Source organism: Patiria miniata, unplaced genomic scaffold, assembly GCF_015706575.1.
Source record: "Patiria miniata isolate m_02_andy unplaced genomic scaffold, ASM1570657v1 HiC_scaffold_6, whole genome shotgun sequence".
Lineage (NCBI taxonomy): Eukaryota > Metazoa > Echinodermata > Asteroidea > Valvatida > Asterinidae > Patiria > Patiria miniata.
In genome coordinates, this window is record NW_024037073.1 from 24,865,527 (window position 1) to 24,937,615 (window position 72,089).

The 72,089-nt window shown below is 38.3% G+C and overlaps 1 protein-coding gene, 2 long non-coding RNA genes and 1 pseudogene across 5 annotated transcripts; 1 reads left to right on the forward strand and 3 right to left on the reverse strand.

The window, feature by feature from the left end:
* Positions 1–6,419: 6,419 nt before the first annotated feature.
* LOC119742927 lies at positions 6,420–10,275 on the reverse strand. The gene is made up of 3 exons (XR_005272922.1): positions 10,216–10,275; positions 9,530–9,709; positions 6,420–7,902 (listed from the first exon to the last, which is right to left on the reverse strand). It is a non-coding gene; the product is annotated as an uncharacterized LOC119742927 (long non-coding RNA).
* Positions 10,276–18,561: 8,286 nt separating this feature from the next.
* LOC119742928 lies at positions 18,562–19,636 on the reverse strand. Its single transcript, XR_005272923.1, has 3 exons — positions 19,605–19,636; positions 18,866–18,929; positions 18,562–18,599 (listed from the first exon to the last, which is right to left on the reverse strand). It is a non-coding gene; the product is annotated as an uncharacterized LOC119742928 (long non-coding RNA).
* A 2,966-nt stretch (positions 19,637–22,602) lies between these two features.
* On the reverse strand, positions 22,603–41,400 carry LOC119742926 (centromere/kinetochore protein zw10 homolog). Of its 3 annotated transcripts, XM_038219193.1 has the most exons (12): positions 41,262–41,400; positions 36,521–36,705; positions 31,554–31,711; positions 30,546–30,667; positions 28,738–28,801; positions 27,651–27,770; positions 27,327–27,451; positions 26,519–26,600; positions 25,702–25,888; positions 24,337–24,453; positions 23,573–23,631; positions 22,603–22,661 (listed from the first exon to the last, which is right to left on the reverse strand). In XM_038219193.1, exons 4-9 carry the CDS (start codon positions 30,563–30,565, stop codon positions 25,775–25,777), a joined length of 525 nt encoding a protein of 174 aa, XP_038075121.1. In that variant the 5' UTR covers positions 30,566–30,667; positions 31,554–31,711; positions 36,521–36,705; positions 41,262–41,400; the 3' UTR covers positions 22,603–22,661; positions 23,573–23,631; positions 24,337–24,453; positions 25,702–25,774. The 3 variants fall into 3 exon arrangements, with proteins under 3 accessions (XP_038075121.1, XP_038075122.1, XP_038075120.1); XM_038219194.1 differs by lacking the exon at positions 31,554–31,711; XM_038219192.1 differs by lacking the exons at positions 30,546–30,667; positions 31,554–31,711 and adding an exon at positions 28,085–28,158 and having other exon boundaries at positions 41,262–41,399.
* A 305-nt stretch (positions 41,401–41,705) lies between these two features.
* Positions 41,706–48,274, forward strand: LOC119742925 (annotated as a pseudogene).
* Positions 48,275–72,089: the final 23,815 nt, after the last annotated feature.

Here is a 72,089-nt window from a genome sequence, read left to right on the forward strand (position 1 = left end):
CTTTTGGCAAGAAATAGTTGGCACTTTAGGTAAGAATTAAGTGGCACTTTAGGCAAATATTGGCACTTTAGGCAAGAAAGTGGCAGGCAAGACAGGACAATTAACATAAGGCAAGAAAGGGCAATTTTTGTTCACTATAGAATGTCAAGTGAGTACATGTACATGAATGTTACTTACAGAGCTGAGTTTTGAGGACAGACACCCACAGACAAGCTAAAAGGGGAACTAGATGTTAACTATTGGTGGAGTGAGTATTGGAGGCCTGTGGAATATTGAGATGCTAGCACAGCAAAGGACTCCAGATATCACTGATGATGGAACTGATGTCCTGCAGAAAAATCCTGTGCCAGACATCCAAGGCCTTTCAGACTCGGCAAGGATTGTGGCACTCAATACTTATGATGAGGTGCTACCGATCGGTAAAATGCTGAATTATCAAAAATTTCCTGCAATCTCCCCAAAGAACCATGCGCCTTGTGTTCATGGAGTCCAGCGCTAAGATCCTCACCGATGTACCCAATGCAGACCTTTCTGTATTCACAGGTGTTACATCAGGTTAGGTCTCAGAGTCTTACTCATCCTTGTAGGCTATTGCAGATCATGTTAGGCATGGAAAACCTAGATGCCAGTGTCATTCAGGAAGGACTAAATGCAATAAGAGCTGCCTATGAAGGGAAGTGTAATGGACCAGATGAACCTGATGGGTAGACTTTGAGTATACGAAACACTTTAGTCAGTGAAAGACTTCGGATCAAGTGTCTCAACTTGATGTACCCCAAATCGGTCGTGTTGGATTGTTGCCTTGACATAGCAAAGTTGTCGCAGCAAAGGATCGTGGTCAATGATGAAGGATTGCCAGACAAGGGTGCCAATGACTGATGAATAGATCCCAGGGCACTGGACAGATTGATTGTGGAGATGCCTATCAATGTGTGGCTCTCTGATAGACAAAAGGGCTGAGAATACTGCCAGACTGCCTGGAGGCCTCAATATCCAGGAAGAAGATTCGATCCAAGGTGAGCCAGATGCTGCTGTGTGTGAACCAGCTGAAGTGTCTCAGGAACTGCTGGAGGTACTGTGCTGTGTGATAAAATGATGAAAGTGTCATCCACAAACTGAAGATAACTGTTGCTCTCAAATCCACGAAAGCTGTACAGAACTATATGATGATATTGGCCAGAACTGGAGATGGGGTTAATCCTGTGGAAGTTCCAGCTGACTGCTTGAAGAATTGACCTGTCCACTGGATGAAGGACAGCAGGATGTAGATGGGTAGGAGATCACAAACCTAATCCAGAGAGAGGGTTTCACACTCACACAGCTTGTCTTCATGAAGGTTTCCTGACCGAGACCTTGAGACATGCCTCACCCATGGGATTGGTGATGAATACCTGGAGTCTCCACTGAAGCTGCACATGGCTTTGTTGGGATCACAAGTAAAGGTTTTCGCAGCAGCAGCAGCAGCAGCAGCAGCAGCAGCAGCAGCAGCAGCAGCGCAGCAGCAGCAGCAGCAGCAGCAGCATGATGATGATGGTGATGGTGGTGGTGAGGGTGAGGGGGGTGGTGGCGGCCGCCAGTGGGGGTGATGGGGATGGTGAGGGTGATGATCCCAATGACACCATGAGCGCAACCTCACAGTGTTCCCAACGACACCATGGTCAACCCCGATGAAGGCTACCAGATATTCACTGCCATCCCCACAGGCTACTCATGCCTCGGTGCCAAGGGGGACTCCGACTTGACTACGCCCTGCAGAAATATGAAGCCCCACACTCCAAACCAGGTTCATGATCTGCGACCCACCTACATCCTGCTGTCTTTCTTCCAATGAACAGCCAGTTGTCCAAGCAGCCTTCTGGAACTTCCACAGGATCAACTCTATCCCCAGTTTTAGTCAATGCCTTCATATAGGAGTACTGCCTTCGTAGATCTGAGACCAAGAGTTTGTCTTCAGTACATGGATGAGACTCTCATCACTTCATCATACAGCATGGGACCTCCAGCAGGTCCTGAAAGACTTCAACTGGATTTACAGCAGCATCTGGCGCAGTGAGGATCAGGCGCCTTGAATCTCATCCCCGGATGCTAAGGTCTGAAAACAGTCTGACAACACCCTCGACCCCTGAGTCTATTAGAGATGACCGACAGACACTGACTGGCAACATCGACAACCAATCCTTCCTGCACCCGGAAATCCAAACACCAGTCAAAGAGCAACCTTGTCCGGGAAGCCTGCATCAGCAACCACAATCCTGGCCGGCAACAACTTTACCATATCAAGACAGCACTACAACACAACAGATTCAAGGCTCATCCAGTCAAGACGCAAGATCCAAAGTCTTTCACCTACCAAAGGGTCCCCTACACCCAAGGTCGAACCCACTAGGCTCACCCCGCCTATTACACAGCCAAACACAGGCAGTTCTCATCACATCCAGTACTTCCTAAATGACAAAGGTATCCGGGCTTTCCACACCCACAAGATCCACAATAGCCCACAGGACAAGCAAGCCTCCAAGACCGAACCTGATGCATCCCCTGCAAATGCAGAAGGTGTACACTGGGTACACCAGCAAGAGAACTCAACACCAGACAGCACAAACACAGAGCACATGGCAGATGGGGAGAATTACAGGAAATCAGTGAACACCCAGCACTCACCAAAAGGGACACCATCATCATGAGTATCAAGCAGCTACATCCATGCTCTGTCCGTCTAGCAATGAAGGTCAGCAAACAGACGATAGCTCTGCAAAACTTCAGCATCACCATCAGAGACATCTGTTACCCTCTACATGTACGTAGTAGCTCAAACATCCACAGACCTCCAATTGCCTTCCTCCTCCAATTTCTTAGACCTCCTCCTCCAATGTCTTCTAAGGATGTGACGTTTCATTTTGTAAATGTTTAGCAAACATTTAAAGAACCATCTCAATGTTGAGCCCTTTCACAAAGACTGACGACTGCCCATTGTGCAGACCAACATGATCGACACAACAAATAATAAATGAGTAACATAATAAAAAGAGGGCTGTCATTGAAAACAATAAAAAGATGAGCACATAGCCTGAAAGTAATCTAGTACTGCAGTTCTCCTTAGCTTTTAGCAAATTGAATAGGTTTGGATTATTTTTGTTATGCATGCTCAACTCAAAGGAAGATAGCGAAAAATAGGTTCCTGTTTTTAAAATTTGAGTTTTGTTAAAACTTTTGGGAAAAATACGATTTAGAATTTTGTTTATTATTTTAAATGTTTAAATGTGTAAATGTCACATCCATAATTTCCTCACTCCACCAATACATAGTTCCCCTTTTGCCTGTGGATTTCAGTTTAATGTTTACACTCAGCCTGCAGAGGACAAAAATACTTTTTGATATCAGATTTTATATATTTATTGAATTTGTTAAAAGCACAAGTAAATTAATATGCACAGTTTAAGTAGCTAAATTAAATTTATGATATACATCTTTTTTCAAAGTGGATTTTTGTTAATTTTCACCTACTGCTTCTAATTATTTCAGCTTCTTTTCAAAAAATTAAATGTACCCACTGACACCCTATAGTGAACATAGTTAAACAGTACAACTGCCAATGCATCAACCTTACGCTAGAATCATTCGTGGGTTTATCTCTATCCTAAATGCTGGAGATAGTTTATCATGAATTTCTTCCCGCATGTACACTCCCAGCAAGTTTTTATTAAAAAGGGGCCTATGAGTCATTCTTCAGTATCAAGTGTCTACTTTCATGTCCCGACACTTTAAGGCACTATAATTCAAAAAAATAGAGAATGAAAATAAGATTTTTGAGCAGTGAAATTAACACGACTCCTATTATGTGCAGTGTTAAAAACTCTTTAACATAATGGACAAGATGCTCATTCTTTACAATACTCCCTCAAAACCCCCTCAAAATGCATGTCCCCGTGTATTTCTCAATATGTACCTACTGCCATAATTTGTAAAGTAAACAACTTGAAAAGGTAATTATACCTCCAAAAGCCAAGTAATATAATAATTGTCATTTCCGTCACAAAAGGTGTGACGGATATGACTTTTGCATTCTTTTCACAATCAATATTTCTTTGGGTCCTATTGAAAATAAAGGAACCCAGCATTAATTATTTCCTGTAGAAAACTACTTCACATCACCACTCCAATACAATAGAGACTAAAATAACAGAGAGAGAGATATGTTGCAAGGATGAATGAAGTCCCTGAAAGCCATCAGCCCTGTTTTTGGTACATAATAATTGTCAATTATCAGATTGATCTTCGATCAGGCCAATTAAATATGTTGAACACTTCAAGTTATTCAACATGGGAAAATGCACATGACGAACGTGAGAAACCACTAGCTTAATTGTCACTTCCTTAACATGCTCAAAATCCAAAATGTTTAAATAGGATTATGTGAAAATCTTAGATTTACGGTTTATGGAAAAGGTCCGTTGATGCGATTGCAAACCCCGCGCTTTGTGAATGCACATTGCCATGATCGCAACCTTGGTAATACGATTTTTTCCCTGTTAAATACTCACGACCAGGCCATGAACGTCTTGCAGTTTTTCAGGGGTTAATAAAATCGAGTTGACGGCGGACACACTGAACCAAGTACCTCACAGTCACAAATTAGCAGAGATAAAACCATGAAAACATCCGGAGAAAGTGACCCAACATGGCGACGACACTTGCGAGACGGGCTTGAGTACAGGGTCTTTTCATTGTGACATGTGCATGCAGCACTGACATGACAACAAACCGCCACGTGTGAATTGTAATCATTCATTTTGCACCTGTCAGTGTCACAGAACAACACCACCTGTATGCGCCCTCACGTGGGCAATACGTCATACCTTGGGAATTTTCGTAAACATTGGTTTCCTTTGAAAGATTTAGCTTTGACTTCCAGCGATGTTATTTTGTCACTTTCGGGATATACTGGTATCGGTCTTTGTTTTTCTTTGAACATTTCTTGTTGTTGACAGCCCAAATGTTATGACATGCCTGTATCGGACATGTAATTAGTTGTGGAAATGATTACGACACCGAGTCCGAAGCTAGTCCGAAATTTCAAAAAAGCCACTCTCAAAGATTTGTTTAGAGGGCGCTGTTAAAGTTACCGGTAGAAACTTTTTAACATGGACTTGGTGGCAGGATTACCCCCAGAGAGATTGACCCCTCATGATACCAAAAATGCTACCTCAAAATAAAAAAAGTAGAACATAGTTCCCTAAGAACGGTGTAAAGATTATGTATGTTTGTTTTTGTGTTTACGTATATGTATTATATCCTGGGCAAATAGCAGAGCTGCAGCTCAGTCCATTATTTGTTTGCCAAATTGTGGTAAACGCAAGAAATGTGGCCTACAGAACCGAAATGGGCCGAGTCATTTGAGGGTACTCACCCTCATGTGCAGTTCCACCAATGGGGGGGGGGGGGGGGGACAGGGAGCACCCAAATTTTTGTTGAGACCACCCCCCCCCCATTAAAAAAAAAAGAAATTCCCTACAAAAGACGGTAGCAAATGTTAGAATTAAGGTGATGTCACATTCGAACGGTCTCTCCCTCCCCCCTTCCCCCTCAAAATATAGTTGTGAGCAGGGGCCATGAATTGTACACCAGGCGCGGATCCAGAGGTGGGTGTCAACCCCCCCCCCCCAGCTCTGTCAAAAAACAAAAAAAATTATCATACAAATTCCTAAAAAACTATACTGGTATATGTCCGCCTGTTCAAATTACCGTACACCAGTCTGTAATCTAGTGTTACTAATCATCGAATTTGAACAGCGCCCCCTATTGAAATATGGAACCAGCCCCCACCCCCACCCCAGTTTTTGATTTTACGGAGGCCAAGTGTTTACATTTTCTGATTTTTTCGCTGATGAACCCCCTCCCCTGTGAAAATTCCTGGATCCGCCCCTGTACACTATTAGGTAATGTAGTGTGCACGATTGTCGGATTTTATCGGCACTCCCCTGGGCACTCCCCATTGTATATATGTACAAGCAAAGGAAGATAATTAAATTTTTAAAGATAATTTAAATTTGGGTTTGAGTATTTTTCTTGAGTACTTTCCATTAGCCATGATATCTACTTGGAAACATTGGGATTCTGTAACCAAGAAATTAAGCGTGACACAATGAAATAAGCCAGAGGAAAACATGGTCAATCTTTCACACAGAATAATTTGACTGAAACAAGTAAATTAGCTCAGATCTACATGTACATGTATTTAATATAAAATTTGCCATTGAAAATACAATTTTATTAAAAGTTCAAAAGAGTTCATTTCTAACATCACGTTGCCAGAAAACTAGAACATTTTATAGAAAGTCTGATTCATTTTAAACACCGCATCCACTTTAATAATTTGCCATTGGAAATATAGTTTTTTGAAAAATGAAAGAATTGACTGTTAATTTTTACAGCACATGAATTCTGATAAGTTTAATAACTATTTGGTGTACATGTATTATAATGACAAACACAACTACATGTACATTAAAGTAGGTGAATCCTATCCACATCATCTACGTTCATACCAACATCCATGACAGAAAACCTTATCGTATTTGCATAAATAATCTCAACAAGGCAAATTTGCACTTCACTGTAACACACATTGTTTTGATGTTCAAATGTATTTCACTCTCGAAGGTTATACGAAATGACAAAAACACTTCTAAATTGTATATAAATTCTTTAGAAGATTTGGAAACTTAAAACAAAGGGAATACAAATTCATCTTGATGTTTTATAATTACACATTGCACTCAGATGAATACATGCCTTTCATGATTGCATGTGCTGTCCAAATCTGGTCTCAGTTTATCATGATCATGACTAATCCTACACATGAAAGAGTCATTTGACCAACTATTCAAAATGTTCACATTTGATGTTTCCCATTTACTATCAGAAGCAATGAAATACACTTCTTGTATAATCCTAATGACTGCAACTTTCTTAAAAGGTACATATGATTATTTGCTTCTTGTGCCTTTACTTTCGTTTGAAGCAACAAAATTGCTAAAAGTCTGAAGCAGGGTGCATGACAACTAACCTGTTGAAGGCTGATTGGATAGTATACATTTTAAGAAAACCGAGGAAATACATTCACTTTTTTGGGGTGTCTTGTAACTGGATTCCATTGCTAATGCATAATGTGCCGTGGACACCCTCTTTCAACACCACCTCAGTTTTCATCCACACGAAACAATTTCAGCTGGAATATTTTCAAAGGGTATTTGGTACCACTCCTATCTTGACTTTGAGCAGAGTTTTTTGTCATTAAATCAATGCTTCTCCAGGTCATTGCAAATGATGCACATGGCTTTGAGTTAACAGTGTTTCAATTTTATCTGTGAATGTACATCGGTCCAGTGAATAATACTTTCAGGTACTGTTGTCCACAAGATTTTCACACAAAATTTGAGCCCTGCTAACGAACTCATTGCACACAGTAAGATGTGACAATAGCTTGTACATTGACAACTAGTCTCTGTGGTTTCAGTAAAATATATAAAAAAAAATGTTTACATAATAAAATATGTATATTGCATTATTAATTTAGAGCACAAAATTGCATCATGACAAGTTCCATTTTAAGAGTACCGATTTCAACAATGAATTAATCATTATTTTTTTTTAAATATAACACTGTCTCGTTATTTTGTTACAATTGTTATATTATAATAATGCAATATATTTTATAATGCACTAATCGTCGGTTTCCCTTTTTGGTTTATTGGAACATTTGTTTGTTTATTTGAACAATCCTTTGTACTGATCCAGTGTAACCGGCACAAATTTGGACACCATGCATTGGTTCAGTTGAGCTTGCCATTTGGGGTCGAGATGCATGTTGAGAAGATGCCTGGTGATAGATGTCTTGAGATCCTATGAGGAAAAAAATGACCAAAGAATATTCAAAATGAGATGAGCAAAATGGTGGTTAATCTAAACGCAGACTCAAAACGGCAGGCTCTTGCAGGCCATTTAAAGTCTGATACTGGCAAGCGCGTAGATTGTCAGATTGACCTATGATGCAGGGTTCAACATTATTTAAATATCTACAAGCGTACTAAATATCAGAATCATGAGGCCCTTGTATGTCCTCATGTACACGTGTCAGGTCAGATCTTCTGTTTAAACGGTGGTCCGACTGTCTGGGGTACTTTCCTCTTCCACGCAATAAATATCTTTACGCAAAGTATGTACATGTGTATCACTAATTTTATTCAGTATTCATAAGATGGAATTTTGCGTCGGGGTGATGTAAATCAAATTAGGTTTTGCCCTTCACCGACGTATAAACGGTTGGTATAAACGGTCAGTGTGTTACCTCCCGAGTGAAAGTTGGAAAAAAATCACTCGGGTGGGACTCGAACCCACGACCTCCTACTTTCTAGTGCAGATGTCTTACCACTCAATCACTGAGCTAAGGGAATCAGTTGGCTGATTTGAATCTGATGTACATAGCAGCAGGTATAGCATTAACTATTCATAAGATGGAATTTTAAGTTGGGGTTATGTAAATTAAGTTAGGTTTTGCCCCTCGCCAACGTTTTTTTCCCAACTTTCACTTAGGAGGTAACACACTCATACAGTGTTTATACGTCGGTGTTTATACATTGGTTATTTGATTAGAGTTTTATTCAGCATGCAGAGTCCTGTGGTCAAAAGGTTCCTGTGTTTGACTCATGCACGATGTTATGTTGAGTCGATCTTGACAGGGGACACGGTGCTGGTGTTCTTGGGCAAGATACATTACTACAATTGCCTCCATTGAGTACATGTACATGTGAGGGGGGGGTGCAGACCAGATATTGCTGATCTCGAGCTTATAGCAGGAAAGTGTTCTCATGGCCTGATGAACAGGGGTAATAAGTGTGAGCAATCTGAGAGTGTTGTATAAGAGTGCTATATGAACACTGCACTATGATCATCAAATATCTTAACATCAGCACAAGGTGTTGGGCAACAATTCGTTCAAGAGTTCCACCTAAACCTTTTCTTAAGAGGGATTACTGGGCAGTGTTGTAGGACTCGAGTCTAGGACTCGGACTTGAGTTGGACTCTAGTCACATTGGAAAATGACTCGGACTTGACCATGACTCCTCGAACTCGATGACTCGCGACTCGAGTCACGTAATTTCATCAAAAGTAAAAACCTAACGTAGGGATGGGAAAGGATCATTGAGGAATACTGTTTGGATGATAAAACATGGAGGGAAGGGTTGGAGGAAGATTTTTTAGGGATGGGAATTAAAAGGAAAACACATTTTGGCTCTAAACAACATGTACAACCACAACTATATACACTGGGATTTACTTAAAAGACAGAATGGAGGATTAAAAAATAATTTTTAAAAACGATTAGTTCGGTGAACAACTAAGAACAAGTGACTTGTGACTCGGACTCGGACTCGAGGCTTATGACTTGAGACTTGGCCTCGGATTCGGACTCGACGTTGGTAACTCGACTACAACACTGGTACTTGGTCACAGAGTCCACTGCACCTACCAGGTAATTCTGGGTTGACCACCCCAGGGTAGACAGGCAAAGGCCCCCATGAGGTGATGACATGAAGCTAGTCCCTCAGCTCAGGATGGCCCTTCATCTGTATGGCTAGGGTGTTGGAGTCGATGCCTGTACCGTCTGCTGTCTTATTAAGGATCATCTGGATGGACTTCAGATGGGAACCTGGGCAGGAAAAAAATAATTTATGAGATGTAAATTAGCCTTTTTTATATTTGATTTTTGTTTGCCCTTCGCTGACATATTTTGTAAACACTGTACACTTAGTGTTGTCCGAAGGCTTAGGTGGGACTCGAACTAATGACATGAATGACCTACACAAACAAAGTTGGGTTAAGCACTGCTTCATCAGACTCCAAACGGCCAGCTTGCCACAGCAAGCTCAGTGGTCGAGTGGTTAATGTGTCTGCACTAGGAAGCAGAAGGTTGGGGGTTCGTGTCCAACCAGAAGTAAGCTTCTTGCAAACCCTCGGACAAAACTCAATGTGTTCAGTGTTTGTAAAGGGCAACAAAAAAAATACATATATGAAAAAGAAGATCAATAATTATATGGATGAAATCGAATAAAGTTGATTCCTACTTTCTAATTCACAATTTCGAATTTCACAACTATCCACATAGAATTGAGATGCAGACCAATGCAAATGAGTCTTCACAGATGTTTGTCTTACCTGACTGGATAATTTTACCGAAGAAACTGGCCTTGTTCTCTCCTATCTTTTCGAGTCCTCGATGGGTAATCCCGAATCCGCTCAGTGAATGGACGTAGTTGTAGGCCCAAACAGATCCACGTAGGTCCTCAAACACTTTATATCTATCATTGAAATATCATCAATACAATTATGATTAGCTTTGAAATATTAACATAGAATCAGGGGGGGGGGATGTCAGAGGAAGAAAAGGGGTTGGGGATTATATTTCCCCCCCAAACAAAAATGGACAAACACACTTTCCCCTTCCCAATTGTCACATTTGTGGAAGACAGTGTTCTAGTGAAGATTTGCAGTTTGCAGTAACACCATGTAGGCATGTAGAGTCTCTTTTGGGAAGATGTGTGGTTCTGAAAAGAACCACACATCTTCCCACAAAAGACTTCTACATGGTGGTACCGCAAACCTTTACTAAATCATGCCACCACGTAGTTAGACCAAGCAGTTAGCCCTTGCAAATTGTCTTGCAAAGATGTTCCATCAACAAAATGAGAATATGACAACATCAACTTGATCGTCAGGCAAGGCAGAGACTGATTGCAAATGACAACAACCCCAGAAAGTGAAAAAAACTCTTATCAGATGACAACCAACATTTGCCCAGGAAAGAAAAAAAGGCAACTGATGAACAGAAATCAAATTGTGATTTGTGAATAAAAACTTCCATTTGACTTCATTCCTTATCAGATCAAATTGAATATCAAACAGAAGGGAAGTACAGAATTGTTGTATGGGTAAATAAATCAACATCCAGGGGAAGAACACAATTCATTTGGGGGAAAAAGACAACAAGGATTGATAAAAAAGAAAATATCCTCTTTTTTTGCTGTTGTCTACATCTACATATACCTTTGTACAAAGTAATATTAGTGCTTAAAGATGTTTTGAGTGAATGTTACTTTCCGTCATCAGTAACATGACCAAATTGAAACCAACTACCAACTACCTGCTCCTCCGTCCAATCACATCCATATACTGTCATTATCCCCAAAGCCATTTTCAGGATGTATTCATCAAGTTTATTCCCATGTGACCGGTTGAACCAACTACAGGATGAGTCCAAAAGAAAGTGACCAAATTTAAAAAAAAATGTTTGAAATATTTAGCTCGTTCTATGTTAATAAAAAAACACGGATAAAGTACATCTTATCAGACTTGTATGACTCGTGACTCGGACTCGAGTCGGACTCGAGTCACATTTTTAATGACTTGGACTGGGACTCGAGTCACTTTGACTTACGACTCGGACTCGGACTCGGGGCTACGGACTCGGACTTGAACTGACTTGTGACTTGACGGAAATTACCGCACTGCACACACGCACATATATAATTTGATTGTTTTCTTTACTGTGCAATACATGTACAGGGCGCTCGATGTGGTGCATGCATGGCCGTGGCCTGTTACCGATATATTGACTTATAGAAATCAATGTACTGAAACTTGTACCCCGCCATCAACACACAATACTGCATTGGTGCAAGATTGATAGGGTAAGGTACCAGACTTTTCTTGTCAGACGTCGTTCACACGTGTATTGCTGTCGCATCGGGATAATGCGATATGAATAGTCTGCTGATCTGCCTGTTTCGGTAACGTATGTATGCAAGTTGCAACGTACGTAGATCATGATGGCATCCACTCCAAAAATTGTCAATTTTGGATATCTTAACTTCAAGAGAAATGCCAATGGAAGATCAAGTGCAGAATGCAAGTTCTGCAGGAAGAAAATAGAGGAGAAAACCGGCACTACGCGTACATGTACGTCCAACTTCAATCGCTACCTTTCACGACGTATATAGACATGAAAGAAGTCTAAAAAAAGATATTTGAAACGCCTGAACTTTAAATGCAAAAGTTAGGCCAATACCAGTTTTGTCTGAATTGCCTTTATAACTGTTTTTGCAAATGAACTCCTCATTTCCAGAGAAAATGAGAGAAAAGCTGTGGGGAAAAATGAAAATTTACAGCACCTGAAATGTACGTATTTCCATACTATATCAAAGGTGACTCTGAATCTCTGAATTCCCTAAAATGTACGTTTTTTGATACAAAGAGGTGACTCGTGACTCGGACTTGGACTCAACCTTTGTGACTCTCTGACTCGGACTTGACCTGGAGGACTCGGGACTCGGACTTAGACTCGAAAAAATGTGACTCGGACTCGGACTTTGACTCGATGTTTCGTGACTCGAATACAAGTCTGCTTCTTATTGACTATTAACTGTGAAATTTCACTTAAATTGCAAACTCTATTCCCAATTCATGTCTATTTCAATAAAACGATCACAAAACTTGGCTGTCCACCACTTATCAATTACCGTGCTGCGAACTGATAATACATCTCCCAATGAGGATAATGAAACATCAATTGTTTTCCCACCTCTATGAATGAACGAGAACTTGCAAAGGATGAGATACAAAAATCACCATCGATATTTCGAAGAAAAAAAAAGAGTTAACTTGCTTCTCATATTCAAAACACACAACCTGATAGTAAAAATTCTCTTGATTTCAATTATTAAAATCTCATTTGTATTTGAATACTTGTGTGTAATCTGTAAATCTCACTTAGCTCATTTAGCTTTCAATATTATCGCATTCCTTGGACAGCTACACAAACGGGTTCTTTTTAGTAAAACATGCATAACTTTGGATGGCATGATCAAATTTAGTGATTGGGCTTTTTTTCAGATGAGTGGAAGAACATGCTCTTTTAAGACATATTTCTTCGGTGTATCTAATTTGATTGCATAAATTTAAAAAAAAATCTTGAGTGCGGGTCACTTTTTTTTTAATCACCCTGTATAACACAATGTGAACATGCATCTCTCATACACACTAAACTTAATTGTCTTCATTTTCTACCATCCTTCTTTTTTTTTCTGTCTTTTCTTCTTGTGCGGTAGCCCTCACATTGAGTGGCATTTATGCCTTGTGAAGGGCCGACTTGCATGAAAAAACAATTACATGTACACAATATGCATGTTTAATCTGGAGCAAATCATTAAAACTGCAACAAATTCAATTCTCAGATTTCATGTCAGTGCAAGTAGTGAAACTGACTCACATGCATCTGCTTTGGTTACAGGAACTGATACCACAAGATAGTCACATGCATTAAAATCGGACAGAAATGTTGGGGGGGGGAAAGGAAAAGAACAAGAAACTTTCTGTTTCAATTACACTTTGCTCAAGGTCTTACAAGTATAAATCTGGAGTGATCTTGAAATAGAGAAGAACATTCTTTGCTGCATCTGAACAACATGTGGCTCACGGAGCTCAATGCTACATTGTGCATGAACTATGGGTGATGGCTACCAAAACACCTCCACTCCATCAACTGGGTGCAAAACTGAAGTTGAAAAGCATCTTGAGAACTTTTACATGAGTGGAGAAAGAACTTATCAAATAACATGGTTAAGTGCTGAAATCATTGCACCAATCGGCCTCTGCTTAAACTTTGTCTTTCTCTTCACAGTCATTCGAGTGAAGTCCATGCGTACAATCATCAACATCTACTTATCCAATCTGGCTGTAGCTGACTCCCTCTACCTTATAACTTACTTCATAATTGCACTGTTTTCACCTATAAAGTCCAACTTATTGGTCAAAAAGGCAATACATAGTTTCCAAAGCACGTTCCTCGCTACTTCTAATTTCTTTGTGGTTACCATAGCAGCTGAGAGATTCTCTGCAGTGTGCAATCCTATAACATTCAAAGAAAAAGCCTCTAAATCTCGAGCAGCAAAGATATCAGCAGGACTCTGGGTGCCAACAATTATTGTTGCTGTGATTCTGATTTTCTTACCATTAACAGACGCTGTCTTCAATAAAGTCAACCTTGGGATTCTTTCCATTATTAACATTGCCTCTTTGATAGCAACTCTTGCTTTGTACATCTATGTAGTACTGAAAGTACGCAAGCAATCAGCCCTGTTTCCGAACCGTCCCAAGCGAGCAGGCAAGGTCCTCTGCATGGTTATCATCAACACTGCTGTTTTCTTCATTCTGAACTCACTGTACACTGCAGCTGCAATTATGACAATTCATGTACTTGTAGTGGCATCAAAGTTTACTTCAACTGCTCAGATTGTTGCCAATCTGGAACTTGCAGAGACAATAAATACTCTGACTATATGCATTGCAATTTTGCAACTGACCAATAGCTCAATTAATTCCCTAGTCTACAGTGCCACAAACGCTGACTTTCGTGAAGCTGTAGTCAAGGCTTTCTCATTCCTGAAACTGTGCTGTCGTTGTTGCCCAAGACAGAATCCCAGCCGACCATCGCAGCCAGAGAAGCAGATTGAGCTTCATGTGATTCCGCAGGCAGAAAATGACCAAGAGCACCGTGCTGCCAGGCCAAGCAGCAGCAAGCCACCAAGCCAAGGGCATGCACAACACACAGCGAGAAAGCAGCCACTGGACAGCTGTCAAGAACAATGTTCCAGGCAAAGCAGCAGCAAGGCATCCATGCACAGTCAGCAGCATGTTCAAGTGCATGTTGAGGTACATGCAGAACCAGCAGGGACCCCAGCGCTTGCAAGTTCTCATTAGGAACAATGCTCTAGTCTGACTGACTGCAAGCTATCCATGCAAGGGGAACAGTATGTACATCCAGAACCAGCAGAGAGCCAGCAGTCACTTGCAAGTACTCAGGAACAATGTCCTGGGCTGACTGGCACCGAGCCATCAGCACAAGGGTAGCAGTATGCACATCCTGAACCAGAAGGGATCTAATCTTTGGAAAGTTGTCAAGAACAATGTTCACTGGTACCTGATAAGTGCAAGCTGTCTTTAAGGGCAGCAGTGTGTAGAGTGAGTGCTGCTTTTGAACTTGCTGTGTTCAAAGTGTAGAGCAGATTTAAGGCCGTTTCATACATCTTCTTCATTGGAATGCCAATGAAGTAGATTTGACATCGAGAAACATTAACATCACATTATGCTGGAGTTGAAATGTGTTTTACTTCAGTGAATTGCCAATACATGTACGCACCATGCCATCGGTAATGTGCAGGCCCGCTCAGAGCAGATTGCAACCATCAGTAAAGGGAACAGCTGGTATTCATGCAATGTATGTATGTAAAAGGTTCAGAAATTAACAAATCCCAAGTACTTTAATTATTTGAATCAAACTTTTGTTTGTGTTTAAAGGTAGAGTAGATCATTTGCAGCTATCCAAAAGGTAACTGACGAAATTATTGTTAAAGGCTTTTGGTTTTAATGGCACTAAACTCCCTGTGAAATCATTCTTTCTGGCATGCTGTCATTTTGAAGGAAACAATGAAAGAAAGCTATTTCCAACGATGCATCAAGTTAGTTCATGTAGTTGGTTTGTAAATTTGGTGAATCCATGAATATGTGCGCGCAAGCGTTGACACGACGCACACGCACATTAGGTTGCTATTATTCGTCAGTTCAGTGCATGACATCGCGTAGCTGCAATTGACTGAATGAGAATGTGTCCCTGGGGCTGAATTCAGACACAATATAAAACATGACTCAGCAACTTTTGAATTGAACCTGAGATCCTAGAATATATGTTTGGAATATACTGCATTCACAGAGCTAAAACTTCATCGTGTTAGTTGTTAAGCACCCGTTTTTAGATTGTGAGCACTTTTGTAGCTTCAAATGAAAAAAAAATGCACAAATGACAAATGATCTACCCTTCCGTTTAATGAGCTTGTTTGTTACTTTTTCAGTGTGACAATGTACATGTATTGGTACTAACATATGGATAATCCTGAAATTGTTCACTGTAAATAAAGTTTTTTTTTTAAAGTGCCTTTAAACATATTTTGAGGTTTTAATTTTAGGAACTATATTCCAAGTCTTTGGATGTTTCAGGCTTTAAAATATTCCATATTCATGAGCAATACAGCGATGTTATGAGCTGGAACTTCAGTGTCACAGCTGTTTGAGGGGACAAAATGTAACAAAAGTGTTTTGATCAAGTTTGATGTGACTGTTACGTTCATTAGCACATAGCATGCAGCCAATGAGATACTTAAATGTACAAACTTTTACACATGTACAATGCAATGAATTTTAGGTTCATAAATTATACAGAAAATCCCAAAGCTGTGAAGTGTAAAATACCTAAATCGACATCACAGCAACATTAGAAACAATTGTGAACATGTGCACGGGCATTGCAAAAAAGTGTGCGTAAAATGTGGTCATTACTTTCATACAAACACAGGGCTAGAATATTTCATGTTTTAGTGAAATTCATTTTAGCCTTTTTATTCTGTTATTAACAGACCTTGACAAATCCCAAGCATGGAGCACAATACATACATACTCCTAAAAAGGCACAAACTGTATGGTTATTGTTATTGAGGGTTCAATGTTAAGGGAGCAAACTCACCGCAAATCCAAAATGTCTTGGGAGGTTTAGGATCTCAATCTTGAAGATCTCTGAGGTGAAGTGCTGTTGCGTCAGATAGTGATAAGGATCCGTTATGGCAGCGCCAGTCACCGGTACGTCAGAGGTGCTGGTGGAATGGTTATCTTGTGGGTCAAGACCTGATGCACAAATGAACAGATTAAAAAAATTGATATGGCTAGAGCTATATTGTCTAGGTCTTCACCCATAACAATTACATGGGAACAATCTGACAATAGCCGTAGCCATAGCTCTAGAAGCCCGTTTCAGACACAGCCTAAGTAACAAAGTTGCAAGTTATGCATTAGGAGCATCGGATTCCAAATGTATACCAATCTTTAAGCATACATGTTGCACAATGAGGATAACTTTTTTGGAAGACCAAATAAAGTGCTGTTTTTTTGTTCGAAGTTTCTTGAAAAATCCTTTAGCAAGGAGAAATCAAGGGTAAAGACTTTTCTTTCTGCAGAGCAAAGATATATAATATGAGACCATTGTAGGCTTTAGATGTACAGTATGGGATTTAAGTCTGGTGTATTAAAGGTGTCTTCACAGCTACTAGCTGGAAAAAAATGTAGTTGATAGTTAAAAGCCGGGTTCATACTTCACGCGAAAGCGAAGCGAAATTCGTGACGTCAGCAATACATTCGAAGGGCGTCCATTGTTGACGACATGAATTTTGCTTCGCACATGCTTTCATGTGAAGTATGAACCGGGCTAAAGTCAGCAATTTGTACTCCACTTCTGTGGAAGTTGACCTCAAAAACCTAGGTGATTTTACTAGGTTTATCCAGTCTAGGTTTATCCAGTCAAAGAAAAAATCATTCCAATTTACAACACATTCAAAAAATATTGCAAGTTGATTACTATAGTAAAATGAAAAAATGTGGACCTCCACTTCCTTTCATTGGGTGAATTCAAAGACGGGAGTCTGTGGCTAGACTAGTCAGTGTTTGGTACCAAGATGTTCACATGAAAAGTGAATGTGAACTGGCGAGACTTGCATGCTCTATAATTGTACATAATCTGTGTAGTACCACTAGTCTGTTGTATTACATTATGAGCTCCATGTCTGTATGATGTTTAAATGCAAAGCAATATTCTAATATTTCTTTTAGATGGACTCAAGGGTGCTTCGAATTTGGGTAATTGAAAAATCAATGCTGTAAAATATGAATGTCGTTGTAAAGTTAGCATCATACAAGATGCATCTTAATTTGCACAGTATCCGAGGAATTGCTGCTTTTTATATGTTCATTAAAGCTGCTATTTCCTTGTGTAATTTAAAACTCTAAACACAAATAATACAGAAATGTACTATCACCAAATCGGTGTTTGAGCTCTTACGTCTTTCTGATACCTAGCAATATTTGCAAAAAACAAATTGCAGGGCAAACCATGTTTCTAAAAGTCACATACTTTTTATACGACAAAAAAATTTGCGTGTAAAAGCAAGATCAGTGATAAAATAAATAAAAGTGTACACTAGCAACATTTAAATAAATAGTGATTTTCCTGAAGTTTGTATTTAAAACCTAATTCTTGCTTGTACAAATGTAATTGTTGAAAAGTCCCTACTGAGTAAAACAGCTTGCTGGTCAATGTTGAAAGTACAAACATATACCCTCAATATTCATGCCACAAAAGTAAGCCAACATATTGGTTAGCAAAGGGATGACAAGGGTTTAAGTCTTTTGTGGCTTGTTTCTTTCTTTTCAATAATTAATTCCTGACAGACATAATAGACAATGCACAATATGTACACCTGTCAATCTTTCTGTGTGTTGCACTCTGATTGGTTGGAATTGATCAGCATTAGCTACTAATAGGCCACACCCCTCGACAGCTGATCCAATCAAACATGAAAGCTGATCTACGTCTTTTACCAAAATGGAACTTCAGAGGAAATACTTACCTTTGTAAGCGCCAAGCCGGAAACCAACAGTGTTATCTGTCAATGAAAATAAGAAGACTGAATGATACCGAAACTATTGCACAATTTATCCAGGGCCAAGTTTCATGAAGACCTGACAAAAAAATTAGGGGAATAACTGAGAAAAAAAATCCTGGAACTTTCTGTTCAGCTTTCATAACAGGTGCATTAAGTACATGTGTGCACACTTGATATCCAGGCGAGGGGGTGCTTGTGAACGGAGCGCATACACACAAAAAAATGAAGAGGTTGGATAACTAAAAATAAATGCCAGTTTCACTCACCAATGCCATCTACACTCTTGCCGATGGTAAACTCACACTTGTTGCGATAACTCTCTAATACTGGCTGTGAGTGTGCAAACAAACAATGAAAATGAAAGGAACAAATCAGACATCTCCAATGTCAGGAATATTTACCCCACAAAAGATTCACATGCTGTATAGTTTATCTAACAAGAAATCCAGGTTGAATGCCATCCCACTGTGGCTCTTCCTGCCAATGAAATGAAGAGTGCACTATTAAACACGAGGTTGTGGGTTCGAATCCCACTCCAACAGGCTTGTGAATTTCTTCTTGTGGTAACCACAGCTATTATATGCACAAGATTCAAACTGGCTGACCAATCTTGGTAAGCTCTGCTGGCGAGTTGTTAAGATGTCTGCACTAGTAAGCAGGAGGTCATGGGTTCACATCCCACCCAAGTTTTGGTTTTGTGTTCATTTTTTTGTTTTTTGTTTTTAAACATTTTTTTTTAACCAACTCCCCCCTCCCCGTTTTAATCTTTGGGACTTTTGTGTGTGGAAAGGAAGTTTATTTCAGAAATTGGCTAAAACTTTGCTGAGTTTTAACTGATTCTCAAGAAAAATGAGGCATCATTTTCTGAACTTTTAAAGAAATTTCAGGGCAGCTGTACATGTAAGTCCACTTGCCAGAAAACTGTGTTTTGAAAGTTTTTTGTCAACGAAGATCACATTTCCATTCTGGCCCACAACCATCCTGTGTCTTTGGTGAGTAGCTCACCTTTGTTGCTTCAGCCAGGGAGACATCTCCCCCAATGTTCCGTTGCAGCATCTTGGATAAATTCCTCAGAAACTCCCTGGTGTTGGTCTGTTTGGTGGATAGCTGGTCCTCATACGGCTGGTTCCACAGTGGAGTCACCATGTTGTTTAACCTGTAGATTGGAAAAAGATGTGAAAAGCACATTCAGTATTCCAGAGTCTTAACAAATTTTGGAAAAAGTGAATAGCTCAACTGCTATAAGCCTTTTGCGATATATGGCAGACACAATACAAGGGTGTTATTTGATTTGGGTATATTGGGGTAACTTATGCAAAAGACTAGACCCAAACCAAATAGCGCCTTCGTATTGTGTCCACCGTATCTCCAAAGAGTAATGGATTGTGTGTGGAACTTGTCATCTTTCTACATACAACCATTCTCCTAACTACAGTTTAAAGATTAAGCTTGAAACAATGAGGGTAATGTGTTCAACTTAGACAGTTTATCAGATAAAATAAGAATCATCTGAAACTGTGAATCGCACACACACTCTACACAGACATGCAACCTTTAATGCTGTACCTTCTAAGGGAAAAAAACAAGGAAAACTGTCCACATAACAGTTTTACTCAATAAATGCCGGATGAAGTACTAAATTTACTTAAAGTTCCGTGCTATTTTCGAGTTTCATCCCGAAAAACAGATTTCTTTACCAATCTGCTATTTTTCAAGCAATACAAAAGTTATTCACTTTTGAATGAAACACCAAACACAAAAAAGCTCACGTTTAGTTATTGAATTATTACTTTACAATTCCAAATTATTGGCTGCCAAACATTATTTCTGTTCTTGCTGGATAGGCTGGTCCCCCCCCCCTCCACAATCAGTATCAATATTGTACGGACGGGAGCCAATCTGTTGGCAAAGCTGGTCATCAGTTTGGGCCAAGAACAAAAAGAAAAGTTCATGGGTAATTTCTTAGTATAACATTTGATAGCAGAAGTCTAAGTACACTTTCAATTTCAAGCAAGAGAGTGTAGGAATTCCATGGTTTCAAATCTTTGTTGATGCAGTGACTATTTGTATCTGTATTTTAAATGTCTTTCTTGATTATCCAAACACCAGATCTAAAGCTTGTGTCAAGTTTTTATATGTGAGATATAAATAAATATGTTGTAAGCAAAATGTAGTGAACGACCTGAAAGATTTTGTGTCATTTTTTGATCTGCATCTAATTTTATTCAGTTATAGATAATGCAAGCGTTACGTTATGTCTGTGATCTTTTATAAGCTGTAAAACTCTGTAAAAAGTACAGAGTGCCATTTCACTTTTTCTTAAGTAACCTAGATATGAGCAAAACCTTTACGACGGATTACACAATGTACATGTAAAAAAAGTCTTGAAGAGAAAATAAAAAGTTATTCTGAAGCACATCTATGCCAAAGTCAACTGTGAAACTCTATTGTCTACTTTGGTTTAGTATGCATTCAAAACAAGGAACAAAGAACTAATCCTTACAAATCTTCAAGATAAAAAAACTCTCAGGGGAAAAAATGCAGAAGCTTTTTATTTCAACTACACATTGCTGCAGGTCTTATATTCGCTGTTAGTATAAAACTGGAGTGATCTTGACTAGGACAGAACACTCTTTGCTACATCTGAATAAAATGTTGGATATGGAGAACGATGAAGTTGAAAAGCACCTTGAGAACTTTATCAAGACTCACAAAAGAAATTAACAAATACTATGGTTAAGTACTGAAATCAATGCACCAATCGGCCTCCTCTTAAACTTGGTCTTTCTCTTCACAGGCATTCGAGTGAAGTCAATGAGTACAATCATCAACATCTACTTATCCAATCTGGCTGTGGCTGACTTGCTCTTCCTTATGACTCAATATATATTTGTATTGTGTTCATCCGAAGTGTACAAAGCATTCCAGAGTGTCAAATAAATCCCGGGACATACCGTTATTTCGTTTTACGGTTTTGGATTTCCTCGAAAACAAAAACAGTAAACGAACCATTGACCGTTTCCTCGTTTTACAGTTTTATAAAACGACAAACGGTATTAATATCAATACGGTTTCTCCGTTTTATAAGTTTAGTAAAATTCATTATAGCATAACGATCGATTATTTTTGTTTTACACAAATAAATTTGAAAAACAGCAAAACGGTCAGTATTGAATACACACTGTTTTATTTTAGTGTCATAGTTAACAGTCCGTGGTGCATTTTGTGGCGGTGGGCAAGGGGGTGGAGGGGGACCCTGCTTTACAAGAGTGTTGGCTCGGCATAATTAATGCGTGGTGTGATTCCTGGCGCGGACCCTGACCCCCTTCTCATGCCATTCAGTTGGTGGGGCTTAAAGAGTTGCAAGCAAAAATGGCGCTGGAAAACTGCAAGGGAGGGCATTACTTATCCACAATTATCCACAATGGATACAGGATGGTAATACGTTTGATGAAGTTGCAGATATTTTGAAGGAAATTGGAGTTTAAGTCGACGCGGCTCTTCAATAGCTAATTCGCAAATTATGTTGTGAGAACGAAAATGCAAGGAGGGCCCAGGCAATGACTCGATCTCTAGGACGCATTAACATTCCTAGGTGCATTGCTTAATTGCCGAACCTAAATCAAAAAAATGGTCGGCAAGACTATTGACCGTTTTGTCATTGTCATGATTTTGTAAAACAACACTCTAAAATAAAGCAACTAACCGTTTAACGCTTTTTACAATTAAAAACAACAACAAAAAGTATTTTTTGTGTGTGACTTAATACCGTTTGACCGTTTTACAAAACTGTAAAACTGTAAAATGACAAAACGGTCAATAGTTCGTTCACAAATTTTTGAGGAAATCCAAAATGGTAAAACAAAATAACGGTATGTCCTGGGATTCAAATACATCTTTGTTGCTGTTTCTAGTTATTTTGTAGTGATCATAGCAGCTGAGAGAAAAGTTCAATAACGAATAGTGTCTAACATTAAATGAATTAGATAAAATTACCTCAGAGCAAATATGCAGTCCAATCCTATGCCCCCTGTCTGTCTGGCCTCAACTCCGTTCTCAAAGCTGTTAATGAAATAAAATGAAATCAATAAACATTTCACTCAGATCAGTGCACGTGGCCCCAGACGATAAATGCATGGTACAGGAAACAGCCGTCGCATTTGCAACTCGCGCCCTCGTTCGACAAGCAATTTGCATAAACGCGACGTCACAGCTTGAGGTCATCTCTTGTCACATTCAAAATGGCTGCCATCACCAGACGTTTCACGAGTGCATATGGGCTCCAGAAAGATTCAAGAATATCTCGGAAAATTGAACATCATTACACCTAAGTATCCCAGAAGTGATAGATGAGACATCATAGAATACAACCATATGTAAGAAACGGACCGTCATTTTGATGAAAACGCCCTCAGTAGTGTGCGGTACCACGGTGTGTGGCCAGAGGTTCAGCGCAGCATACCGCGGCCACACTAGTGGGGCTAAAGTGAAGTATTATTGAGCTATAAAAAGACTTAAGTCTTACCCAACAATGTATGCAAAGCAATAAAAAGAATACCCCAGAAAGATTCCCATACCTGGACACATCACTCCGTCAAATTGTCTTGTCAACAAAGTCTAGTGCCGTTTTTTCAGTAGGCAATGCATTGGAAGGCTAGGCCTAGGACCTGTGAACGTTTACGCGTCTATGTCTACCGGCAGGTTAAATGCTTCTAATTTGTCTTTGTTTTGTTTTTTAGGTCTTTTTTAGGGAGTCTTTTTAAGTGAGTATTTTTTTCGTATGGAGTTCAAATCTCCCCCTCTTGCACAAAGCTGATGAAACTCACTCCATAAAATGTTATGCCTTGTTTACATGATCTGAAATTTCGGTTTAACTTCATTGGTAAACAACAGAGTTATTTAGGGTCAAAAGTAGGACATGGTTTTTTGACACGAGGTTGAAACTAACTGGAATGTCAAGATTTCATTCTTACCTTGATGACATTAAGAATGTTGACGATTTCCCCATTATCATCTATACTGACGTCAAATTCTGCAAGATTAAGTAAAAATGCAAAATTTTCAATTATGCCATCAAAGATGCACAGATTTGAAATGGGGCATTTTCATAGAATTTGTTTAAAGACGTGTTTCCCGTGCTACTTTTGAGTTTACCTCGACAAATAGATTGGTTTTTTTTTAATTCACTTTTTGTGACATCGACTGAAAAAAATCCACATACGTTTATAGATATTGAATGATTTCTTTCCAAAAATTGAATTATCGGCCGTCAGACAATAATTCTGCTCTCGCAAAGCCGGTTCTTGTGCCCAAAATGAAAGCCCTTATTCAGTGAGTTGAGATGCCTAAAATCAGAATAAAATACTTTTGGTTACAAAACAAAACAATTTAAAATTGGTAAGGAGAAAAAAACTCTAATTATTAAGAGCATTTGGTATATCACCTTTATGCAAGTTGCATCAATCACGGGACAAAACGAATACATGTTGCTGAATGCATGATGACTTGGAAGCGCAAAAGTTTTCGATGGATGTGCATTACTCAAGCACGCGTGCTCTTTTTGCCCCATGAAATTGGCGCAAATTAACAGTAAAAGTACTTCAAGTTGAACACAAGGTGTGTATACGTAAAACAAGCTTATGCACAAATGTCACTGAAATTGTTGTTTTGGATTCTGCAAGTAAATGTAGGTAAAGGACAAATCTGCAAAGGTGAAAAAATGCAAATATTTGTCTACCTGGGGCTAGGTACATGTATTTACTCAGCTGGTTATGTAGTTTCAGATCCATGTTACAGCCAGAGGACCGACCGCCAGCCAGATTCAAGTTGGACTGAGTTAAGTCAACATCATTTTCTGAGGAAATAAAATAATAATTTATTCACCTAGGGCTAAACCTATGAAATCCATTTACTAGGCCTATTACCAAGTTTGAAATTTGATGCAGAAAATTCAATTGTACCAGTTCTGTATTTAAGTGGGGTGGAACTAAGCCATACTTGTATATCCATTCAAAAGAATTTGTTTTAGGAGAGGGCATATGAAATAATAACGCCATGGCAATAAGGTGTTTCATGGTAATGTGCGCTATCTTATTCGTGGGGCACAAAGAACACACGTTGCTAGACGCGGGTGCACTTTGGATTGAACGCATGATGACTTGGAAGCGCCAAAACTTTCCAATGACGATGTGTACACAGAACGCGTGTAAAATTGCCCAGCGGGGAAGATGGCGCATATTACCGTGAAACACTTTATCGTTACGACAGACGTAACATGACTTTCAACTGCTATCGTTACAAAACTGTCTGGTTTCCTGACATAGTTGACCTTTTGTGGTAGAATCGCATCAACGCAGCTTGTGAAATATTGTCCAATTACATGATATACTGATGGATGAGGAACGCGCAAAATCTGAGACAATAATACTTAGTGTACACAAATTCTGTAGGGTTGTGAAGGAGCGTGGCTAACTTGCAAACGGCGATAGGTCAATCCAGTATTCAACGTCACAATCTTTGGCTGTTGGAATCGACAAAATGGTTCTATGACTTTATTTCCCTATTTCCACAAATCCTCCAATTTTCAAGAAAGAAAATGAAATCTACTTAAATAAAAAGAAAAATTTGATTTAAACCTGAAACTTAAGATCTCTATAACATTTTTTTTTTCAAATTCCGTAACGATAGTATTTGAAAATCGCATTACGGCTGTCGTAACAATAGCCACTACGATTTTACAAAGTTAACTAAATGGAGATTAATAAAAGGTTTGACTTCTGCTTACGCTTCTGAGGCTAAACTGCCTCAGAGTCTGTGGTCACCAACTGCACCAGGATACAACTGTGGCATTTCAGAATTGGCTGTTTTTGCACTGGTTTTGAAGGCTCAGTGCACCAATGTCCCACAGATGTTTGCACCTGATGCACTGTGTTGCATCTGACAGGGTTAGGGTTCACAAGGGGATAACAGTTCTACGCAAATAAAATAAACTCGGTGATGAAGTTAAGTTCTACTGACATATCAGGAGGTACAGTAGAAATCGACTGCCTGGAAGCTGTGGTGACTGGGTATAAATGAGAAAACATAGGCTGCTGTTTCTTACCATTTGAACCAAGAAACATTCGGATGCCAGCTTCCTGAAGACAGGGATGAGGTCGACAAATGTGGATGTGCCGTCACAGAGGGGCGGGGGTAAGGATTGACGATACTGATGGCCCAGCGTCAGCAGGTGATGGGACGATGTACATGCAGTTGTTGTGGTGGAGTGCGCACTCCAGAGATAGCTTTTGCTGTTTCACGAGAAAAATTTGCAAAAATAATAAAGAATTTAAGATTTCTGTAAAAGAAATGTTAAGACAATATCAACATTACTTTGGTTGTTGATTTCATCCTTCCTTTAACCTGTTCACGCTGGGATTATTTTGACAAGAACGGAACGAGGCGTGGGATATATTTTCACTCGACCTCAAGCCAGGCCGGTTGAAGCCATCACCCTCGGGCAGCACACTCATATTTCCAGCCTCGCTTGCTGCGAGTGGGTCACTGACAGATATTTCCGGACTCTCTCCCTGCGTGTTTATCTGTCATCGGTTCGGAGTACCCAAAACTTTTGCGTGTATACACGGCCTCTTGGGCAAACTGGTTAAAGCAGGCATGCAATTTTTCCTTGGATCCACTGATTTCCTCGTTATTTACTTCTCATGAATAATTATAATTATAATAATGCCATTACAAATTGAAAAACACTGAACAAAGTCATGTGTGGTTTGGAATTTCCTCGTTCTTTTCAAAATTCCCAGTTGCATGCCTGTTAAAGGTACATGGAAACATTTGCTTCTGTGCATTTTTTTTTTGGCTCAACAAGCAGACGGCAGTGAAATACCAGATGACTGTTCGAAAAAGTCCAGAAGTTGACTCACCAGACTATCTCTGTGGTATGTGGGTACGACATCGCAAAATATCTCAAACATGTTTCGCACTGTGTAGAACAGTTGGATGGCACTGCAAACATAAAAATAAGACATTTTCAGGAATCCTTTAGTTGAATATTGTGTACACTGACCTATAAAATGTTCCACACATTTCAATTTGCATGGAAAAAAAGGCACTCTTGCTTTTTCACATGATATGGGACAATTTCCAACACAGGGGAGTGTGGCAAAGTGGTTTGGGTTCGTGACTCTTGATCAGAGGCTCAGAGGTTTGAATCCAGCTGCTGGCCATATGCTGTGTCCTTGGGCAAGCCACTTTACCCCCACTTGCCTCTCTCCACCCAGGATGTAAATGGGTACTAGCATCAGCTGGGGAGTAACCTGCGATGGGCTAGCATCCCATCCAGGGGGAGTAGAAATATTGAATCATTTCATACCAAGGAAACCATAGATAACGGCTGGCCCGATGGACCATATTGGCTCACGACAGACTTTAGTTTACTATGGTGAGAATAGCATAAACACATCACATCAGGCAGTTGGCATGGGTGGCGCAGTGCGTGAAGCACTTGCCTCTCACTGCTGTGGCCTGGGTTCGATTCCCGGATCGGGTAATATGTGAGTAGAGTTGTTCATTAACTCTCTCCTGTGCCACGAGGGTCATACGATGGCTGCTTGAGGCGCTTGTACATAACATGCCTTTGGCTCGACCACGTTGTAGCCGCATCCTTCACAATTCAGCTTCTGCTGCGAGTAAGGATGATTAGCCCCCCAAATTAATCTATGTCCAACTCACCATTGTGGTGTGTTACTACCAGCTTCTTGTAATGTCTGGTAGGCTAGATTAACAAGACACTCTATGCTTTCACTGACTGCACACTCAGGCAGTGCAAAGATACCCTCGCTGACGTGGCACTTGTCCTGAAAGAAGTAAAAAATATGCATTGCAAGTGTCCTCAAGTGAAATTTTATATTTAATACGATAAGTTCATTCAACACATTTCAACAATAAATATTTCAATTAATGTTTTAAACTTGCAAGAACTCTTAAAGGCTGATTAGAATGACAAAATCAAATCCAGTTTAGTCTTGAAGCGCACAATTTCCAACAAATTCTAACCTTGGCATCTTGTTTTTGATCTTTGAGGTTCTTGTTGTCAACCTTCATTGTACCGACTCTCTTTGTATTGTGCAGCTCTCTCTTCATCAGCTTGCGGGCTTCAACTATCAGCTCTTGACACTTGCAAAAATGAAATAAACCAAACATAAACAATGTCAGGGATGTAGTCAAGTACATCACAAGTCCAGTCACAAGTAAATCACAAGTCCAGTCACAAGTAAATGACAAGTCCAGTCACAAGTAAATCACAAGTCCAGTCACAAATAAATCACAAGTCCAGTCACATGTAAATCACGAGTTCAATCACGAGAAAATCACAAGTCCTTTCACAAGTCCTTTCACAAGTCCAGTCACAAGTCTAGTCACAAGTCCAAACAAACTGAATGTTGCTATTAAAGAAATGTTGCCACAACATATTGAGAAAAATAATTCACCTTTTTGTTAGCACAGTGGACATTGACATCTCTGGCGTAGGTCAGCAGTGGAGAAGCAGTTTCTGCAATAAACCCTGAATAAGAGAAATTCTCTGCTATTTCAAATATTTAGCTTCAAGGCAGTGTTTCATTTTATTATTTATATGAGGCTTCCAGCGGTCAAAAATAAATCAGCGTATTGTATGCTTTTGTGAAACGAACCAAGATAGCAATCATTTGGAAATTCTCCGGCGCGCCCTCATCCAGGCATTTTCGCTGGAAACTCACAGTTGTCAACCACTCAACAGAGCGTAGTGCGCGGTACCGTTGAACAAAGACGCCCACGCAGCAAGCATGCAGCGCGCAGCAGGCCAGATATACGTGCACTGTTGTCAACAATTACAATGGCAGCTTCAAATAGTTTGACGAAAAAGGAGAAATAAAGACAGTGTCTTGAATTGTATTTCTAGCGAATTAAGTCAGCTCGATATAAAAAATAATAATATTGGATGGCTTTTGGGGGGGGGGGGATACAAGAATATATTGTCTTCGACTCGTGCAATATTGTCATAGCTCATGCAATATATTCTTGTATCCACCTCAAAGCCATCCAATATTATATAAATATTCTGTATGATTATTTGTTTTGGTTTGCTGTGTAACTGCTGACTGACCTGTTTTCCGTAGAGAAGCTTCAAATACCTCGGTAGCCGTGATGACAGCTTTGTATTCATTGAGCTAAAATGGTGAATATGATAAAATAAACAAATTAACAAATATTATCATACACTATTTCTGTAAATACATTTTCAAACATGAATATTCACTACACAGCATTAAATGTGCAGACTTCTTTCTTTTTTTATTCATATACACCACAAAATCACAAGTGAATTTGATTGTTTCTACCAAATTGGCACAATTCCATCACTGAAAACCTCCCGGTTCGATTTTCAGTGTTTTAATTTCTAGAACAATTTTTTCTAGAACAAAATTTTCCATTTAAGATTTTCAAATAATATTCCAATAAAATAAACTTTAAAGGGGCACTAGGTCCTGAAATCCCCGAAAATTTCAGGTTTTGGATCCTACAATAAACTCCAGCTAAGACGGCACTCTCGGGATCAGAGAATTTGTGACGACTTACGCGAATGTTGGCTTCTGCTACAAGTCGTCATTTTGCCGACTTACACAAATACACAAATTAAATCACAAATACACAAATTAAATAGATCGCGAGGGGAGCTCACGGAATTGAACGGGAAATTTCACTTTTTATCCGACTCGTAAGCAAACTTCAGCACCTTGATTTTAATCATCGATCTCTCCTTGTACCTCAGGTGGCGTATCTAGTAATTTGAAGGCTGTTTTGAGGTAAATCTGATGTTTTTATTTGCCGAAGTTGTGTTTTTTGGGGGGGTCAACGGCGGTCGGCAGAATAGTGCCGCGCAACTTTTCTCATGGTTTCTCGAGAATTGCCACCAAAATCATTGAAAAATTTCATATTTTAGTCTTCATTGTTCTGTTTGAAGTCGATTACAAGCTTCGTAAATGCCTGTTGCATCGTATGAGGTATGAACTATGGAATCTGGGTCGGGATAATATAGGGAAAATGGACCATTTTTGTAATGCACTGGGGATACAGAGTCCGGGATTTCGGGACTCTTACGACCCGGTACTTTTAAATTAGTTGTGACTCCAGGGGGGTCAGACAAGTAGACCGTTGAGACAACTCGACTCACTTGTTTTGGGGCCTAGTTTTGGGGATAGTACCGGGGATTTTGACGGCGACTGATCGCCGTTTGGGAGTTATGACACATGATTTTTTTTGTTGCATGTAAAATAAAAAAAAGCTGATATAGCGCAGCGTGATTGTCCGTGCACATCGTCTGTTTTTCTGGGCCGCGCACATCCCCGGTCAACGTGGCCGTACCGTGCACGGTGACATCGTTTTTGCCGGGCCTGTAAGTCCACTTGCCGCGCCGGTTGACGTGCCCGCGTGCCGGGCCGGGCCCGGTCCTCGCGGGCCACCGGATCGGAGCGCCCTCTGTGCATCGAGTATGCCCGTGCAGTGCCCGGGTCCTGCCACAGATTTATGCAACTTTTTCCGCTCCATGTGTATACATTTCCATTGAGTCGAGCATTCTCAACGGTCGAGTTGTCCCGAGTCGAGTTGTCAAACCAGGCGACTTGTCTCAAGGGTCGAGTTGTCTCAACGGTCGACTTGTCCCGAGTCGAGTTGTCTCAACGGTCGACTTGCCTGACATTCAACTCCAGCTCTAATGCGAAAGCATTAGAGCTGAAGTTACTCAAGCTAAGTTACAGAACCTAGAACTTAGCTTGAGTAACTCCAGCTGACATGCTCATAATATTCATTCACATGTAACGCTGGAGTGTGGTAGCAAGAGACCCTAAAAAAATGTCCTCTCAAAAATTGTTCATTTTCACCTCTAATATCCCAACTCAGATTTCATTTAACTACCTCGTAGATTCAGCAGTCATTCACAGAGCCTAATGATCGACTTGAAACAGACCACAAAAAAACTGTCTGGTGAGGTCAGGAAGATCACTGGTGGAGCTGTTGAGCTGGGAACTGATGTCTCCCTGAATACCAACAAAAAATAAAGATACCAAATTGACTTCTTTTGACAATAAAAAGTAACATCTTAACCAGTTTGCATCAGAGGACGTGATAAGACGCACTGGCTGTTTTTATGCACAGGCACGGCTGATGGATTTTCTAGGGTTAAAAGGTCAAAATTGCCTCCACTCACCTCCGGGTAACGTTCTGCTTTTGCACACACACAAAAGTCTGTGAAGTCATACAGGCCAGACTGTGTGTTGATCTTGAATTGGCCGCTGTGCATGGCCAATTGTTTGACAATTTACGTTCCAGTGGACACCTCAAAGTATTGAACCATATGAGGTTTCGGCACAAAGTGGGACGCTTGGGTAAAAAGAACCCCTATGCCAAATATCAGGCCAAAATATTTCCATGAAAAAAATGCATCATTTTACCAACTTGCTGAGCTCACATTTGTATGGCCCTTAGCACAGAGATTACTCCAGTGTGTGGCCATAGAATAGGCTAGGTTTTTACCAATGGTGCAATAAGTGATAACCACAGACACCAATGCCTATCTCATCAGACAGCCCCACATACCTAGTCTAGGGGCTAGACGTTATTATGGTTTGATACGCGATAAACCCCGCAGCGATAACCCCCGCAAGAGGGAGCTCTCACTCACGACCAACTAATATCACCCACCATCAAAACTTTCTACATGCAGTTTACCATTACTTTCATATAGACATGAGGCTAGGATATTTCCAGGCTTTAGTGAAATTCATCCAATTGCCTTTAAATTCTGTTATACAAAATTACATAAAGACCCTGAGAAATCTTCACCATGGAGAACATCGTGAACTCTTAATAGAGCACAAACTGTATATCATTATCGAGAGTTGAATGCTTAGAGAGCAAACTCACCACAAATCCAAAATGTCTTGGGAGGTTTTGGATCTCAATCTTGAAGATCTCTGAGGTGAAGTGCTGATGTGTCAGATAGTGATAAGGATCCGTTATGGCAGCGCCAGTCACTGGTACGTCGAAGGTGCTGGTAGAATAGTTATCTTGTGGGTCAAGACCTGATAGACAAAAACGAACAAACTAAAAAACCAACTCCGAACAGAGAAAATAAATTTACTTTGATTTTTTTTAAGCATGAGATATTTGCAAGTTTAATTATGAGTTTTCAAGTGAGACACTGCACAACAAAATCAGTTCACAATGACAAACAGATCAATGAATTGCAAATTTTGAATAAAAAACATCCCAAAGTTGAATACTGTTAATAGAGATGTACAACAATTGTACACAGTACCTGAAAAAAAATTAATGCTTTAAAGGGAAAATACAACATTTGCAAACATCAAAAAATAAAATTACCAAATCATTTTGAAATACCTTGCTGGACTGTTAGTGAATGACAGTGTAAAGCATCCTGTAAAATCATGGCACCTGGTATACTGTCATTTTCAAGAAAAGTGGTATTTTTGTATCAATTTCCAACGCTGATCGACCGACCAGCGTTGGAAACAACTGGCTTTTTTCAAATACTGGCCCCAATTGACCATCGCACTTGTTTGCAATCGATTACACACCTATGAACGGGTACAAGCCAGCTAGACTGGTTCCCTGACCTTACAATTCCCCAATGTATGTAAACTGCTCTGTTTCTTCTTAAATGGAGTCAGGGAACCAGACTACAGGAAAATGATTGTTTTTCTTGGTTTTTATAGCATTTTTGAACCCAAAACCTCAAAAAAGTCAGTGTAACTATATTTGCTATATATTTGCAACCCCCCAATTCCATCCATTTCTGAAAATTACAGCAAAAGCAAATGATGTATATTCCCTTTAAAATATGAGCCTCTTTGTAAAGTTAGAGATAAACCTATATATAAATATCTTAATTTGGACGGTTCCCAAAAATGACCAATTTCTACAAGCTGCTGTTTTTGTGTGCGTAATTCAAAACTGCCAAGCACAAATAATGCTATGTACTATCACCATTCTGGTATTTGAACTAGTATGCTTTTTTGATACATGTACTTTATTGATGCCTTATAATATTTTGATATTTTTATTTGCCTTTTTTAATGGGCTTTGTATTAATCAACAAAAGAATGAATCAAATTAGGTTTTGGCCTTCACCGATGTATAAACACTGTATACTCAGTGTGGTACCTCCCGAGTGAAAGTTGGAAAAAAATCACTCGGGTGGGACTCGAACCCACGACCTCCTGCTTTCTAGTGCAGACATCTTACCACTCGACCACCGAGCTGGTTGGTTCAAATCTGATGTACATAGCAGCGGGTACTGCATTAACTATTCATAAGATGGATAGTCGGTGAAGGGCAAAACCCAATTTGATTTACATCACCCCGACGCAAAATTCCATCTTAAGCCGTGTCCACACTGGACTTTTTTTTTAAGGTTTTACCGAGACGATGGTCAAATGAGAAATGGTCAAATGTGACCACTGTCCGCACTTGGACTTTCGTAAACTCCCCATTCATCATTCTTGGAGGAGACTTCAACATCCTGGGCATGCTTTGGAACTCAAGGACTGGTACATACGGTATTCAATCCAAAATTATCAACATCGCAGATGACTACAATCTCCAACAAAAGGCAAATTTTACTACAAGGAGAGACCCAGTTACAGGAACAGATAACATCTTAGATTTGCTCTTCACCACATGTTCAACTCTGGTTTGTAATGTTTACAGCAACTCCGGGATTAGCGATCACGCAACAGTGTTAGCTGACATAAACATCACCACACCTCGCTCTGTCAAGCCCCCTAGGACTATCTTCAAGTGGAATGACGTGGATGAATGACGTCCTCGAGCTTAAGACCGAATTCATGCAGTCATCTCCAGAAACCAGAACAGTTGAGGCAAATTGGAGTATTTTTAGGGACAGGCTGAAAACTAACGAATTAGTACCACAAAAACCAGTCCATGGACATTCTAGACCCTCATGGCTCACTACTGTCCTAATCTGTTGCTGCAGGAAGAAAGAGCGCAGCTACATGTATGTGAAGGCAGTAACAAGCGGTCTACATTCAAACTTTTGCAAAGGGTCATTCCACCGGGTTGGGGAACAATGTGTGACATATGACCATATTAACAAAAGCATAAATGCCTTGCTAGCAGTTGCTCTACATAATATTTGTTGTTGGGTGTTTCACGACTGCAGAAAGTTTGAAATCATTTCAATGTATTTGGCCAAAAATATGAGCAAAAAATGTCATTTTGGATGTAACATTGACACCGTGTAAGTGTTACATCCAAATGTGACATTTGTACCTCTTTTTTAATTTCTGCGAAACATCACACAAATTCACTTTGCTAACTTCTTACTATACATGCAACACAAAAGCTTTTGTTACGGTAGTCAGGTATCAAATGGAGCAGAAATGATAGCTTAGTTGTGTGGATGTAACATTGACACGGTGTAAAACCCAATGTCACACTTCCATTGAGTGATTTTTACACCGTTACATCCACACTAGAGGTATTGTTTCTGCTATATTTGAACCCTGACTATACCAAAACAAAAGCTTTTCTTGGTGCTTGGGTGTCCAGTTGTAAATATGCAATGTCAGTTTGGGTAATATTTTACATACGTGTAAAAAATGGCAAAAAGGAATATTTGGAAGTAACATTGACACGGTGTCAATGTTACATCCGAATTAATACATTTTTGCTCATATTTTTGTCAAAGTACTTTCAAATGATTTCAAACTTTCTCAAGTATTGAAACAACTTAAGACAAATATTAAATTGAGCAATTGTTTAGAATGCATTGATACTGTTAATAATATAACCAAATATATGGATGTAACATGCACTGCTTCCCAACCCGGTGGAATGACCCAAAAGCAAGTGAACAGCAAAATCCGAAGGGCTAAACGCACACATTTACAAGAAACTACATCTACAGGTAACCCCCAGAAATGTTGGCGCTACGTAAACAGCACTCGTAAAGACAACACAGGGGTTCAGGTTCTAAAACTCAACGGGAAAAATATCACATCTGACCAAGAAAAAGCTGAAACCCTACAAGACCAATTCTGTAGTGTTTTCAGCAGGGATGACACCGATGTGCAGCCAGTTCTACCACCGAGTCCCTACCCAGACTTGACAAAACATCACCGTGTCTGTTAGCGGAGTCCTCAAGTTACTGACGTCGCTCAACTTGAAACTAGCTGCCAATGAAGTTGCCCCAGTACTCGCATTCATATTCCAACAATCACTTGACCTGGGTTCTCTACCATCTGACTGGAAGGAAGCCAACGTAACACCCATTTTTAAGAAAGGCTCTCGTGCAGACCCGGCAAACTACAGACCTGTGTCGTTGACCTCTGTTTGCTTTAAGTTATTAGAGCACATCATTGATAGCCAATAAATGAAACACCTCCAGGAACACGACATCCTGAACGAAAACCAACATGCTTTTCGTAAAGGCCTGTCCTGCAAATCCCAACTCGTAACAACTTTGGATGACATCTCCTACAATTACAATAATCAAATCACCACAGACATGGCAGTACTTGACTTCTCCAAAGCATTCGACATACATGTAGTTTCTCATCAAAAACTGGTCCAAACATTAGACTACTACGGGGTCAGGGGAAAAACACAAAAAGGTGGATCAGGGAATTCTTAACCAACAGGTCACAATGAGTTGTGGTAAATGGAAAATCTTTGAAATGGCAAAGTGTCGACAGTGGCGTACCACAAGGCACCGTGCTTGGCCCCCATCGGTTTTTACTTTTCATCGATGACATTAGCAAATCAGTGACTGGCACAACTCGCCTTTTCGCTAACGACTGCCTGTTATATCGGAAGATCTGCTCATCAACTGATGAACCGATGTTCCAAAAAGACCTGGACAACTTGGCTCACTGGGCGCAAACCTGGGGAATGAAATTTAATTCCAGCAAATGTAACATCATGCGAATCTCCGGGAAGCGGGCCCCCGGCAAAACTAACTACACCATGTTAGGATCCAACCTCGTAGAGAAAACCAACATCACATATTTGGGAATAATCATTCAGAATAACCCAAGTTGGAATCACCAAACAGCACATGCCACTTCCAAAGCAAGTCGTATATTGAACTTCATCAAAATAAATTTTCATTCTGCATCCAGATCTGTCAAAAAAAAGCTGTACTTAGCAGTAGTGAGACCACACCTAGAATATGGCAGCATTGCTTGGAACCCTCACATAGCTAAGAACATAACATCCCTGGAAAAAGTGCAACTGATGAGGGCTGCTCGTTTCGTAATGCGAGATTATTCCAGACTGAGCAGTGTGACTGACATGTTGACAACCCTAGGCTGGTCTTCACTGGAAGAGAGAAGGAAAGTTAACCAACTTACCTACTTACCTACTAAAATAATACACAACATAGTTCACATTAACTCATCATCCATAGTCCCCAAACCAGCACCGGCTCGTAGAATTCACAACCACCAGTTGACAGAAATTGCAGCAAGGACAGACATCTATATGCAGTCATTCCTACCCCGAACTATCCGGAAATGGAACAAGCTCCCTCAAGACACCACAGACGCCCCAAACCACAACACCTTTAAGGATTTAATTTAGTTCCACTTCCCCAAGGCCTCCTTGCTAGACTTCCACGTGGAGTATTCAGGATAACCACCAAGTATGGGTACCAAGTAAAGGTGCAATTTTTTTTATGAAATTGAACCCTCATTCCCCCAATTTATAAAAATTACCTGGAAAGCAACAAAACTATCTTGCAGCAAAATTAATTTCACTGGGTTAAAGTATTAAGTTTCCAATAAGCAAGAATGGACAAAATCACATGAATGGAGCAAACGTCTTCACCAAGTAAAAGAATAACAAGTCACCTTTGGATTTGTCCTCCTCATCTTCATTGGGAATAGCATCCATAGTGATGGCCGCATCTGTTGGCTTCTTGACAACATCACCCTCTGTAACTGTGGTTGACGTTACCTCCCCAGTTGGGACATCATCAGAAGTTGGTCCCTGCTTCTCATCCATTTTGGTGTTATTACGTTGGACCAAAAACACACTGGAAATATAAAGAAACTGACATAAAGCAGTTGTATACTATTGCAAGCCATGACCAGTGGGATATCTAGGGAAAGGGGTGGAAATTTGAAATCACAACGTGCACCTGAAAATAGTATGGTAACCATATCGTGTACATGTCTCTATGCAGTGCGATGTATATGTGGATACCATACCAGTATGAGATGCGAGCTGTAAATGTCGCCATAACACGGCTGCGACGCGACGGTTCTATATGAAAAGCCACCAAAATCATCATTGTTTCCCCATATTTTAGCCAGCGTAGTTCTGTTTCCAGTCGATCCTTTGCTTTGTGATGACTGCTGCATGGTATTTAGGTGAGTTTAATCTCAACTAGGTTTGGATAATCGGGGAAAAGGACAATTTCAGGCAATATTTCATGGCCTCCGTCATTTTCTGACTGCTGGGGAAAAAATAGTTGGGGAAGAATTCCATACATGTACATATTGCATGCACATCACTAATATTTCCCCACAGTGACCTACATGTATCAGCCATCAGAAACGGATAACATGTTTAAAAGTCAAATTTAGCAGGGAAAATATTGAAACGTTTACGAAGAAAACACTTCAAAATTTTCAGACCAGTCTCTTAGGGTTTGTGCACCGGGTGTCAAGTGATGTCCAGGTGTGGAACTCTTTCCAATAGTTGTTCCCCCAGCTCTAGCTTAAGAAACTCTAGTCCAAACATTTGGGACTCTCAATACTGTCTATGAGAGTGCCAAATATTAAGGTATTGAAAACTTGCAATACAAGATGGAGATGAGAAACTCCAGCTCCAATGCTCATCACGAATTTGACATGTAGAGCTGGAGGCACATTTAGTTTTTGTCCAGCAGTCCGAAAATGGCGGAGGCCGTGAAATTTGGCAAATACTAAACTTCACCTTTTCCCCTATTATCCAAACCCAGATGAAATTAAACTTACTTCACACCATGCAGCAATCATTTATGAAGCATTTGGTCGACTTGAAACAGAACTATGCTTTATAAGTAAGAGTTGAGGCCTTGCAAGGTGGAGATACTAAATAATGAAAGGTTTGCGGGAACACCATGGGAGAATAATTTCTAAACTAAGAGAATGGTTCTGAAAAGCACCAGAGGTACATGTATCAACTCGACGTTCTGGTCAGTATGCTCTGACTCTCTTCAGGAGAAACATTTCATTATTTATGCTTTATACTAAAATATGAAAAACAGTATGATTTTGGTGGCTTTTCTACCTTGTATACTGCATTGGGGCTGCTATTGATGACACGTATACATTCTAATGTTGCTTTCAGAAGAAAAATAAGATATGGTTTAATATAGACCCATGAACGTGGCTATATACATAATATGCACTCAATATTCTGTTATTGCTGCCAAGAAGTTTAAGTGATCATTTAAAGTTACAGTCCATCATTTGCAGCTATCCAAAACGATATTTAGTGTTGAATAACTACTTGGTTGAAAGATAGTAAGGGGACTAAACTCCCTGTGAAATTATTCTTTCTGGCATGCTGTCATTGGGAAGAAATCAATGAAAGAAGGCCTTTCCAACGATGCGTCTAAAGGCACATGGTTGGAAATTTTCATTTATAGTAGTGTCTTTTGTTAGTTGGCGAAGTGCGCGCAAGTGTTGACACGACGCACACGCGCTTGCTTTAATTCGTCAGATCAGTGCGTGACATTGCATAGCTGCAATTAGCTCAGTGAGAACGTGTCTCCAACACTGAATTCAGGCCAAATTCAAAACAAGATTCAGCATCTTTTGATTTGAAATCGAGATCCTAGAATGTTGTTTTACTCGAAATGTACAGCTGAAGCTGAGCTGAAACTTCATCACGTTAGTTGTTCAGTACCCTTCTTTAGATTTTGAGCACGTTTGTTGCTTCAAACGAACAAAGTACAGTCCATGCAAATGATGGACTGTACCTTTAAATAATATTTGGAAACTTTTATTTTGTTTTCTTTAAGTACATGTACATTTTTTTTTGGGGGGGGGTGGGTGGTCCTTTTTTGTAAACAGAAGGATTATTGCTGCCAAGAAGTGTTAGTTATTACTTCAAGAATATTTGGAAACTTTTTTTTATAATGCTTCAGTGCCCGATGCGCATTCTGCATGCACCAGTACCAAGGTACATGTAGCAAGTTCAAAGCTTATGATGTTCTCATCCAGAACGAGCTTTAGCAAAGAATTAAACAGAGACAAAATAAGAGAAAGCAAATTTAAAGATTTACTTTGTCTAAATTTACTTTTTTTTCAGTTGTGTCTTTACATAATCATTAATCTCATATTTTTTAACAAACATTCGTTTCTTGACCTTTTTGTGCAGTTACCTGAATGTTCTTTGAAATATGGAAATAAATGTTGAGATGAATAGGAGAGGGTAACCATTTCATCTTCACATATGGTGACTGTCAAAGAAATTCCTGCATTCGTTTTCTTGCGAAGTCTAATAACCAAAATTAAAACACATATTAAAAGAGCAGCCTGTACTTTTAATTGATTCAGTACGACTTGACTTACACGTAATGGAACGAGACGTCTTTATTGAAGGTGCGAGTTGTCCAAGGTACGAGTTGGCATAATGATGTCACATTAAATGTATGTAAGAGTTGTCCAAGGTACAAGTTGCCCAAGGTACGAGATGACCTGTTTCCTTGCACATTGGAACAGCAATACTGGGTGATTTGGCAATAAATAGTTAATGCGGTACCCGCTGCTAAAGTTCAAATCGAACCGGCCAACAGATCCCGTTAGCTTGGTGGTCGAGTGGTAAGACATCTGCACTAGAAAGCACTGGACATCGTGGGTTCGAGTCCCACCGGCTTGATTTTTCCCAACTTTCACTCGGGAGGTAACAGACTGAGTATACAGTGTTTATACGTCGGTGAAGGGCAAAACCTAATTTGATCAATTCTAAAAGTTTACATTATCTTAAAGAAACCTAAAGGTATTTTTATTTTTTTTGCCAGAGGTAAACTTTTGAAATCACTAAATCCGACTTTTTGCCATACATGTAGGTAAACTTTCGAAATCACTGACTATGACTTTTTGAATTGACATCATCATCGATTCATGATGGACTGCAGACAAGCAATCGTTTCTCGGGCAGCGCAATGGTTCATCAGAAAACCGCAGGATCATCCATAAAATCAAAAATAAAATAGCAAGAAATACACAGTTTGGTATGGAAATACATTTCGAGTGCAAAAATTCAGTTCGGTAATATTTGCAAGTAAGTCTCTAATGCCGTTGAAAAATGGCAAACTGCAACAATGTCACCGTGTACGGACGGCCACATTGGCCGGTCAGCACGGCACAGGAACCGTGTCACTTTGCAGTTTGCACAGTTGGCTAGGTTTACCATACGTACCGGCCCATGAACCTGGCAATGTGAATAATTTTTACGAAAAATGAGTACCGAAGTTCCAGCGTTCCTTTCAGTAGAGCTAGGAAAATATTGAAGTATTAAATGAGAAAAACACTTAAACATTTTCAGACCAGTCTCATAGGGTTTGTGCACAGGGTGGCAAGTGATGGCCATATTATGGGAATCTTTCCTTTGATGTTAATTGGGAAAGATTCCCATACCTGGCCATCACTTGTCACACTGTCACACCGTGCACAAACCCTATGGGACTGCTCTGAAAATTTGTAAGTGTTTTCTCGGTAAAAATTCAAAATTTGGCACTCCTAATTTAGACTTTTTAGGACAAAATATCACTTTCTGATGGCTGATACTTAGGTCATTTAGGGAAATATTACGGCGATCATGAAGTGTAGGGCCCCTGTTTTGTTTTGATCATATTATTGGAGTCAAAATTTTTTTTTTTTTATTGCTCAAAAATCACCTTTACAATCAAAGCAGTTTTTCCTCAATTATAATGACACCCGTTTTGCAATTTTGAACGGATTTTTTGGATAGAAACCACAATTTCCGAATTTATTTACCCGCTACAAAGTTAAAAGAAAAACTTATTTTGGCGTGATTTTCCGATTTTATTTTCAAGTGCAAAGTGAACCCTTTGAAAATGCCCCGAAAAATAAGAAAATAATTTTGTGACAAACATCTGGCTGGGTATGTAAGTAGAGATAATAATGATTTATCAGAATTTATCAAGTTTTCAGAAATTCTTAAATGTTAATTTGGAATTTCCCGAGATTTATTTAAGTGCGCCACGTTAGGGAACACTCCGCCAAATTGTGCCCAATTTCCGGACGCCACCGTTTTTTAATTTCGGCTTAAATTTTATGAAACCGAAATTGTTCACAGAGGTTAAACAGCAAGCATTAATAAGGTAAAAGTACCAGTATTTCACTGCATGAATTTGAGGTTTGTCAACAAAGAGGTTTGGCAACACTACACGAGGAAATTTGGGTATGCTTCGAAGTGCGCCACGTTAGGGTACACCACCATACGTCTATGGCGACTTCTTGCAGTACGTTTCACTAAATACAATAATGCAGATTTCACCAATAGCTAATATAAACAACCAAATTAATGTTACCATTTATTAAATGGTTAAATAAAATTAGTAAACTGACGAACCTGTATTAAGAAAGTGGCAAAGGTAACAACAGGTACAGTTTCAGCCACTCGGAAGACAGCGCCGTACAGTTGCATGTTTATGTTGTTGAATGCTGCCCTCATGTGTCGTTCGATGGGCATGCAAGCTCTTTCGAAACATCGGCCTCCATCGCAGTTCACAACTGCTTCAGGTTCATATATATATATTGAACTGGCATCCTTCTTTTTTTTAACGAGACGAACGGAAGCCAAATAATACCTTTTTGTCTATTCTTATTTGACAACTGACGCTTTCTGAGTAGCTGCGTGGAAATTTCATAATCTTCAGATAATTATAGTAGACAAAGCCGCATCTGGGAATGAATCGAAATTTCAAAAACCCTTTAAACCCATGTTGTTGTTGTTTTTTTTTCTGGAGGGCGCTGTTTACGCTGAACATGGGGATATCGGGGGATCAATGTTTTTGAGGTTTTCCCCTTGAATTCCCCCCCCCCCCAGAATTTATGTGATTATTCAAGACGAGGAGTTATTGAAAATGGCTATCTATGTGGTAGGTACCCAAGAGATTGTGGAAAATTGTTTATATTCTTTAGATGGAGTTGGACACCTCGCCGCAAAAGTAATTTTAAGAAAGCAAAATGTGAAATTGTCCAGTTTCCGGACACTTCACAATGAATATTGAATGGCTGCTGCTACGGTATTCGGTTACTCCTAGAACTATGATGCTCCGCGTGAGCGGAGCCGCATAGACACAGAACCCCACAAAATGGTTAATTGCAGCACAATCCCTCATGACAATTTAAAATGTATACGTTCAATTGTTTTTCATTTGTTTCTCATTAAATGTTTGTATTAATCTATGTTAAAGGGGATCCCTACTCGACAAGCTCCGCTTTTTGGGGATCCCCTTCCACCATCTCTAATTAGAAAATAATGCGCCCAAAGTGTATAAATATATTTTGTAAAGCAAGCTCGAACTTTATAATACCCAAAACTACATGTATGTATTTATGCCTTGTCACATAATGAAATGAGATGTGGTAAAAATAATGAAGAATGAATGAATGAATGAATGAATGACCATCACATATTGTCAGTCCAACAAAAACGACCAGGATATGTTTTGATGCACTCACATTCAATTTGCGTTGGACAACACGCGCGTGTTTTAATGCAAGCGTTATCTGCCTCAATTATGGTGAGTCGAGGATACTCATGTAATGTAAGTTGCACCTAGTAACAAACATTGGTGGATTCTGTCGGTTTTTAGGCCAAAATGACGAAATATGTGCCCTTTTTGCACTGAGCCAACCTGACACTAGAAACGTGCACAAAGATAATGATCGATCACTGATTTTCGGTTCGCTCGGAGCACGCCGCGGGGGGTACGGTACTTGCACTTGTACGCATGCGCGTATCATTTGCTTGCGGCGTGCTCCGAGCAAACCGAAAATCATCAATCGATCAAATCTGCCTACACGTTTCAAGAGTCAGGTTGGCTCAGTGCGGAAAGGGCATATTTTTTCATCATTTTGGCCTAAAAACCGACAGAATCCAGCGATGTTTGTTAGGGCGCAACTTACGTGCGTATGTCATGAGGTATTGTATGGAGTTTTTGGGCAAATTGTGCAGCGGTTCTGTGGAAAATGTCTATGTTTTGATGAACGTTTTTGTACTTAGTTGGTGTTTTGTAGTAGCAAACAATTTTGCGAGGTTCTCTGTCCATGAGGCTCTGCTTCGCGGAGCATCATAGTTCTAGGAGTGACTGCTAGGGTAGTTCTCAGTACTCCCTACTATTCTACATCACTTCCTCGTGTTGGTTCAGCATCAGAGGTGACGGAAAGAATGTTGCAACCTGATGCTGCTTTTTCCCTCATAAATCATCTCAATGAAGGTCAGTCATTGGAAAAATGATAAAACATGAATCTTGGACTGAGAAACATTTCCAATTTTGTTAGGAAATACTGAAATTTTTTTGGACTCTCCATAGACTTTTTACACAACCGCTGAAATAGCGTCAGGTTGCAACATTCTTTCCGAGGTGACTGTTGGCTCCCCAAGAAAGCCTTCTAAAACCTCTTCCACCGCCTCAAAAGAGATCCCATCTGCGAGTGGTTTCTTTGTTAAATGTTTTATGCCTGGTTTTTATGAACTACCACTTTGAAAACTGCTGTGAAGATTTGGATTCGAGTAGAAAATGAGATTTTCTACTGATTTTATTGGCGTAGCCGTTTTATACATTCACATTTTTTTTTACATCACACATGTTTACTTGACAGTTTTTCTCATGTTTTTTTTTCGCAACTGTAGGCGCATCCATCAGTGCGGATGAAAGGCGCTGAGGCAGACTGGACGCCCATACAATGCACAGACAGGGAGTGTAGCCACTCCTTGATGAAGGCTCCGCATCTGCACTGTCCATTCTGCTCCCAGGACAGTCTCTTCACTGATGAGATTCTCCTCAAGGCGCACTACAGGGTTAAGCACGTGGATAAAGGCATCAACTTTGGGGGTGAGTTTGCATTTGGGAACAAGACCAAGCGCTCGCATACTTGTGACTGGATCCCAAGAAATATGTTTTAGGTTAAGCCAAAGGACAATGTTTTTCACTTTCTCTTCACAAGTCATGCTACAAGATGACTTTTAAGGTCCATGTGAGTTGAATGCAACACTTGTCTAAGTGACAAGCCTGCCGAGTGCAGCAAGATCCATCAGGTCAAAAGTCTCAAGGCCAAATTGCCTCGGAGTCTGTGGTCCTCGAACGCAGCAGGATACAACTGAGGCATTGTTCAATGGGATTAGCTCTCATTGTTTCAGAACTGGCTGTTATTGCACTGGTGTTGATAGCTGAAATGCAGCAAAGTGCACCAGACTTTTCCACCTGATGCACTGTGCTGCATGTGGCAGGGTTAGGGTTAATTAAGATAAGTTGAAGGTAGTGAACAGCAGGACAAGGTAGTGGCATTTGTGGAAGTTTTATGAAATTGACAGATACCTGGGCTGGTTATTCTTAGCAGATACCAGTGTTTGATAGACTCAATTGTCACAGGCCATGCCCAAGCGCTGGCTGTGTCTCAGGAAAAACTTTGCATCCGGCCTGCCTGAACAAGAGTCCTAACTCAGGTCAATAGCTTACTTGTGCCTGTTACAGCAAGAGAACTATATAAAAAGATCCACAGTTCATGTTTTGTCAAAGTGCATATAGCTGTCAGCTTTTGTCAAAATTGCCAAACCAATCCTCTACTGTATCCCTCCCCAGGTCTTAAAATATTGCGGTGATGTAGATCCTGCATCGTCCACGGCATCATTCACGAGCAGAAATACTTCAAGGGTGCCCACTGGCACTGCTACCACTGTCACAACGGGTTCAGCAGGAGGGACGAGGCTATGAAGCACTACCAGCAACACTTCCGTAATCCAGAGACCACAATACAGATAGTTATTACTCGGGTACAGTATGTCATGGTCAATGTTACAATCATGTACTTCATTTTATCCCAGTGGGCACATCAGACTGCACGTACAATACATGTAAACCACAATTCATAAATACCAATGGCAGTTTATCCATTCCTATTGGTCGAGAAGCCGCCATGTGGCCGGTCTTAAACGGATGATAAGGACATGGCTGGCTGGTCTTCAACTCTTTTCCAGTCTCACTTGAAATTTTGGCTCCTATGAAATCCAGTGCCTCTTTCCATTTTATTGGTCCTCACGTAGGCATGCGCAATGCTACCAGTGAGTCAGTATTTCATAGTCCTAAATTCACAACGCAACGCCCCAGGTGCGTTTTGCATGACATCGCGCAGTATGTGTGACGCATGTGCCAATCTCCAAAAAAGGAGTTGTTAACATCTTACTCGCGAGCTGGACACTCCATTATTTAGCTAAAGAGGGGTGTTAAAAAAACATGAAGTGAACTTGTTGAGCAAAATCAGGTTTTTTACCAAAAGGTTTGGATTTTTTTGACCGAATAGGTATTTATGAATGGGAATAAATATGTGCTTGGTCGGTATTTAAGTTTAAGACCGCTTGGAGTCTGGGTGCTGATAAATACCATCGCCTTCGACTCCAAGCGGTTTTAAACGGAGTGATTAAGACCTTCCAAGCATACTTTTATTCCCTTTAAACTGCATCAACAGTGATAAGCTATTAAACATTGGCACAGGTGGGTAAACTACCATGGTTCACTCAGAAAATGTTGTAAATTCCTGATGCTTGAATTCCGGAGCTCATGGGACTTATTTATAGCTTTAAAGACTCTCTGAAATAAATTTCACAATCAAACATTTGACTCAAGTATTTATTCTTTTGAGAATGATTAGAGACACCTTTTTGGCTTAAACTGTTTGAAAATGCACTTATTTTTTTAACCTTCGCAGTTTCAGTGCTGTTTCAAGACAACTGAGTATGCCGTTGCTGTAATGTAATGGTCCCCTTTAATCTGCATGAAAAAAACAAAAAACAATGAAATAAATTTAATCAGTTGAAATTGATGTACCTTGTGAGCAGGTATGGTGGTTTACAAGGATTTTGGTGGATTTTATCAAATGCCAACACTTAGGGTCTTTTAAAATAATTAAGTTTGAACTTTAATTTTTCCCTGTACATTTGCGGTGTAAATTGAATCTTTTGCAACCCTGCAGGTTTTGTCTCATTTTATCATCCTCAACCACTTCACTCCACCATTTTTACCCAGGATGTCAACCAGATCTTCACCACATACACTGACCCAGCACCCAACAGTACCAGCCTGGTAACACACCTCATAGTCCCCCAGTCACAGCAGCCATCGGAGACAGACACATCATCCCCGGGGCTATGAGCAGACTGATGGGCAGCAGCCGCAGATCGAGTACCAGTATGCCTGCATCAATGATCCGAGCCAGAGCACTGCCAATGGGGAAGGTAAGATGGTAAGAATATTAACCCTGACCCTCCAAGAATCCTTCAGCATCTACGCAGAGGTTAAGGTGGATATTGCCACCAGCAGTGAAGGATAATTAGAAGAAGCTGACCAAAAAGCCAAGGGGGAGGCATTTGATGCAAGAAAGAACTCTTACCCCGCCCCACCCCCCCCCCCCACTTTGTTTTCAATTGATATATCGTGAATCCATATGGAAGAAGGGAATGGGTAGACAACAGCATGTTTAATACAGTTGTCTTCACTCCTGCACTTGTTTGGTCAATAAAATAAATAAAACAACAACCAAAAGTTCAGCATTTTTTTAGGGGGTTGGGGTGGATGAGGGCCAATATTGACAGTGGATTTTACAAATTGAAATTACAAGGTGCAAAGGGTGTGCCATTCAAGCGCAACATATATGTCGACCTTTCTACTCCATAAACTCCTCCCATCATTTCCCCTCTTTGTGTAGCCCACACCTGGAGTGACCTTTTGATGACCGACTTTCATTATTACAGGAATCATTATCCAGGATAATTACTCAACCTTTCCCTCTCGTAAACAGTTGTCCTTATTGAAATACCAGATGAAGGAAGCAAAGAGGATTTGGAGGACGAGACTTGCTACACAGAGCACAACTTGTCGCTGCTGCTGCAGGAGAAGGAAAGTCTGGAGAAGACTCTTGAGGAGGAGCGGACCACGTGGGCCCAGACAGAGCACAGAATGAAAGGCACTATAGAAAGGCTTCGTACAAAGGTGAGTGGGCATTCCATCTGGTCTTGGTCTAACAATGAGTTTGGATCTTGTTCCCTGCATGCAACAGGTACCAAGGGCGTCAATCGCTTCTCAAAAGTGGGAGGGGGGACATACCTTGATCAGAACTAATGCAGGCACACTAATGCGACTGCGTTCTTTCAGTGGTCAGATTTCTGTCAGGATGCCAGCTGTCATGGCTGTGGGCGATCATGGTGTGCACTGTTGTTGTCATTGCTCTACATTTTCTACACGTTCTACGTTGTTCTATGCGCTGACGCTGCTTATGATAAATGCAGACAAACCGTTGCACACATTTTGTACACAAGCTCAGATGTGTCGTTTATCCTTGTGTAGAGGATCCGTGGTTTCACTCAAACTCTAGTTGCACTAAATAACTGGGTAACAACACATGTGCCTTCTTAAGCATTCATGCTCCAACTGCACACATCATGAAGTGCATAAATGTCAGACTTTGGTGTGCGCTGTCATGGTTGTGATTGGTTACACATCATGGGGCAGAGCCTAATGGATTGGTCTATTAAAATTCCATCTGTAAACAAATAATTTCTCTGCCCATCCGTCTTGCCCTCCAGGTTGAGTATTTGTCCAACACAAACATGTCACTCAAGCAGCAGCTGTCCATGATTCACACGTCCAGTTTGAAACATCTGACCAACGACAACGAGAACCAGTCCATTTTGCAAGAGTTACTGCAACACATGTCTGAGGAGCACACCCAGCTGCTGCACCACCATCTAGCACAGCTACGGCTGTACGCTCAGGCCTGCGCATTATCCGAATCAGCCCCCGAGGAATCTGCAGCTGAATCTACAGTCTTGGTACCAGACCTGGCTGACCAATCACAGGACATCTCACACATGGCCATGATGTTGTCCTCGGAGGGCACCCTTGGGAACATGGAGCAGACAGTCGTCATGACGATAACGTCTGAGGAGGATTCGGAGCCGCTCGGCAACATCGTGGATAACCCCGGAGATACTGTGGGACATGACTCCTTGACTTTGGATAAGGACGTTCACTTGTCACCAAATGACATTCTGTACCAACTGACAAGCGAGGGACTGTCACCAAGACATGCCACCTCTGAGTCGGGTCACGTTTATCAATCAGGTAGAACTCATTCACATCACAACACAGGCTGTGATGTCACGCAACAGGATTTTCACAAGAACAAAAGTTGAAAATTGGTTCTTTCCAACAGCATGCCAAAAATATTCTGCCCCGATGGCTTTGACAAAAGAACGTTTGATGACAACATGTCAAATGAGGGACCACCATTAAAATGTGGGAGAACTAATAGCCTGAAAGCCACTTAACTAAATAAAACCGGACATATTTTGTAAACAGTGTACACTCAGTGTTGTCTTAGGGCTTAGTTGGGGGGGGGGGGACTTGAACTAATGAGTTGAGTCTTCATGGAAGTTTGTCTTACCTGAATGAAAAATTTTACCAAAGCAACTGGCCTTGGTCTCTCCTATCTTTTCGAGTTCTCGATGGGCAATCCCGAATCCGCTCAGTGAATGGGCGTCGTTGTAGGCCCAAACAGATCCATGTAGGTCCTCAAATCTATTACTGAAACATAAACGATGCAATTATGATTAACATTGAAACATTTGGTCGTATGTTTAAAAACTAGCATTTGCTTTTTTTTTTTACTACATATTTTTAAGCATAACTTTTACTTGCATGAATAAAAACGAGAGCAAATGCTTTCACTCTTTGCTTCAAGCTAAAAGTATTTGCTTTTTTACTTTTTGGCTTTTGCTAGACTAGAAGTGTGGACTGGTTTCAAACTTAAAAAAAATATAAATTTCAATTGACCTCAAAATTAATAAAATTTTAAAATCTGAAACTCCAACTGTGGGACTTGAACCAGCAACCTTCAGAAGTTCAGATTTAGGGTCATCAGTCCGTATTAATTGATTAAGCACAACTTCACACTATTTTGTGGTTACAAAATTAACTGTAAAGTTTCAATTGACCTAAAAAGTAGTAAAATTTTGAAATCTAAAATTCCCAGCGTGGGAATGAACCTGCAACCTTTAGATTTAGAGTCAGCAGTCTGAACCACTGCACTAAGCATAATTTCATGCGTTTTAGTGGTTACGGAATTAACTATCAAGTTTCAATTTACCCAAAAGAAATAAAATTTTAAAATCTAAAATTTCCACCCTGGATTTGAACCCACAACCTTAAAATTTAAAGTCAGCAGTCCGTACCATTGTACTTAGCATAATTCCACTGTTTTTATTGGTTAAAAAATTAACTATAAAGTTTCAATTAACCCAAAAAGAAATAAAATTTTAAAATCTTTAATTCCCTTCCTGGATTTGAACCAAGAACCTTCAGATTTCGAGTCAGCAGTCCGAAACCATTGGACTTAGCATAATTTCACACTTTTTACAGCTTACGAAATTAACTATCAAGTTTAAATTTACCCAAAAAGAAATAAAATTTTAAAATCTAAAATTCCCCCCCTGGAATTGAACCCGCAACCTTCAGATATCGTGTCGGTAGTCCATACCATTGGACTAAGCCTAATTTCACACTTGTTAAAGGTTACGAAATTAACTATAATGTTTTAATTTACCCAAAAAGTAATAAAATTTTAAAAAATAAAATTCCCACCCTGGATTTGAACCCACAACCTTCAGATTTAGAGTCAGTAGTCCAATGGTGGACTTAGCATAATTTCACACTTTTTAGTGGTTACGAAATTAACTATAATGTTTATATTTACCCAAAAAGAAATAAATTTTAAAATCTAAAATTCCCCCCCTGGAATTGAATCCGCAACCTTCAGATTTCGAGTCGATAGTCCATACCATTGGACTAAGCCTAATTTCACACTTGTTAAAGGTTACGAAATTAACTATAATGTTTTAATTTACCCAAAAAGTAACAAAATTTTAAAATCTAAAATTCCCACCCTGGAATTGAACCCACAACCTTCAGATTTCGAGTCAGAAGTCCATCCCATTGGACTAAGTGTAATTTCACAATTTTTAAATGTTACGAAATTAACTATGAAGTTTCAATTTACCCAAAAATATATAAAATCTAAAATCTAAAATTTCCAACCTGGATTTGAACCCGCAACCTTCAGATTTAGAGTCGGGCAGTCCATACCATTGGACTAAGCATAATTTCACACTTTTTAGTGGTTACGAAATTAACTATGAAGTTAAAATTTACCCAAAAAGACATAAAATTTTAAAATCTAAAATTTCCACCCTGGATTTGAACCCACAACCTTCAGATTTAGAGTCAGTAGTCCATACCATTGCACTAAGTGTAATTTCACAATTTTTAAAGGTTACAAAAATAACTATAATGATTTAATTTACCCAAAAAAGTGATAAAATTTTAAAATCTAAAATTCCCACCCTGGAATTGAACCCACAACCTTCAGTTTTCAAGTCAGCAGTCCATACCATTGGACTAAGCATAATTTCACACTTTTTTAGTGGTTACGAAATTATCTATGAAGTTAAATTTACCCCAAAAGACATAAAAATTCAAAACCAAAACTCCACCCCTGGATTTGAACCCACAACCTTCAGATTTCAAGTCAGCCATTGGACTTAGTTAATTTTGTAACCACTAAAAAGTGTGAATTTAGTTCTTTTTGGGTAAATTTAAACTTGATAGTTAATTTTGTAACCACTAAAAAGTGTGAAATTATGCTATCAAGTTTAAATTTATCCAAAAAGAACTAAATTTTTAAATCTAAAATTCCCCCCCTGGAATTGAACCCGCAACCTTCAGATTTTGAGTCAGTAGTCCATACCATTGTACTAAGCCTAATTTCACACTTTTTAAAGGTTACGAAATGAACTATAATGTTTTAATTTACCCAAAAAAGTAATAAAATTTTAAAATCTAAAATTCCCACCCTGGAATTGAACCCACAACCTTCAGATTTCGAGTCAGTAGTCCATACCATTGGACTAAGTGTAATTTCACAATTTTTAAAGGTTACGAAATTAACTATGAAGTTTCAATTTACCCAAAAATAAATAAAATCTAAAATCTAAAACCTGGATTTGAACCCGCAACCTTCAGATTGAGAGTCAGCAGTCCATACCATTGGACTAAGCATAATTTCACACTTTTTAGTGGTTACGAAATTAACTATGAAGTTTAAATTTACCCAAAAAGACATAAAATTTTAAAATCTAAAATTTCCACCCTGGATTTGAACCCACAACCTTCAGATTTAGAGTCAGTAGTCCATACCATTGGACTAAGTGTAATTTCACAATTTTTAAAGGTTATGAAATTAACTGTAATGTTTTAATTTACCCCAAAAAGTAATAAAATTTTAAAATCTAAAATTCTCACCCTGGAATTGAACCCACAACCTTCGAGTCAGTAGTCCATACCATTGGACTAAGTGTAATTTCACAATTTTTAAATGTTACGAAATTAACTATGAAGTTTCAATTTACCCAAAAATAAATAAAATCTAAAATTTCCAACCTGGATTTGAACCCGCAACCTTCAGATTTAGAGTCAGCAGTCCATACCATTGGACTAAGCATAATTTCACACTTTTTGTGGTTACGAAATTAACTATAAAATTTAAATTTACCCAAAAAGACATAAAATTTTAAAATCTAAAAATTCCACCCCGGATTTGGACCGACAACCTTCAGATTTAGAGTCAGTAGTCCATACCATTGGACTAAGTGTAATTTCACAATTTTTAAAGGTTACGAAATTAACTATAATGTTTTAATTTACCCCAAAAAGTAATAAAATTTTAAAATCTAAAATTCCCACCCTGGAATTGAACCCACAACCTTCAGATTTCGAGTGAGTAGTCCATACCATTGGACTAAGTGTAATATCACAATTTTTAAATGTTACGAAATTAACTATGAAGTTTCAATTTACCCAAAAATAAATAAAATGTAAAATTTCCAACCTGGATTTGAACCCACAACCTTCAGATTTAGAGTCAGCAGTCCATACCATTGGACTAAGCATAATTTCACACTTTTTAGTGGTTACGAAATTAACTATGAAGTTTAAATTTACCCAAAAAGACATAAAATTTTACAATCTAAAATTTCCAACCTGGATTTGAACACACAACCTTCAGATTTAGAGTCAGTAGTCCATACCATTGGACTAAGTGTAATTTCACAATTTTTAAAGGTTACGAAATTAACTATAATGATTTAATTTACCCAAAAAAGTAATACAATTTTAAAATCTAAAATTCCCACCCTGGAATTGAACCCACAACCTTCAGATTTCAAGTCAGCAGTCCATACCATTGGACTTAGCATAATTTCACACTTTTTAGTGGTTACGAAATTAACTATAAAGTTAAATTTACCCCAAAAGACATAAAATTTCAAAAACTAAAACTCCGACCCTGGATTTGAACCCACAACCTTCAGATTTCAAGTCAGCCGTCCGTACCATTGGACTAAGCATAATTTCACACTTTTTAGCGGTTACAATATTAACTATCAAGTTTAAATTTACCCAAAAAGAAATAAAATTTAAAAATCTAAAATTCCCCCACCCTGGAATTGAACCGGCAACCTTCAGATTTCGAGTCGGTAGTCCATACCATTGGACTAAGCCTAATTTCACACTTTTTAAAGGTTACGAAATTAACTATAATGTTTTAATTTACCCAAAAAAGTAATAAAATTTTAAAATCTAAAATTCCCACCCTGGAATTGAACCCACAACCTTCAGATTTCGAGTCAGTAGTCCATACCATTGGACTAAGTGTAATTTCACAATTTTTAAATATTACGATATTAACTATGAAGTTTCAATTTACCCAAAAATAAATAAATCTAAAATCTAAAATTTCCACCCTGGATTTGAACCCACAACCTTCAGATTTAGAGTCAGTAGTCCATACCATTGGACTAAGCATAATTTCACACTTTTTAGTGGTTACGAAATTAACTATGAAGTTAAATTTACCCCAAAAGACATAACATTTCAAAAACCAAAACTCCACCCCTGGATTTGAACCCACAACCATCAGATTTCAAGTCAGCCGTCCGTACCATTGAACTAAGCCTAATTTCACACTTTTTAAGGGTTACGAAATTAACTAAAATGTTTTAATTTACCCAAAAAAGTAATAAAATTTTAAAATCTAAAATTCCCACCCTGGAATTGAACCCACAACCTTCAGATTTCGAGTCAGTAGTCCATACCATTGGACTAAGTGTAATTTCACAATTTTTAAATGTTACGAAATTAACTATAATATTTTAATTTACCCAAAAAAGTAATAACATTTTAAAATCTAAAATTCCCACCCTGGAATTGAACCGACAACCTTCAGATTTAGAGTCAGTAGTCCATACCATTGGACTAAGTGTAATTTCACACTTTTTTAAAGGTTACGAAATTAACTATAATGTTTTATTTTACCCAAAAAAGTAATAAAATTTTAAAATCTAAAATTCCCACCCTGGATTTGAACCCACAACCTTCAGATTTCGAGTCAGTAGTCCATACCATTGGACTAAGTGTAATATCACAATTTTTAAATGTTACGAAATTAACTATGAAGTTTCAATTTACCCAAAAATAAATGAAATCTAAAAATCTAAAATTTCCAACCTGGATTTGAACCCGCAAGCTTCAGATTAAGAGTCAGCAGTCCATACCATTGGACTAAGCATAATTTCACACTTTCTAGTGGTTACGAAATTAACTATGAAGTTTAAATTTACCCAAAAAGACATAAAATTTTAAAATCTAAAATTTCCAACCTGGATTTGAACCCACAACCTTCAGATTTCAAGTCAGCCATTGGACTTAGTTAATTTTGTAACCACTAAAAAGTGTGAATTTAGTTCTTTTTGGGTAAATTTAAACTTGATAGTTAATTTTGTCACCACTAAAAAGTGTGAAATTATGCTATCAAGTTTAAATTTATCCAAAAAGAACTAAATTTTAAAATCTAAAATTCCCCCCTGGAATTGAACCTGCAACCTTCAGATTTTGAGTCAGTAGTCCATACCATTGGACTAAGCCTAATTTCACACTTTTTAAAGGTTACGAAATGAACTATAATGTTTTAATTTACCCAAAAAGTAATAAAATTTTAAAATCTAAAATTCCCACCCTGGAATTGAACCCACAACCTTCAGATTTCGAGTCAGTAGTCCATACCATTGGACTAAGTGTAATTTCACAATTTTTAAAGGTTACGAAATGAACTATAATGTTTTAATTTACCCAAAAAGTAATAAAATTTTAAAATCTAAAATTCCCACCCTGGAATTGAACCCACAACTTTCAGATTTCGAGTCAGTAGTCCATACCATTGGACAAAGTGTAATTTCACAATTTTTAAATGTAACGAAATTAACTATGAAGTTTCAATTTACCCCAAAATAAATAAAATCTAAAATTTCCACCCTGGATTTGAACCCACAACCTTCAGATTTAGAGTCAGTAGTCCATACCATTGCTCTAAGTGTAATTTCACAATTTTTAAGTGTTACGATATTAACTATGAAGTTTCAATTTACCCAAAAATAAATAAAATCTAAAATCTAAAATTTCCAACCTGGATTTGAACCCGCAACCTTCAGATTTAGAGTCGGCAGTCCATACCATTGGACTAAGCCTAATTTCACACTTTTTTAAGGGTTACGAAATTAACTATAATGTTTTAATTTACCCAAAAAAGTAATAAAATTTTAAAATCTAAAATTCCCACCCTGGAATTGAACCCACAACCTTCGAGTCAGTAGTCCATACCATTGGACTAAGTGTAATTTCACAATTTTAAATGTTACGATATTAACTATGAAGTTTCAATTTACCCAAAAATAAATAAAATCTAAAATCTAAAATTTCCAACCTGGATTTGAACCCGCAACCTTCAGATTTAGAGTCAGCAGTCCATACCATTGGACTAAGCATAATTTCACACTTTTTTGTGGTAACGAAATTAACTATAAATTTTAAATTTACCCAAAAAGACATAAAATTTTAAAATCTAAAATTTCCACCCTGGATTTGAACCGACAACCTTCAGATTTAGAGTCAGTAGTCCATACCATTGGACTAAGTGTAATTTCACAATTTTTAAAGGTTACGAAATTAACTATAATGTTTTAATTTACCCCAAAAAGTAATACAATTTTAAAATCTAAAATTCCCACCCTGGAATTGAACCCACAACCTTCAGATTTCAAGTCAGTAGTCCATACCATTGAACTAAGTGTAATTTCCAAATTTTTAAATGTTACGAAATTAACTATGAAGTTTCAATTTACCCAAAAATAAATAAAATCTAAAATCTAAAATTTCCAACCTGGATTTGAACCCGCAACCTTCAGATTTAGAGTCAGCAGTCCATACCATTGGACTAAGAATAATTTCACACTTTTTAGTGGTTACGAAATTATTTATGAAGTTTAAATTTACCCAAAAAGACATAAAATTTTAAAATCTAAAATTTCCACCCTGGATTTGAACCGACAACCTTCAGATTTAGAGTCAGTAGTCCATACCATTGGACTAAGTGTAATTTCACAATTTTTAAAGGTTACGAAATTAACTATAATGATTTGATTTACCAAAAAAGTAATAAAATTTTTAAATCTAAAATTCCCCCCCTGGAATTGAACCCACAACCTTCAGATTTCAAGTCAGCAGTCCATACCATTGAACTAAGCATAATTTCACACTTTTCAGTGGTTACGAAATTAACTATGAAGTTAAATTACCCCAAAAGACATAAAATTTCAAAAACTAAAACTCCACCCCTGGATTTGAAACCACAACCTTCTGATTTCAAGTCAGCCGTCCGTACCATTGGACTAAGCATAATTTCACACTTTTTAGTGGTTACAAAATTAACTATCAAGTTTAAATTTACATAAAAAGAACTAAAATTTAAAATCTAAAATTCCCCCCTGGAATTGAATCCGCAACCTTCAGATTTCGAGTCGGTAGTCCATACCATTGGACTAAGCCTAATTTCACACTTTTTAAAGGTTACGAAATTAACTATAATGTTTTAATTTACCCAAAAAAGTAATAAAATTTTAAAATCTAAAATTCCCACCCTGGAATTGAACCCACAACCTTCAGATTTAGAGTCAGTAGTCCATACCATTGGACTAAGTGTAATTTCACATTTTTTAAATGTTACGATATTAACTATGAAGTTTCAATTTACCCAAAAATAAATAAAATCTAAAATCTAAAATTTTCAACCTGGATTTGAACCAGCAACCTTCAGATTTAGAGTCAGTAGTCCATACCATTGGACTAAGCATAATTTCACACTTTTTTGAGGTTACGAAATTAACTATAAAATTTAAATTTACCCAAAAAGACATAAAATTTTAAAATCTAAAATTTCCACCCTGGATTTGAACCGACAACCTTCAGATTTAGAGTCAGTAGTCCATACCATTGGACTAAGCATAATTTCACACTTTTTAGTGGTTACGAAATTAACTATGAAGTTTAAATTTACCCAAAAAGACATAAAATTTTTAAATCTAAAATTTCCACCCTGGATTTGAACCCATAACCTTCAGATTTAGAATCAGGAGTACATACCATTGGACTAAGTGTAATTTCACAATTTTTAAAGGTTACGAAATTAACTATAATGTTTAATTTACCCCAAAAAGTAATAAATTTTTAAATCTAAAATTCCCACCCTGGAATTGAACCCACAACCTTCAGATTTCAAGTCAGTAGTCCATACCATTGAACTAAGTGTAATTTCACAATTTTTAAATGTTACGAAATTAACTATGAAGTTTCAATTTACCCAAAAATAAATAAAATCTAAAATCTAAAATTTCCAACCTGGATTTGAACCCGCAACCTTCAGATTTAGAGTCAGCAGTCCATACCATTGGACTAAGAATAATTTCACACTTTTTAGTGGTTACGAAATTATTTATGAAGTTTAAATTTACCCAAAAAGACATAAAATTTTAAAATCTAAAATTTCCACCCTGGAATTGAACCCACAACCTTCGAGTCAGTAGTCCATACCATTGGACTAAGTGTAATTTCACAATTTTTAAATGTTACGATATTAACTATGAAGTTTCAATTTACCCAAAAATAAATAAAATCTAAAATCTAAAATTTCCAACCTGGATTTGAACCCGCAACCTTCAGATTTAGAGTCAGCAGTCCATACCATTGGACTAAGCATAATTTCACACTTTTTTGTGGTAACGAAATTAACTATAATTTTAAATTTACCCAAAAAGACATAAAATTTTAAAATCTAAAATTTCCACCCTGGATTTGAACTGACAACCTTCAGATTTAGAGTCAGTAGTCCATACCATTGGACTAAGTGTAATTTCACAATTTTTAAAGGTTACGAAATTAACTATAATGTTTTAATTTACCCCAAAAAGTAATACAATTTTAAAATCTAAAATTCCCACCCTGGAATTGAACCCACAACCTTCAGATTTCAAGTCAGTAGTCCATACCATTGACTAAGTGTAATTTCCAAATTTTTAAATGTTACGAAATTAACTATGAAGTTTCAATTTACCCAAAATAAATAAAATCTAAAATCTAAAATTTCCAACCTGGATTTGAACCCGCAACCTTCAGATTTAGAGTCAGCAGTCCATACCATTGGACTAAGAATAATTTCACACTTTTTAGTGGTTACGAAATTATTTATGAAGTTTAAATTTACCCAAAAAGACATAAAATTTTAAAATCTAAAATTTCCACCCTGGATTTGAACCGACAACCTTCAGATTTAGAGTCAGTAGTCCATACCATTGGACTAAGTGTAATTTCACAATTTTAAAGGTTACGAAATTAACTATAATGATTTGATTTACCCAAAAAAGTAATAAAATTTTAAATCTAAAATTCCCCCCTGGAATTGAACCCACAACCTTCAGATTTCAAGTCAGCAGTCCATACCATTGAACTAAGCATAATTTCACACTTTTCAGTGGTTACGAAATTAACTATGAAGTTTAAATTTACCCCAAAAGACATAAAATTTCAAAAACTAAAACTCCACCCCTGGATTGAAACCACAACCTTCTGATTTCAAGTCAGCCGTCCGTACCATTGGACTAAGCATAATTTCACACTTTTTAGTGGTTACAAAATTAACTATCAAGTTTAAATTTACATAAAAAGAACTAAAATTTAAAATCTAAAATTCCCCCCCTGGAATTGAATCCGCAACCTTCAGATTTCGAGTCGGTAGTCCATACCATTGGACTAAGCCTAATTTCACACTTTTTAAAGGTTACGAAATTAACTATAATGTTTTAATTTACCCAAAAAAGTAATAAAATTTTAAAATCTAAAATTCCCACCCTGGAATTGAACCCACAACCTTCAGATTTAGAGTCAGTAGTCCATACCATTGGACTAAGTGTAATTTCACATTTTTTAAATGTTACGATATTAACTATGAAGTTTCAATTTACCCAAAAATAAATAAAATCTAAAATCTAAAATTTCAACCTGGATTTGAACCAGCAACCTTCAGATTTAGAGTCGGCAGTCCATACCATTGGACTAAGCATAATTTCACACTTTTTTGAGGTTACGAAATTAACTATAAAATTTAAATTTACCCAAAAAGACATAAAATTTTAAAATCTAAAATTTCCACCCTGGATTTGAACCGACAACCTTCAGATTTAGAGTCAGTAGTCCATACCATTGGACTAAGCATAATTTCACACTTTTTAGTGGTTACGAATTTAACTATGAAGTTTAAATTTACCCAAAAAGACATAAAATTTTAAAATCTAAAATTTCCACCCTGGATTTGAACCCATAACCTTCAGATTTAGAATCAGGAGTACATACCATTGGACTAAGTGTAATTTCACAATTTTTAAAGGTTACGAAATTAACTATAATGTTTTAATTTACCCCAAAAAGTAATAAAATTTTTAAATCTAAAATTCCCACCCTGGAATTGAACCCACAACCTTCAGATTTCAAGTCAGTAGTCCATACCATTGAACTAAGTGTAATTTCACAATTTTTAAATGTTACGAAATTAACTATGAAGTTTCAATTTACCCAAAAATAAATAAAATCTAAAATCTAAAATTTCCAACCTGGATTTGAACCCGCAACCTTCAGATTTAGAGTCAGCAGTCCATACCATTGGACTAAGAATAATTTCACACTTTTTAGTGGTTACGAAATTATTTATGAAGTTTAAATTTACCCAAAAAGACATAAATTTTAAAATCTAAAATTTCCACCCTGGATTTGAACCACAACCTTCAGATTTAGAGTCAGTAGTCCATACCATTGGACTAAGTGTAATTTCACAATTTTTAAAGGTTACGAAATTAACTATAATGATTTAATTTACCCAAAAAAGTAATCAACTTTAAAATCTAAAATTCCCACCCTGGAATTGAACCCACAACCTTCAGATTTCAAGTCAGCAGTCCATACCATTGACTAAGCATAATTTCACACTTTTTAGTGGTTACGAAAATAACTATGAAGTTAAATTTACCCCAAAGACATAAAATTTCAAAAACTAAAACTCCACCCCTGGATTTGAACCCACAACCTTCAGATTTCAAGTCAGCCGTCCGTACCATTGGACTAAGCATAATTTCACACTTTTTAGTGGTTACAAAATTAACTATCAAGTTTAAATTTACATAAAAAGAACTAAATTTAAAATCTAAAATTCCCCCCCTGGAATTGAATCCGCAACCTTCAGATTTCGAGTCGGTAGTCCATACCATTGGACTAAGCCTAATTTCACACTTTTTAAAGGTTACGAAATTAACTATAATGTTTTAATTTACCCAAAAAAGTATAAAATTTTAAAATCTAAAATTCCCACCCTGGAATTGAACCCACAACCTTCAGATTTCGGGTCAGTAGTCCATACCATTGGACTAAGTGTAATTTCACATTTTTTAAATGTTACGATATTAACTATGAAGTTCCAATTTACCCAAAAATAAATAAAATCTAAAATCTAAAATTTCCAACCTGGATTTGAACCAGCAACCTTCAGATTTAGAGTCGGCAGTTCCTACCATTGGACTAAGCATAATTTCACACTTTTTTGTGGTTACGAAATTAACTATAAAATTTAAATTTACCCTAAAAGACATAAAATTTAAGAATCTAAAATTTCCACCCTGGATTTGAACCCACAACCTTCAGATTTAGAGTCAGTAGTCCATACCATTGGACTAAGCATAATTTCACACTTTTTAGTGGTTACGAAATTAACTATGAAGTTTAAATTTACCCAAAAAGACATAAAAATTTAAAATCTAAATTTCCACCCTGGATTTGAACCCACAACCTTCAGATTTAGAGTCAGGAGTACATACCATTGGACTAAGTGTAATTTCACAATTTTTAAAGGTTACGAAATTAACTATAATGATTTAATTTACCCAAAAAAGTAATACAATTTTTAAATCTAAAATTCCACCCTGAAATTGACCCACAACCTTCAGATTTCAAGTCAGTAGTCCATACCATTGGACTAAGCATAATTTCACACTTTTTAGTGGTTACGAAATTAACTATGAAGTTAAATTTACCCCAAAAGACATAACATTTCAAAACCAAAACTCCACCCTGGATTTGAACCCACAACCTTCAGATTTAGAGTCAGTAGTCCATACCATTGGACTAAGTGTAATTTCACAATTTTAAATGTTACGATATTAACTATGAAGTTTCAATTTACCCAAAAATAAATAAAATCTAAAATCTAAAATTTCCAACCTGGATTTGAACCCGCAACCTTCAGATTTAGAGTCAGCAGTCCATACCATTGGACTAAGCATAATTTCACACTTTTTTGTGGTTACGAAATTAACTATGAATTTAAATTTACCCAAAAAACAAAAATTTTAAACCAAAACTCCACCCCCCTCCCCCCCAGATTTGAACCCATAACCTTCAGATTTAGAGTCAGCAGTGCATACCATTGGACTAGGCCTAATTTCACACTTTTTAAGGTTACGAAATTAACTATAATGTTTTATTTACCCAAAAAGTAATAAAATTTTAAAATCTAAAATTCCCACCCTGGAATTGAACCCACAACCTTCAGATTTCGAGTCAGTAGTCCATACCATTGGACTAAGTGTAATTTCACAATTTTTAAATGTTACGAAATTAACTATGAAGTTTCAATTTACCCAAAAATAAATAAAATCTAAAATTTCCAACCTGGATTTGAACCCGCAACCTTCAGATTTTGAGTCAGCCGTCCGTACCATTGGACTAAGCAGAATTTCACACTTTTTTGTGGTTACAAAATTAACTATAAAATTTAAATTTACCCAAAAAGACATAAAATTTTAAAATCTAAAATTTCCACCCTGGATTTGAACCCACAACAATGAGATTTAGAGTCAGTAGTCTATACCATTGGACTAAGTGTAATTTCACAATTTTTAAGGTTATGAAATTAACTGTAATGTTTTAATTTACCCAAAAAGTAATAAAATTTTAAAATCTAAAATTCCCACTCTGGAATTGAACCCACAACCTTCAGATTTCGAGTCAGTAGTCCATACCATTGGACTAAGTGTAATTTCACAATTTTTAAATGTTAGGAAATTAACTATGAAGTTTCAATTTACCCAAAAATAAATAAAATCTAAAATCTAAAATTTCCAACCTGGATTTGAACCCACAACCTTCAGATTTAGAGTCAGCAGTCCATACATTGGACTAAGCATAATTTCACACTTTTTAGTGGTTACGAAATTAACTATGAAGTTAAAATTTACCCAAAAAGACATAAAATTTTAAAATCTAAAATTTCCACCCTGGATTTGAACCGACAACCTTCAGATTTAGAGTCAGCAGTCCATACCATGGGACTAAGCATAATTTCACACTTTTTAGTGGTTACGAAATTAACTATGAAGTTTAAATTTACCCAAAAAGACAAAGTTTTAAAATCTAAAATTTCCACCCTGGAATTGAACCCACAACCTTCAGATTGAGAGTCAGTAGTCCATACCATTGGACTAAGCATAATTTCACACTTTTTATTGGTTACGAAATTAACTATCAAGTTTAAATTTACCCAAGAAGACATAAAATTTTAAAGTCAACTTAAACTTTATAGTTAATTTGAAACTAGTGTACGGTGTGAAATGGTGGTAGTCGAGTTGTGTGGACTGCTGACTCTGAATCGGAAGGTTGCAGGTTCAAATCCCACAGTGTATTTTTAAGTTACAAATTTTTATTTTATTTTGAAGTCAACTTAAATTTTATAGTTAAATTCGAAACTAGTGTACGGTGTGAAGTGGTGGCAGTCGAGAGGTGTGGACTGCTAACTCTGAATCGGAAGTTGCAGGTTCAAATCCCACAGCGTATTTTTTAGGTTATGAAATTTCATTAATTTTGTGGTCAACTTAAACTTGATAGTTAATTTTGAAACTAGTGTACGGTGTGAAATGGTGGTAGTCGAGAGTCAAAATTTCTTGAAAAGGGCACTTGCACATCGTGCTGAAATGTAGACATGTTTTTTTTCCGGACATTAATCCGATGATTATGCACACTAACGGACAATATATGGTCCTTTTCAGGACAATACATGCGTGAAGTAAAAAAAAGGCACCCGGAATGGCCGCAGGCACATGGAAGGGCACGACATCTTTTTCAAAAGGGCATTTGTTCAGAAAAAAAGGGCACTTTGCAAAAAAGGACACTCTTTACAACAAAATGAGGAAGGGGGTAAGCACTGGTGAAAAAGCATTTGAATGGAAAAGGGCAGTCTTGACACAAATATTGGGGGTAAAATACCTCCCCCCCCCCCCTTGCTACGCTGATGGACACTACATGTATATATTATGCTTGTTAGTTTGTACCCACATTGGGGAGTTGTACGTTCTTAATAAGCCGAGTGTGCAATTTGTTTGCACTGTTGGGAATGAGTCCCACAGAGTTGGTAGGCTGCGGTCGTCCTCGTCTCCTCGTCACCGTCAATAAAACACAGACCAGGTTATTTGCCATAACCTGTAAGTACTATTATTGCTTTGCAGATTCCAAAGTAACATTTCAAAGTGCAAATTGATATTTGTATAACTGTTGTAAAACATGTGTAAATGTGCCTTGGCAATAACTAGTTGTTTGGGTTTTTGTGTATAAAATGTACCTTGCATTTTATGGTATGTTAAATGATATTGAGCTGCTATGGACGATGCATGTAATAATCTTGTGTAGGAGATGCATTACTGGTGACAATTTGTACTTAATTTTAAACCAGGGTTTTTGGGTGTAACGTCTGGTGTGACAAACTCCGCAGTGAGACAGACATCCTCGGCCGACCGAAGTTAAGTCCACCATTGACCAGTCGGATTGCCAGACAGGTCACGCATGCTATTCATTGTGTAGAATAGTCACTTCAGGTTCTGGCACTCACGCCGTATATCCAACCCTTATTCGTCTTCCATTGCTTACGGTATTTACTTACATAGTTTGGCTTAGTTTGCGTAATGTCGACAGAGGCAGACCACTCCACGAATCCTGATCCGTCGGCGTTTATGTTCGACAAATGTAAAGATTACTTTGACAAGAAGTTTAACGCTATCTCTGCACCGAAAGAGGACTTCACCTCCATTCGGGAACTCAAGAATAAACTGGACTCCAAAGAGTTAACAAAACCAGGCAACGTGGCCCGATTTGATTTTTGTGGGAAACTTCAAATTGCCCTTGGCGACATCAAGACGGCAATTATCGTTAAAGGCGATACAGACCAAGCCAGCTGCTGGCAGAACACAAGAACAAGATTAAGATCGCCAACTCGAGCAAGGCAGGGTGGATGACCGTCTCGTATATGGACAAAAAAAAAGGAACAGGCAACTTGTCTCCAGATCAACAGAAAATCATATAACAGCGGAGAAAGAAGTTTTTAAGGACACTGAAGCCCGAAAAAGAAGAAAACGAGACTACCAGCATGGCCCAGTCGGTTAAGATGCTGCTGATCGTCGCCTTTTTTGAGGTACATGTATTGACCCTATTATCTCTCCCCCTTGCATACTTTCTTATTTCAGCCTGCATGCCTGTGTGCAGGCCAGCCCCCATCATGTATAATAATAAAATTCTGAATATGAACAAATTGTGTCCTCCTTTTCCTTTATAACGTTCTGTAAAACCTAACTGTTTTTCATGCGTATGAGCGAAGCGAAGTAGCATGAAAATGTGTTCGTATGTTACTTACAAGCTTGATGCTTGAGTGATCATGATAAAGAATAGGTTAAATTTGAATAGAATGTCATTGAGGATGTAATTGAGTAAATTAAAGGGAAAATACAACATTTGCAAACATCGAAAAACAAAACTACCAAGTTTTTACGAAATACACAACAGGATGTTGGTAAATGACAGTCTAAAGCATCCTGTAAAATTATGGCACCTGGTGTGAAGTCACTTTCAAGAAAATGGTAATTTTGTATACATTTCCAACGGTGGTCGGCTGACCACCGTTGGAAAAACCTAACTGTTTTTCAACTACTGCTCCAAATGTACCATTTTTTTTTCAGTCCAAATATTGTTTGCTATTGGTTGCATGTTCTGTATAGGTGCAGGCCAGCTAGACTGGTTCCCTAATCGTACAATTTTCCGGCATCTATAAATTAATCCATTTAATCTTCAGTGGAGTCAGGGAACCAGAATACTCAAACATTTTTGTTTTTCTTAGTTTTTCCAGCAATTTCCAACACAAAACTTCAGACATGTCAGTGTAACAATAATTTGATATATTATACTAACCCCTCAAGTAGTTCATTTCTGAAATTAATGCAAATGCCAATGATGTACATGTACATGTACATTCCCTTGAGTGATCATGATAAAGAATAGGTTAAATTTGAATAGAATGTCATTGAGGACGTAATCGAGTAAATTAAGGGCGTGTGTGGCTGTAGTATGGCCATTCTAGCCTGTGTTCACCACGTCGCTAGGTCAGTAATTTTCATAATGACCACAATACATCGTATATTTTAATTTAAAAGAAGAGGAGAAACTCGGAGTATGTAAGTATTAAAGTTAATGTATGAGGGATCGGCCACAAGGTTTTCCAGAGTTTTTACCTCATAGAGTTTTACCTCTGGTGTTTCACTCGGGGCACTTGACAAGTAATAGAATGAAATCATAGATCTATACAAATTCAGTATTAATTAAAATTTTAATTTACAGCAAACATAAATGAAAGCAGTGGCGGTTCTACCGGGGGGGGGGGCAAAAATTTGGCTAGCCCCCCCCCCCCCCCAAATTCCATACAAAAAAAAAAAGCACTAGCAAAGTGTAAGAATTTGATGTACAGGGGAACGGTCTCCCCCTAAATGAGAAGGGTGCATTTGTACACTTTTAGTTAATAGGCCTACAACATGTATAGTGTGCCTGATTGTAGGATTTTATCAGCGCTCCCCATAGAAAATATGGCACGAGCCCCCCCCCCCCCCCCCCCCCCCCCCCCATCTTTCGAGACAATTATTTCTTCTTTCTTAATTATGAAAACATAATTCCTAGTTTCAGGGGCAAACATAAGTAACTCTACTGCCATGATTCTCCCACTTTTGAAGTATGCAGACTAATAAAACGCCGGGAGATGATGACTTGCCCAAAGAATTCTACGTTCAATTTTGGGATCTTTTAGGCCCAGACTAGATCTTCTTAAAGTGTATCATAGATCTTTTGACGATAACATCTCGCCAACTTTCAAACACAGAAGTATGATAACTTTGCTTGAAAAAGCTGGAGATCAGCTGAATCCTCAGAAAAAAAGACTAATTTGGTTACTCAACGTAGATTACAAGATTGTCTCTAAAGCTATTTACCTTCGTCTGGGCAAAGTTATCCCTTTTGTTTAATATTAATCCTTTCCAGACCTGCAGGATCAAAAGGCAGAAGTATTCACAATAACGCCAGATTTGGTCGACTATATGAGCTCCATGCGCTACCAAAAGAGGGCGCCCTTTCACCTAGCAACGACGTCCCATGGGCGGTACATTTCGCTGGTTGACGCGCACCGTTCCTTGTGTGTGACACGCGTACACCAGGGGATTTGTTCTATGTACACGCAGTGGCCGCGCACCCCCAACTGTACTTCCTTTGCCGGTGAGGGGGTACTTGTGAACGGAGCGGATAAGTTCAAAGGGTATTAATTCCTTGGTCATTTCATATCAATTTGTTAGCGCTCCTTTTCAAGTGCCCACACAGTCCCTGATTTTCCGCTATGGGAGTTGCCATCAAAAACTGTGCCTCGATGTCTCTTTTTGTACACCATTGAAAAACGGAACAACGCTTTCACTTCTTAAAAGAATACAAGACAGACAATAATATTCTACATCATACTGATAAGAAATATTGAATTGATATTAACAGGAAAGCCTGTACTTTTCAGGATTGATATTGTTGTTTTAGCAGAATTTAACACGATTATGTGTAAATCATAGTTTTCAGTAAAACCTGCACCATTTCAACTCGCCGTAAATACAAACAGCGCCACCGTATGGCCTTCTTAAAAAAAGCATTGTTAGGGAAGGTTCTGGTCTAACTAATTATGTATTCTGATTAGACCTTGTTAAGACCTGTACTTTTAGGATTGAAGAAGATGATCGCCAATCATAACCCCGCTCACATACGCCATGGGCATTGCATTTTGTGTGTGTGTGTGCGTGCTATTCGATAATCAGGTCCAAAGATATAGCGCACAAAGTACGTTCACTTCCACACACACGTGTGCGCGCATTTGTCTTACATTTTGTTAAAATTGAGCAATGTGCAAAATCGAGTTGAATCAAATAAGATAAATAGGAGTGCGGTTTCGGCCATAAACAAATTGATATGCCTTATCAATAAAAAACTTTTGAAGGGTTATTTAGAATTTTCATTTTAAAGCTTTGGAACCTGTTTCGGCCCTGTTTTTATTCATTATATTAAGGGTTTTAATTAATGGTTTTATATCCGACCCCTTTCAATTTTCAAAGGTGCTAAGCAGGGGTGTACATTATCTTCACTTTTGTTGAGAATTGAGATTTGAAGTTGTTGCTGATATTTTTAAACTGATAGTTACAGTAATGTCTTTTTATACTAGTGGGAAAAGCAATGATGAAAAGTACCAAGCCTATTGCGTTCTACTTTAAGTTGCGCATAATCAGAAACTAAAACCAGTGATTTATTTCATTTCACAATTCTTCTTTTTGAATTGTTTGAATTAAGAGTTCATAACTTAGAAATATACCGCGTTTATTTTGCGATATACCTTTATTGTTTTCCACCTTCCTAGTGATTCGGAGCACTGCATAAGTTGACGTACATGTGTATAAAGTTTGACAACAGATCTTTTTATGACTTAATAATAATTGTAAATACTGCAAGTGGAAGAAGTTGACTTGCAAATTATATTGCACATAATAATGTGTACATAGAACTGAACTTGTCCAATATTTGGTTTTTGTATTCTGATCGTCTTGATCTTTTCAAGCTCCACTGATGTGCTACTCTCTGGCATTCATGCAGAGTCAAAACAGATCAACCTAAAATCATCATATCATGCCTAGCTGTATCGACAGGCAATTATTAGAAGCTCACTACACCCCATCTGCAAGTTATCCAGTTATTCAGGGTATCTACGTGACATGGTATCATCACCCTGTTCCTCATTGGTGTTTGTCAGCAAAATACATTGTAAACTTCACCAAGACCTCATGGGCTGCAACTACAATATAGTGTCCCTGCTTAAGAGGGCTACACACGTAGTTCTCATGTTGCTATACAAGAAAGTAATTATTTCAAAGGATTAGGCCTATATTTTCAGGTTCTGCAAAAACAAAAATACTGGCAGTGCAGAGCAAAAATAAGCATTCTGCACACAATACAAAATTGGTGAAAACTTATCAAAATAACACAGCATTGTTGGCATAATGATGCAGCGTCCCCTTTTGTTTCCTGTGGGGATACATGTGTTGGCCCTGTCACGATTAATTCCAGAATAAGAATTATCTTTGCCTGCGTTACAGTTGTATAGCAGGCAAATGTGTCTAATCGGTTGAGGAATGAATTCTGGGAGGCGGAGTTACATAAGGGTAGAAAGGGTGTGTCAAATTTGCATAGGAAAGAACGTGCGTTTAACATAGAACGTACGTAGAACGTACGAGGCGAAGGTGTGGTGGGATCATTCTAGCTTGCGACTTCAGTTCAGTTAAGGACAAACTGAGAATGGATCAGCTTTAAAAATAGCTTTGTGTAAACGTGCGAAATGTTTTGTTTTGCTGGCAACCACAAGGTTTTCCAGAGTTTTTGCTCATTGAGTTTTATCTCTGGTTTTTAATCCAGTGGGTTTCTTCGGGAGTTTGTAACAGTGTTTAAAAATTCAATTACATGGAATTTGTATAATTAGGCCTATTGTTTGTAATTAAACAATTAAAAATCCAGCACCAACTGGTTGACTGCCCCTTGGCAAGCCGTACCCTATATGGTGATATATGTCGTATATTAATTTGGTGTTGTGTTCATAGGAAAGGATGTATCATTAGAATAGACTGGCAAGAGCAGTCTTGTCTGCTCAAAGAACAAGAGATATATGATTGTAGACATCATCAAAGCAAGTCTTACCCTGTCCAGATTTTGTATCAGAGGCTTTGTTGAAGTTAAGGAGAGCAAAGAAAATGCAAGAGGCAACGTGAAAGATATCACAAAGGGTTCAACTGCACTTCCTCGGAATCTGAACATGAACCAGCCAAGAATATCTTGAAGGGTATCTGCTAATAGCTCAATGTAATTAGCTTTCATAATGGTCAAGTGGACAAGATTTCTTTGGCCAAGAGTTTGCCATGGAATCGTTCATTATGAACAACAGAATATTCAATATATTTAAGACTATTTCAGTACCTGTTAGTACCTATTACGCGAACGACCTTAAATATTGCAAGGGACAATATTCAACGGATGCGAAATGTGATTCAAAGGATTGAATGATGAAGACCTGATTTATGATTGGATAGTTTGTCATTGTGGGTATATGTACATGTACAGGTACACCAGTGCTTTCTAAGAGCTCGGTAGGAAAAAAATCACAAGCTTAGTCAGCTTTTAGTGAACAAATGACCTCCTGTTTATATTCAAATATATTTAGCTCAAATAATTAGGAAATTTGGATTGCCCCAAAAGACAAAATTGCAAATGTTAATATTTACAGTGACTTGACACAAAAGTTCATCTAGGAAAACAGCATCAGCTGACTAATTTGTATCAAAGAAAATGACAGTATTTTATGCATTCCTTCCTGGTCATATTTTAAATAAATGTTAATTCCATCAGCACTTGTACTACATTGTGTATTTTGTAATCAATAAACAATTAATCAATAAATCCATGGAGTGCACAGGCTGTTTCAGGCGCTACAGTGATTAGGCATTGCAGTTTTGGACACTACAGTGATTATATAGTGTCCAAAACTGCCATGCCTAATCACTATAGTGTCCAAAACTGCCATGCCTAATATTAGGCATGGCAGTTTTGGACACTACAGTGAATAGGCATTGCAGTTTTGGACACTACAGTGATTAGGCATGGCAGTTTCGGACACTTCAGTGCCTATGAAAGGGTTGGGTAATTAATTCTTTAAGTAATGAAGGCTAATCCTTCTTATGGATGTACATGTAAAGTTTACATGTACATCCATAAGAAGGATTAGCCTTCATTACTTAAAGAATTTTTAATGTAAACCCCATTCACACTTTTATCAATAAAATGCTAGACTATGGAAAACTAACATTAACTTTAAAAGCCCTTGAACTCATTACTGTAATGAGTGAGGTACACGGTCAGAAAAAAATATGGCTTTACTTTGCCTTCAAATAAGGTACCGGTACATGTAAAGCTTTAATAAGCAACAGATGAAAAGCATGAGTTTAATGAAGAGTAAAAACAGTCAACAAGAGGCTCCTAAACCGAAGTGTAGGGTCATCGACGCCTTCACCGACAGCTGGAGATACCCCCAGTGTCACCCTGATGTTGGGTTATTCCGAGGATTGGGCGCCTATTCCTTATTTCCACATACCACACAAAAATGTTGTAGAAAATGGCATCATATTCATGGAAAGCACATTCACAGGCAACACAAACCACATTGGCATGATGAACTTTCATGTTCAATTTCATGAGTTTATGTTTTCTGTGTTGTTTCTAGATGGTTTGTAGCCCACACATTTTAGGGGCCTTGGCTTTATGGTTGGGCTATACAACAAACCACCACCTCGGCTTGTGTTTCCCACTAAAACTGAAAGGAATATTTAGTTAAAAATATTTTTTAAAAAAATGGTTGTTATCAAAAATGAATCTTCAGGTACATGTAGGTTGGCAGGCACAAGTGAATTAAATTAATTAATGAACACAAATTAGTTAACATGTTTGAATGTAATCAGTAGCATAGCTTTTTGTGGCGGGGGGGGGGGGGGTGTCTGAACTATCTTAAAAGCTCTTAAAAAGATTGTTCTTTTATGACACCATTAAATGCTGCCAGGGGCCTTCCCCCCACCAATACCACCATCCAGCTAAATAAAGGCCACTGTACTTTTTATGCATCAAATTAGTTTTTACAAAGGCATTTGGTCTGAACACCTTCATATATTTAAGCCAATATTTCACTTGGTTTTGCCCTCAACTGCCGTAATCAGTGAAGGGCAAATTCAACATTTTAACCCTCCTATGCAAACATTCTGTTTAAAGTTGTCCTTTCAGTCTAATTCTCACAAGTGACTGTTTTCAACAGTTAAGAGCTCCCAGCCCTTATAAAGCAGGATTGACTGGCTGTGACTGTTTATGTAACTTGATACAGCTATACTTTGACTGTAGATGATTGATAAGACAGCTGTGCCTACTTCCTGCCTGCTGTTGTCTGATGACTGAGTTTGACTAGTCACATGCTAGCTTGCTTGAAATATGATCTGACTGTTGGTGACTAGCTTAGGTAAAAAGCATGGCAGAGGAAGAGGATTATTTTTTTACTGTCTGTGACTGTTGAAACAGCAGGAGGGTTAAAATTGAGAATCGTGTCATTGTGAAAAACCTTACATTAAAATTACACCAACCTGACGCAATTTCCATCAAAAGTCTCTACTACGTAAAGTATCAATTAAAAAGAATTCATCACAATGAAAAGTGACCACAAAAATATACAATTGCTAAAATTATAACAGCTTTTAAATGCTTTGTTTCATAAAGTATAAAAGCAATACATTTAAATGTTGCTGGATCAAATATTAAACTGTCACTTTCAAGAATCTAAATTTTTCGTTCTAATAAAACAACGGATGAATTATGCATATCATGTGATACTTCAGTCTCAAACGACAGTATGGATTACGCCTTCACCGACAGCCAGATACTGATACCCCACTGTCACCCTGATGTTGGGTTATTCCAAGGATCAGGTACCTCCTCTTTTTAACTCTCTATGCTGATTACAAGCATCTCGCTTTTATGCCAAGTGCCACTGCATTGTTTAAGGGTCTCGATCCAGCCGAGTCTCTGTACTGCTGAAGAGTTCATCAGAAAATATCATTATCAGAGCTGAATCCTTGATCATCTATGCCAAGTCCTGCTGCAAAGTTTCAGGTTCGGCGGATTTCTGCAGAGTGACCCAGACCCACAGCTCAAATGAACCTAGGACATGCACAAAGCTGCTGTATCAGATGTCCCGCTGCAATACTTGAGGATAATGAGCCAAAACACTGCCTTCACCGACAGCCAGATACTGATACCCCACTGTCACCCTGATGTTGGGTTATTCCAAGGATCAGGCACCTCCTCTTTTAAACTCTCTGCTAATTACAAGCATCTCGCCTTTATGCCAAGTGCCACTGCATTGCTTAAGGGTCTCGATCTAGCTGAGTCTCTGTAATGCTGAAGAGCTCATCAGAAAATATCACTATCACAGCTGAATCCTTGATCATCTATGCCAAGTCCTGCTGCAAAGTTTCAGGTTCAGCGGATTTATGCAGGGTGACCCACAGCTCAAACTAACCCAGGACATACACAAAGCTGCTGTATCAGATGTCCCGCTGCAATACTTGAGGATAATGAGCCGAGCCACTGCCGTGCAAACGAGCTCAGAAAACATTATCAGAACAAAATCATCGACATGCAGGTATTCCATGTTCTGCTGCAAAGTTTCC

Excerpts from the sequence above, each read along its gene's own strand:
- LOC119742926 (XM_038219192.1), bottom strand. The coding sequence starts at position 36,598 with ATGTTGTCAAGAAGCCAACAGATGCGGCCATCACTATGGATGCTATTC. Across the intron at positions 27,771-28,084 it reads TCCACTGTGCTAACAAAAAG|TGTCAAGAGCTGATAGTTGA; the intron begins GTGAATTATTTT and ends CATTTTTGCAAG. Across the intron at positions 27,452-27,650 it reads ATCAAAAACAAGATGCCAAG|GACAAGTGCCACGTCAGCGA; the intron begins GTTAGAATTTGT and ends TACTTCTTTCAG.